Here is a 72,089-nt window from a genome sequence, read left to right as displayed (position 1 = left end):
GAGTTGATATCCACACCCCTGGTATTCTGCGTGACGACCCACCTGCGTATCTTCCTGATGGGACTGAGCCGTCTTTAATGGAATTTGTTCCACCTGTGTTCACAATTAGTCATCTGCTGTGCGTATTAGTTCTTCTAATGACTGAAGACAGAAGAATTTCCAACCATTACCACTAGGGGGCAGTGCCACAGTTTGGTGGTGGTGGTGGTGGTGGTGTTCTTGCTCCATGCTGCCCTGCGTCTATACTTAAAAACAGCATTAAAAGCCTCAGTTGTTCCCCCTGAAGCCTCCAAAGGCTGGACGTGCTTCCAGCGAGGAGGAACCCTGTAGAGCCAGCTCCGTAACTCAGACAACAACTGGCACGCAGGCAGCGCTCGGAGCTTTGTGGCGTACATGTGTGAGAAGGATCTCAGCGCTTACAACAATAACAGCAACAGCAGCGGCAACACATGCTTGAATCCCTTTCAAAGCTTTGACTCCGCTTCAAAACCGTGTCCAACAAATATGAAAGTAATGTGAAATACAGAAAGAATCCACGTGACAGAATAGTACGGTTAAACGCAAAGAACATCAGGGTGGTGTGTGTGTGTGTTTTCTGCAGATTCACTTTGATTAAACATCATTTTTACACCTCTTGTATGTCCATTAATGCTGACTGTCCAACTATGTTTTTAACAATGAAGTTCAATGGGACTTTTAGCCTCTTAACATTTTAATAGAGCAAAGCTTTTTAGATCTATATCTCTCTTCTTACACACACACACATACACACACACACACACACACACATATGTGCATACATGGAGCTTTAGATGTCTCCCGTTTTGTTTGATGGGAAAGATTGAGATGAAGAGGGGAAGAGCCAAGAGGTCAAGGACATGAGTACATCTCATCTTGGAGAACGCTCAAAAGACGCTTTATCAAAGCCGCTTTCCTTCCGCCTATAAATACCAGCTCAATGAATAATATCCCACCACCACACCACGGGCATCAAGTCAAGATCACAGATCTGCTCAACACATGAGAGGCGAGATCATCACGTCAGGGAAAACTCTTACAATATGCATCATACAACTGTAGTTACAGCGCCTGATGTTTTACTGCAACAAGAGTCCCTGATGGTTAAGATACGACTGTAAATGTCCTCCAGATAAAAGTTGTTTATTTCAAAAATGCTATTTGTATCTTTCTGCAACCTCGATGGCCTCCACATGATCAATACTTCCCTGACATGTAATCTGCCCCCTGGTGGATCATCCAGGCACTGCAGGCAGAGGTAGAAAACCAAACATGGCTGCCCTCGTTTAAAAACTTTTGCAGCAAAGAACACAATTTATATTGTTACTAATACTTTAATATGACTATTTACTGGGGTGGAAAAAATAAATAATTCCTAAATGTTTTGTAGCTTATTTAAAAATGTTTTAAATGTGCCTGTAAATCCCTCAATCATTCAAAATGTTCCCTTTTTTTTGTATTTTTTAAAAGTTCCAGCGAATAAAAAATATATTTCCTGGCTGCTTTTTTCATGGTCCAGGCTTCACAGTGCTAATGTTTCTTTCAGGGATCCGTTTACAGGATACATCATGCACTGACATTCAACTGTTTCAACTTTAAAACCTGCAAAACCTGATATATTCTTTAACCTGGGATACTGATACATTATCCCCTTTTTAAAGTTAAGACACACACATACGGCTGCAGCTGCAAACGAGGTGAAGCAGAACAGTAAAGTTTTGGGCTGTAAAACCAAAAACAAGAGAACAGGTAGAACTGTGGGCTCATCACTACGAATGCCACATTATACAGTACTTTGATCCACTGTTAATTTAAAAATATTGATTAATGCAGCATTACATTTTTGTTTGTGTGTGTGTGTGTGTGTGTGTGTGTGTGGGTGTGTGTGTGTGTGTGTGTGTGTGTGTGTGTGTGTGTGTGTGTGTATTTCATGTATGTAATTTTAAGGTGATCCCTCCATAAGCCATAATGATTTCAGTGATAATATGTGGACAAATCCATCCCATCACAATGTTTCATGTGAACTTTCATGTGAATAAAACAATTAAAATTCTAAATTTGTAATGATTTGTGATTTTTCTTTTACCTTTTCGTGGCTTTATTTCTTAGACAGCTCACGACTCACAGGTGAGAGAGGGGAGGACATGCAGCAAACGGCCGCAGGTTGGAGTCAAACCCCTTAGCTGCTCTAACCACTAAAACCGGGCGTCCCCGATTTGTAATTTTTTAACATATGTGTCACACTGTGGCTATTTTTTACCGTCCGTCTCACACTCTTGGTGACCGTTGCCGTGTTGCTGTCAGGCCGCGGCTGCTGGAACAGGTTAGCGGGTTAAGTGCTGTGCTCCGAGGCACACTGGAGCCATATTAGTGCCGAACACTCTGCTTTGATTTCTGTGTTTGTGGCGAAATAAAAGGGTTAGCAAAAAATTAGGGGTCATGTTAGGATGACTGGCTTGTTGACAAGTGCACTGATTAGACCTTTTACTGCGGTGACGGAGTGATGATTTTTTAAAAAGCGGTATAAGGGGCTTTCGCGGGTAAGTAGTGGCGACTGGCCGAGCTCCAGCAAACTGTTGACTTTGGGAGGAAAAATGTAGGAATGATGAAATCCTGCATTTAAAGATGGACAGTTCATTGTGACAGAAAGAAGGAAAGACATGTTTTTAATCTATGATTTTATTCTCTGGACTTAATTTAAGTGTTTAATGATTCACACATATCTTTACCTCAGGGCTGCGGGATACTCTCCTTGGCTGTCATACATTTGTATTCCTGTTTTTATTAGAACAAGAGGATGGTCTGTTGAGGTTGAAATGGCTATTTTAGGAGGCCAAGCTGTACTTGAGCATGTGATACTGTATGGATCGTTTCCTTTTACATTCATATATTGCTTTAAAAGGTGAGGTACAGTCTTCCTCTCAGCAGTTCCACTACATGCACCTCGCTCCTGTGCATCCCAATAATTGCTAGCAAGGGATAGAGGATGAGAACCTCTTTGAGTTTCCCTCCTGTGGGCAGTGAGAGATCTTAACCGGGAAGCCACAGGCCTTAAATAGCCTGTCGGGGGGATTACTGCAGGATCTCTTTAGAGCCGGACTGACAGAGAAATATGTCTTCCAACACATACATGCTTCTTTTATCAGCCATGGCAAGTAAGACGGGCATGTGGGGATTTTTTTCTCAGTTCTTTCTTTCTCTCTTTTTTTTGGGGGGGGGGAGAAGGGAAAGGAGGTGAGGAGAGGATTGGCTGAGGGCAGCGTTCCTTCTTTCCATCGGAGATGCGGGGTTGAGGACTTGTGCCAGCGAGCCGAGCTTTGAAAGTGAAACGTAAGAATGGCAGATCACAGAGGCCAAAGAAAAATGATATTCTCCTCGTTACGACTCCCCCGGCCAGGGCCTTTGTTGTGGGGGCTTCTGCTTTTAACTGAAAACAGGTCCAGGCGCCTCCTGTGTTCCTGCAGCATCCACCACACACTCACACACACGTGTAAATGTGGTCGGGTGTACGGTACGTTCGGGGCAAACTCACACACACGTACACGCACGTTTAAACTCTCATCATTCCTCCATCCCCTAAAGCCCGGTGACAGCTTGTTAAACTCGATGCCACGTGCAAAGTCTCACTCTCTGCAGGATTTTTGTCTTCACCTGTCAGTGAGGACACCGGGTGGCCAGGTGGGGGCGTCCTACTGGAGGTGGCAGGTGGAAATCAAATGTCCACGTTGCAGGTATAACAGAATGCAGTGCAGAAGGAGAGTTAGCCTACAACGTCTCTCCTGTGCATATAAATCTGTCAACACCATCCTGTTCTTGCTTTCGATCTCATCCCGGGAACTATTTCACAACCTGAGATCTGAGTCCATCTCAAGTGCTCACTGAAATGTTTCTTTTTCAGATTTGTTATCAGATATTTCTTGTTTATTTTAAAGAGAGAAGCGTGATGGAAAGTGTAAAGGCTCAAGATCAAAAGATAGTTAGATAGAGTGAAGTTAAAGTAACGTACTGTGTGTGTGTGTGACGTGTCTCGGTGGAAACAAAGTCTTCTGAGGACAAAGTGGCCCCTTCATCCTCCGCGCTTCATTTTCACCCTTGGAGCCGCTGGTTTCCGCGGAGTCGAGGTGCTGGGGCTGGAGCGGACTTCTGATGCGCACGCCGAGCCCGTGATCCCGTTACGGATGTTTTCCTCACGCTGCGAGAGATGAGAATCACATTAACGGGACATTTAGTCTCATAACAAAACTTTAAATTGTATTTAAACTCATTATGCTGATGAGGTGAGACAATTGCACAACACAGTTTTTATTTGTTATATCACAGCAGAGCACTCCACCAGATAAGACTTGTGCGAAGCTGTTTTGCATCAGAAATACATTTTCTCTTTTTTCAATAAAGTGAAATTTCAGCTCTCTGTGTTCGATTAAACGTCTTCTTTAAATGGATACTTAGGATTTTTCTCTGCAGTGCTTAAATGAAACACCCCAGAGCCAAGTGCAGCACAACATCTCACTTCATTCTTCGAAGGGTACCAGCCGAACACACACACACACGCACACACACGCACACACGTACACATACGCACGCACGCACACACACACACGCACACACACCCTAACTCAAAATACAAGAACACTCATGCTTTCCATTTGCTATCTGATACGGCTTATTTTTGTAGATTTAATGCTTTGTTGAATCAAACAGAAAATGTATTAAACTAAAGTGGCGCCACTTTTCATTTGGTAAATATGCTTTCTGTGTGCCCGGTACCCTGCTTCCATATTTTGGGCCGAGGGGGCAGAACAACGGGCTTCAGAGGCCGTGCCAAAGCCTGTGGCGAGGTGGGCGTAGCCTTAGCATGTGAGCGCTCATCTTTTTGGAATTAAAAAAGGAGGTGATTGACAACTTTTAGTTATGGCTGGAGGGGATAGACATTATTTTGATTCATTCACACACACACACACACACACACACACATGCATGCTTATACGGAGAAACAAATGCATATGCACATGCATGTCCTTCGTGAGCCAACCGGTCCTGAGAAAAGCCCACAATTTGTCCAGATTTCGTCAGAGTACGAGCAGTTTAGCATACTGTGTGTAACGCATAACAAATCCTAAGACCCCTCTGCCAAACCATACAATCAAAGGCCCAGATTTGACAATAACAACCGTAGCTTTTTGTTGTAAAACCAGGTTATTTGTGGGGTGAAGGGTCTTGGGTTTGTACGGACTGTACAAGAGCCCCGATGAAACATATTTAACCTTTAACCTTGTTGAATGTCTGCTGTTGTCTCTCGCTGGTTTCACATTGGCAGTGACACAGCCAGTCAGTGAAGTTATTCCCGAGCCCCTCGCCTCCATCTAGTTCCACATCTGCTGCATATCATTAAATGGAAAAATCCAGTAAAAAATATTTACTCCCCGCGTGGCCCTTTGAGCTAAATATACTTTTCCAGTTGTTGTGGGACTGATTGGGCTGTGTGAGAGCTGGTGATGCTTTCTTTTATTTGCAGCTGTCACAAATCAGGTGTCTGATTTTGATTTTGAGTTCATCCTGTGACAGATTACGGGTGCACAGCAGAACGCACGGGCGGACGTGGGGACTGATGCTTTCTGCCGTTTACTTCCAGAGACATAAACAGACGGGTTTCTTTATCTTAACTCTTATTGCCCCTTTTAAGATATTACATGTCACCTCAACCCATCTGTCCTGTTATTCCTGACATGGTGTTTATATTACAATGTTATTTTAGAAGAAGAAGAAGAAGAAGAAGAATTCCTTTATTCGTCCCGCAATGGGGAAATTCAATTATTGTTATTTGTGTCTCACACACACACATGCCCGAAATACACACACATGCACAGACAGGACCTATATACATGCAATTAATGGAGAGATGTCAGAGCGAGGGGGCTGCCAGTGACCAGCGCCCGAGCAGTTGGGGGTTCGGTGCCTTGCTCAACAGCGCCTCGGCAGTGCCCAGGAGATGAACTGGCACCTCTCCAGCCACCAGTCCACGCTCCATACAGGGACTCAAGCCGGCGACCCTCCGGTTCCCAGCCAAGTCACCTATGGACTGAGCTACTGCCGCCCCAAGTGGCCCCAAACTTTCTGCGGAGTGACGTATGATGTTGTGGCTCAAATGAGTCCTAAATGAGGCGTCCTCCATCACTTTGGTAATTGAGAGTTTTCTTTGTTCCTCTGAAATAACTCATAAAGCATTCCCAGTTTCCAAAGTAGCCTAATGTTGTGTGTGTGTGATTCAACGAGGAACAGATTATTCACAGCTGCATTATTTATTTGGTTTTTGCTTTTACATCCACAGATGATTAGTTACAGCGTTATGTGTGGGTTTTTTTACAGCATTCTGCTGGAACTAATGCTCCCAAGGGGACGGCCGTTTGAAAGGAGAGTGTAACACTAATATATATAATATAAACACAATTAAAATTTAAATACAAATGATCTACAAATGAAAGCACATACTTGGGTGCCTCGACCTGCCAAGAGACTGAGCCATTTATTCACATTTAAATAACAAAGCACCACATTTTGGCAAATGTGATGGAGATCCTTTTCCTTTTTTAAAAGTTTCAGTGTTTCAAACTTTTAGTGTCCAACTAGAGTTTCTCAAACAAATGATTTTCTACTGTGATGACTTTCCCATTTCTGAGACCTACTTCATACTCATCTCATCTCATCTTCAGCCTCTTATCGGTGGTCGGGTCGCGGGGGCAGCAGCTTTAGCAGTGGACCCCAAACTTCCCTTCCCCGGGCCACATTAACCACCTCTAACTGGGGGATCCTGAGGCGTTCCCAGGCCAGTGTGGAGATCTAATCTCTCCACCTGGTCCTGGGTCTTCCCCGAGGCCAGTGTTTCAAACTTTTAGTGTTCAACTAGAGTTACTTAAAAAAATGATTTTCTACCGTGATGACTTGTCCAAAAGCTTTAGTTTAGTATTAGCATCAGTGTTGACTTTCCCATTTCTGACGAAACCAACTTCATACTGATCTCATCTCATCTTCAGCCTCTTATCCGGGGTCGGGTCGCGGGGGCAGCAGCTTTAGCAGGGGACCCCAAACTTCCCTTTTCTGGGCCACATTAACCAGCTCTAGCTGGGGGATCCCGAAATATATTATATAACATTTGTTTGTAGCTGCAGGGAACGTTCAAACCTGTTAATAGGGACTTTAACAAGATTAATGCATTAAGGTGTTTCCAAAGCATCATAGGTCCAATGTCACATCCAGGACCTTTGAGCTGCTGTAAAACATGTGAGGCAAACGGGACCAAGACAGTTCCCTGACCTTTGCTTTAGATTACAAAACACAGAATTAAATGGAGGTCTCGCCCAGTAAATCCCTCTTTGAGCATCAGCTGAAGCTCTGGCAGCTCAGCCAGAACAACCCACTTATCCAGCATACGCAGGAGGAGTTATTTGTTTGTTTCCGCGTGTTTCCATGGGTATACAAGTGTGTCCACCCGCAAAAAAGCCCACCTGTCTCTCTCGAGTCAACGCAATCCAGTTTGTGAGCCAAGAGAAGACGTAAAGGCCAGAGACTGCACTAAACTAGCAGATGTAGACGAGAACAACCAATTTAAATATTGGCAACATCGTGCTACATCCCTCGGTCATGTGCAATATATAGCGGCTGTGGCCTCTTTCTCCACTCAAGAGGGAAACAAAAAAAAAAAAAGGAGCAGGAATGAGTAAGGAGTTTGGTTTGATTCTAATTGGCCAGATTATTACGCTGTTATTTGCATAATTTGTACGAAGGGAACGGGAACGCTCGGAGAGAGCTGATTAGAGAAAATGTCACAGTGGATTCACATTTCAGCAGCGACTGATTGGACATGAAGCTTTCCAAATGAGCCTCGAGGACACGTGAAAAGTCTGCAGATGATGAGAAAAAAGAAGAAGAAAGCGGCGGAGGGGGCGAGCGGGTGAGTATTGTTATAACATTCTTATTTCATGGGGGTTTTAAATCAAAGCTTGCTGGATTTTCATAGATCAGACAGAATCATTCCAGATTCTTATTGCAGATTATGAAGTCGAAGGGCTGCGCACCATGAGTTTTATGTGCCTTTCCTATTTTCATAAAGTCTTTTCTTCCCCAGAGTCAAGTTCAAGTATTCACCCCAGTAAAAACACAAACTTTCATGTAAGTTATTAGACAAAAAACTTCAAAAGAGTTTCTTTTTTTATTATGGAACATTATTTCCCTGCGAGAGAAAATAAGTGATTATTCCGCAGTGTTTTGTTGAAAGACGAGAGAGAAACAGAACGACAACAGCAGACACGCTAACGGTCTCTGTAGCTGCTGGCAGGCGCTTTCCTCCTCTGTCCTCACAAATGATCAGTCACGTTCAACAGTGGTTTAAAGTGTGATCTGTCACTCCACACTGCTAAAGGAAAGGAGCAAATCTACTTATTTGCACTGCAGGGAGAGTTGCAATGCTAACAGTATGGTCATAGGGGGGAAAATCACATACCTAAATCTATGGTCACATAAAATGCATCATTTACCGGCTGCTGTGATATATTTGATTATAAACATGTATGTCAGTAAGTGTTTAGATAATTCTCTAAATCAAAGTTTAGTTTAAACTCAGCTTCATCCCTGCTCACATATTTTTCCTTATCACCGTTCACATAAAAGGCAAACTTAAATGATTGATACAACTTAAATGTGTACTAAGGATTTTGTGCTTATGATCTATATCTAAAAATGGGAAAACAAGGATATCTTATTTATGAGATGAACTTTTAACTGTTCTACTTTTAAGGTTCACGGTATCTTTATTATCCCAGAGGGGCAACTTGGTGTTCAGCGGGCTGTAAAAGAGACACAGCAAACGACAAATATCAAACATAAAACACGACAAAAACAACAAAACGAGAAAGATAATCACAAATTCATGTGGTCGTGGACCAGACTGATTGCAGCGGGCATGAGGGATCTTTTGATTTTCTTTGTCTACTACAAAAGTATTTTTTAAAGCTATTATTAAATTTGCTTTATTTGTGTTAAACAGATCTGATTCTCATCACGACTTTCAGTATAGTTTTTTTATATGAACATATTTAATTTGCATTATAGGAAATCACCACAAACTCCTTCACCAAGGTTGAGGAATTATGGCGACAATTACTGACAATATGGCACATAATAGTTATCAATAAAAATAATGAATGAGGTTTCTTAGTGTAGAGCGGACTATACTATATGGTAGTATAGTCTGCATAGTCTATACTACCCCCAGTAGTCTATTAGTAGAGGTAGTATAGACTAATATATAACGTCTATCAGTATAGACGGTATACACATAAATGAATAAACAAGAAGAGAGAAGCAAATGTAGTGTGTGTGTGTGTGTGTGTTTGTGTGTGTGTGTGTGTGTGTGTGTGTGTGTATAGGTCATTCCAGTACATAACAAGCTGTTAAAATGTTACATTATATTAATAATCATTCAGGGGGAAAGAGACATCACACTTAGGGCTGCCGGTTACAATTTGTGGATCGAACCCCGTCTGAAGAACTCTCAAAAGCTTCTTCCATTAGAGTATTTTCCGACGAGCTATTACGGAAGTGAATGCATTTACATTAGCTTGCTTTACGGTTTTACATTTTTCCAGCTTCAGGTACAATCTGCAGAGATGGTTCTGTTGTTTGTTGACATGATTCTGGAATAAGACGTCCAGTCTCAGACACAACCAGGACATATGAGCGGGATTACAAGGAGCCTGGGAACATCTGTCACAAGTCTCAACCACACTCGGGTGAAATCTTTTAAATCAGATGCCTGCTAACAAAGCTCTACTACTGCGTAGTCTTGTTGGTTCGAAGAAAACTCCAGATATAAGGGGACAATAAAGACATTTCACTTTAATATGTTTTCTTAAGCTTTTAAAAACGCTCTACTTAAACAGACCGGAGGAGACGCTTTATTAGGGAGGTGTGTGAAAAAGACTTGTGTTTCCGTTCTTCTTCTATCGTTTCTGTAAGTCGGAAATAAGACAATGAAGAAGTGGAGCTGCTCAACACAACCAGCTGTGGCTGTGGTAGACAGCTATGAAGTATCACACACACACACACACACACACGCACGAACACACGCGCACACACGCACACAGGCCCTTTCTGTATGCTCTGATGCAGCGTTCAGATATGCAATAGATGACAAACTAGATAATGTGTGTTAATAGGAGATGACAGTAAACTGTAACAACACAGAGAGCAGCCAACAGTCTTGACTTCCTGCCGCCTGTCACCACAGATTTACAAACTAGATGTTGAGTCTGTCAAAACTCTGCTCGTCTTCAAACTAAAGCTACACATCTGAAGCCTCTGGTGACTTGTATTGCATTCTGGGATTTCCTATAAAATAACTGGCTGATAGCTGGTCTGGTGTTGCACTTTATGGGCTGATTGGCAAACCGCATCAAAAGAAGCATTATGTAACTATTGAACTTTGAAATAACATCATCGTTTTGATGCTACACTGACTTGAAATAGGGAGAATGGTGCCTCTGTCTTTCCACTCCGCGATCTCCAGGGAAAAGCGCGTAAAACTTTACAGCACAACCACTGATTTTGGTGAAACTGGGTCATATTTTATAAGGAAAATGTTTTCAGATTTTCCCTCTGATGTCCTCAGGCTGCTTTGCCTCGACTCTCGCTGTGTTGTGAGGGACAGAAAGCTCTACTTGTTTCCAAAGTAACCCTAATCGCTAACTGCTGCTAGCTTTAGCTGCCGTCAGCTAGTTAGCTCAGTTAGCCGTGCTACAAGGACTGGGATCACCGTGGGAGTGAACTGAACCGGGTTCGGCAAAGGAAATGTGACTGAAAAAGACGTTGAATGGAAAAAGCTAAGAGGACGAATGGTGAGAGTGACCGTCATTTCCCTGCTTCCCATTTATTGTCAATGTAAGCAGCCGTGCAATGCATTGTGGGAGCGGGGCATCGAAACTCCTGAGTCTTTTAAACTAATGTCGTCAACGTAAAATTAAGACAGATTCAGCAACTTCAGAGCTTACTTCTTGCCCAAGAGGTTTTCAGAGACACATTTCGGTGAAATATTTACGTTATATAGGAGAACGTTTCCAGACCAGCCGCCATGATGGTCCGTTTTTAAAATCTGGGTGCAGGCAGTCTACGCGTGAAAGCGATCACGGATGTAGCCCGCCTGTTTTCTTTGTTTGTCAGCAGTTACTGAAGATAAATTGATAACTTTCATCAATTGTTCAATGCCTGGAAGTGCGGCGATGTCTTGCGTCCAAAAGTGCCGCAGTGGACGCCATAAATCTTGAACTGGCTTTTAGCTGTTGGCTGTTGGCAAAGTTGTGGACTAGTTTTTTTTGTATCTTAGAAAACTTAGAGGACCCGAAGTCAAGACCTGAAAACGAAATAAAAGTGGCTCGAAACAGGTAAAGTGTCTCCTCTCAACACACCGAATCCCTCACTCTTACTTTTCAACAGAGCTGTTTCACTTCCTGTTTCATGTCACGTCCAACTAACCCTTTCCTGGGAAAACCCTGACTTGTGCATTTGAAGACATCAGGTTCGTTTTACATGACTTCACAGGACAGGGCTCCACACTATCTCCGGACACACGAATAAAGAGAGCACACAAAAGCAAAACAGAGAGGAGGAAACGTCGTTCACGTGCATGGAGACCACAGTGAAAGTTAACGTCTTAATGCACCCGGTCGTCACAAAAGCCTCAGGCGAGCTCCGCGGAAGAATGAGTCGTCAAATAATCCTTCCACATGGGACCACCACCCATTTGTTAGAAGTGAGCAAATCGTCTGCTGCTGTATGGATTGAATCATAACAGTCTGAAATGGCGTGACTGCGGACTGCGAGTTAGGCTCAGATCTTTCCCAGACAGCAAATGCTCTGGACATCCATCACTCAGCCGCTACATGACATTTACAGCCACTGATGTGTTCGCTCCTTTGCCTTTGCTTTGGCGCCCTGAACAGTGCTGCAGCCACAAACTCACAAGCTTCCCTACACCGGCTCCTCCGTGAAAAACTATTAAAAACGACTTCTGTTAACTTATAATTCTAGATTTAAAAAGTCTACTTCGACCATTTAATTGAAAAAAACTAATTTAAAGGAGCCCAAACTACCTGATATTTTCAGTTATTGATCATTTTTTAAGTGCACTGTCAAGTATTTTAGATTTCCAGTATAATAATCCTGCATAGGACTGAATTTAACTTAAAAACGACCGTATGAGGGGAGGGAAAGTGTCTTTACGAGAGGAAATTATAACATTTATTCTGACTTCAGGCAAACTAAAGAACTCAGCCGGTGGTTTGATAGTATTTCACACATTACAATGCATTTCAATTTGTTTTTTTTCTAAGCAATATATTTATGTTTATTCAGGGTTTTGACGATAATAACAAAACATAAGTAAGCCAGAATATATAAAAAATGTACAGTAACTAAACTCTCTGTACGTTGCAGATACAATTCATTCACATTTTCTACTTCAGAATCCAAACTGTAATAACTAACATGCCTTTAAGCAGCTTAAATCTAATCTTTCATCTTTATCTCTAAACGATAAAATAAAAAAGTCTACTGTATATATGTTTCTATGACACCTCGTTTTCTGGTGCTCGCACATTATTAAGTTTTTCACTAAAGTTCTCAATAAAATGAGAAAATACTCCATTTATTTCTCTTTCCAATACAGCATATGCTCTTTATTTATAGAATTAACCAAAAAACAAACTATCATGATTAAAGATTTGGGCCTATGAATCATTTTTAATTCAATTTTTTACTTTTTAGTTTGATTTTTTAGATTTTTGAGAGGGCTTTACATCTAAAACGACACAATGACACCTTTCATCCCATCGGTTCAGATAATCGAGAGTCTAACGGAGCGTTATGTTGTGTTTTGTTGTTTGCTGTTCGTCTGTGTTATCATCTCCTTTGTCCTAACTTCAGTGAGAAAGCATGACATCTGCTGAAAAACAGCTTTTAATGAAGTCTCTCTGGCCTCGGGTGTGAAAAGTTAAAACCATGATGGACAGCCATCAGGGTAGGCCTTCCCCGCAGAGTTGACTGAATTTGCTGCATGAATTTGCGGCCCGTGTCCGCGGACTCTGCTGTATTTAATCTGATAATAAACCTGGGAGAGACAGAGGTGGAGGAGCTGAGAGCCTCGCCGGGGCATGATAACACCTTGACAATTCAACACACATGTGCCGCGGCGTGCTGGGCCGCAGCCTCGGGGCAGAGCCTCAGCCAGCATGTGGAAGAGGTTTTCCACTAAGCTGAACGTCCAGTACCTCCAGTACGGCGGCCCCGGAGCCAGATCTAACTCCGCGGTACTAAGCATCGAGGCCAGCTGTGGATTAACACAATTTGCACCTCCTCTCGGTGCAGGTAACACCCACACCTTCCCGTGGAGGTCCTACTCGTCAGATTTAGCCTTTGGCTCCACCTTCGTAGCCTTTTGTGTTCGAGCCAAAATAAAACAAGACATTCAGACAAAACGCAGAAAGACAGACGTCTCTCAAGAAGCCAGGGGTTTTGTTACAGAAGGTATTACATTTACAAAGAGTAAATTCAATTAAAAAGGGGGAGAATCTAATTTAACATCACTGCGCCCCACTGCTGTTTTCAAATGCTTGAACAACTTCTGGAGGCGTTTTGTTTCGTCCGCGGTGAGCTGAGACACTGTGGCATTCATACCATACATTTTCTCTCACATCCTGCCATCGATCCATCACTTACGGGCGGGGGACCCTAACATAACAAGCTCGTGATATCAAAAGGTTGGGACATCTGTGTTTTATATGTAAAGACCCCCAAAACACCTGTCAAAGTCCACGCTCCGCTTGACGAGTTTGACATTTCCAGAAAGAGTCCTGGACGATTTTTTTTGTTTGTTTTTAAGCCTTTTTGTCTCTTATATTTGATCAGAGCTGCTTAAATTATATTACTCTCAGATCCTTTAATCATATATCTGTGAGTGACACGACTGCAATTGAAATGTCAGGCATTCATTCACACTTTAAACGAGCTGTACGGCATCAGATCTAATGAGATGGTGTCTATTTAGATGTGTTTGTTTGCTCGTGCAATGACTAGGAAGAGTTATTCTCTCTCTCTCTTTCTTTTTGATACAATCACTTCACAAAGAAACGCACACAAAGGCAATTATCAACCTTCCTTTGTACGCAAAGTCATCCGTGAATATTAAAAACACAAGGAAGAAGGGCCCAAAGTTTGCAGGAAGATGAAAAAGAAGGGGGGAAAGGGAGGGAGTAAAAGGAGAAAGTGACGGGAAAGAAGGATTTTAAAGAGAAAAGGAAGAAAGCAAAAAGAGAAACGGGGAGTGAGGAAAGGAAGGAAGGATGAGGAGAACAAGTGAGGGAGAAAAGAAGAAAGAGAGGAAATATGAAGCCGAAGGACGGAAGGAGAAAGTGTTTGTTGCTCCTATAAACATTTGACCTGTGCGAGCTTTTGGTGTTTTTTTGGCACGCACACGCACACACACACACACACACACACACACACACACACACACACACACACACACACACACACACACACACACACACACACACACACACACACACACACACACACACACACACACACACACACACACACACACACACACACACACACACACACACACACACACACACACAGAGTGCTGACGAAAGGGTTCGCTGGTGTTGAGCGACTGTGGGCGGAGCGTCCCACTGTGAGGGGGGAGATGGGCGGGGGGGGGCCGGACTGCCCTCTGACACGACCCTGTCAAATGAGAGGAGAACCAACACGTAGGCCTGCCAAAAAAAAGCTCAAGTGAAGGTAAGACACTGATTTTATCCATCTCAGTTAACTATTTACTCACACTGTGTGCACACTAGTGTTTAACCGTAAGCGTTTTTAATGAATGACAGCAACAAGGTACCAGGACATGTGTGTGTGACGTCGGTGATGAGCTGCACTCCTAGCATAAAAACTGAATAATCTCTAAAACAGAAGCTGGGAAAAATCTTTACGTTGTCTACCATACACCAGGTATTCTAGAAATTCACCTGGACAATGTGCTCTCCGCAGCCATTCAGCGTCTGGATGAGTGACACCTTTCACGGCCTACGCAGGGCAGAGGCTCTCATTCATCACAGCCGCACACAGGGAAATAAACCTACAGTTAATAAGACGTATTATGTCGCGGAAAGACAAATAATCAACTGAGCAGTACCATCCTAAACATCTGAGACTTTTGGTGTATTTTAAATTTTATGATTTTAAAGTGTCTCATCTAAAACAATAACAAAAGGAGGAGACATTGTGAAGTATTGGATCATGGGAGTTGTTGTCTTCTGTTTCTCACAGTTAGGATTCGGTGATTAAAATGAGTAAAATAGTGAATAAAAATGTTAAAAATCTGTGTTTCTCCAATGATGTTGGGCTCGTTGAGGAGTCGTTTGCTCAGCTGGTTTCTCTGTTAACTAAAGTTCCCGACGGCAGGTGACTAAAATCCTTTATCTGGTTAAAATATATAGTTAAAAAAGACCAATATCTAAAAAATTTATTTGTAATAATGTGGCTTCAAACTGGATAGAAAGTAAATGTAGGACTATTTATGATTATGACCAAATGTAATGGCGCGTTAACTTGAATAAAATTATATTTATCTGGTTTGAACCTTATTGGAAATATGTGGGATAATATAAGATAATAAAATATAACAACTCAACTAAATATGTAACATAGGTGGACTCGTATTTAGACTTTTTAATGTTAATTAAATTAATTTAATTTAATGTTCTAAAGTGAGAGACAACAAAAAGCTTTCCCACAAAATTATATAAATGAGAATACAAATATTGCTTAACAGGACTCACATGAGCCTGATTTAACTTATCTAACTTTAAATTTAATAAACCCTGTAAAACCTCACAAATGTTCTAGTTTTACCTTACAAAGTGATGCACGGTGTGACCTGTGTGTACTACAGTAACAGCTGTGACATCAGAGGTCACACACACGCACACACACACACACACACACACACACTCTAAGTGAAAGTGTGTTTGGAGCTATAAGAATAGACTTTAATCAGTGTTGCACTGCCCTCATGTGTTCATACTGAAAAACTGCACTCTAGTGTTCACAACTTTAATTAGTAAAGTGGCACAACATAAATGGTAAGTGACACAACATAAATGATCTAACTGCTATGGTAAAAACAAAACAATACAATAGTAATAATAATAATAATAATAATAAAAGTGCAGATGGTGGCATAATACTCTTACAGGTCTTGAAAGAATAATATATATGTATGTATAAATGATATGGATGTAAACGACTGATGTTTCAGCAGATTACTGTGAAAGAGTAGTGTCTGTCAAACATTTGCAGCCAATGATGTGTGAATATAATACGTTTATTTTTGTTTTTTAGTGCAAAACGATTGATGTCAGCAGGTCCATGAGTGTAATTTGCATGTGCCTTTTCTGTGTGTCTGTTATGACTTCAGGATGTCTCTTCTTATCTCCCTGACGCCCTGCTGGGCATAACTAAATATACATGATTTCATCACGATACGATTCCAATAAAAGACGATAAACGATTAATCTGCAACCAACAGTTATTGTTATTTTCGATTAATCAGACGATTTTTTTGCGATTAATCTCTCAGTTGTTTAGAAAATAGTGAAACTGTTGATCAGAGGTTCCCAAAGCCCAAGATGACGTCCTAAAATGTCTTTAAACTCATTCAAATATTGATTTTACCGTCATAGAGGAGGAAAGAAACCAAAAAATATTCACATTAGGAAGCTGAAATCATGATTTCTTTCTTTAAAAAAATGAATCAAACCGATTAATCTCTATCTATAAATCTATAAATAATCATAAAGAGTTATTATAGAATGAATATACAACATTTATACATGCACAGAGACAAATATGCTAACACAAATCCTCACACACGTGCATCTTTGCCAGAATATTCTTATAATTATGATAGTAGTACAGTAGTGGAGCATTTCTTGTTGCAGTAGTCGCAGTAATACTTGAACCAAATTGAATATTTCTTGTTTTTGCGGTGTTGTGTTGGTATAACTTTTGCCCGTTGCAGTAAAGGTGCTTTCTGTTTTGGTTGTGGACTTTTCACAGGTTATGAGTTTATCAGGAGAGAAGTTCTGCTGACAGAGAATGAACATTTGTAATCGGTGAGTAAACGTTTACGGAGGTAAACCGTCGTCTCCTTGCTGCCTGGTTATGGATTTAGATTTGTGCCAAACGGATACAAACAAAAATAGGAATTTGAGAGAACAAATTCAATTTTAGCAAACACAGACTTACAATTATTATGACTTACTGACAGCGTTGGTTTTGTAAATTGAACTGAATGTTTTTAAACCGTTGAACTGAAGAGTAGCACTTTAAAATAATGTATTTTTATAGGCTCTTTGCAAACACTAGGTTCATGGCAAGATGTGTTTATCATGCCCAGCCTATATTGACTCTCGTTTTCACCGTCTCCGGTCACTCAGCTGCTGGGACAAATAACCATTTCACCCAGTGCCAGCCTACAGTAGCTGCACCCAACAACAGACAACCCTGGCAACCTGAAAATGCCGGCTGTTATTGGCTGCTACAATATAAACAGAACGTGACAGAAAGTCATTATCAAAAATAATTTAAATATTAATTCACAATGGACACTTGTCTTCTTCTTCTTTGTGCAATAACTTTATCCACCACTTAAATGCAATCATTTAATCTTACCGCTCATTTCTGTCACATACAGTCACACATATTTGATCTTAAACATTTCCTCTACATTTAACTTATCTGATTTCATTTTCCGTGAATTTTATTTTACCTGTATTCTTACATCTACCTCATATATATTTGACTAAGAGTTTATTGTTTACTGTTTATTGTTTTTTTAATACTTTCTGAATTTATCTAGCTAAGAGTTTATTGGTTAACCTATAAGTCTAAGACTAAATATATTTTTTATGCAAAAGCAATACTTTCATCCTGTACCTCTCAAAACGCCCCGTGGGTGTAATATCTTTTTTTTTTTAAATATATATATATTTTAATAAGGATTCTACATATTCAACCTTTAACTTTTAATTTAATTTTTTTTAATTGAAAAGTTACACATTTAAAACTGTTTCTGGAAAAAAAGATAAAGGACCAACGTTAACTTTGCTGTTGCTAGGCAACTAACCCACTTGTGAATGGTTAGCTAACGTTAGCTTAAACAAACAAACACCGTGTTTTGAACTTAAACAGTGGAGTAGATTGAAAAGAGGACATAAATAAAAAAGTAAAAGTATCTTTAAAGTAACTGACGAGGTATAAATGTGTTTTTGTGAACCTACCTGAAGGCACCGAGCCCGGATTTGTGTTGAGGAGGTTTCCGGTGTTGCAGATAAACCTGTCCGCTAGTTACTGCGGTAACGTCAGACGCCTCTTAGTGTGTGTTGCGCGTCTATTAGTGCACTTACGGTCTATTAGTAAGACTTGACCAAAGTGGATGGGAGAGCAGTTTTTAAACCCTAAAGCATTTCATAAATCTATTAAAAATATTAGCAAACCTCCTATGGAATAATTTTAATTAATTCTTGAAAATCAGGACATTTGCACAGGGAATAAAAAAATGCTCTCCCATCCACTTTGGCCAAGTCGGGCACCCGTACCATAAGTGCAGTAATAGACACGCAACAGATACTAAGAGGGGGCTGACTTGACATGGCTTTTTCAATCGGCGGCTGACGTTACCGCAGTCCGTGAGTTGACGGTGATTTAAATACGTTACTTTTACCAAAACACTGTAAAATGATTAGTTATAGATTTGTTTCCATATGGTGTATAATTAATTCAGCTTTCCTAACTGTTATATCTTTTTAAATTATTGTTATTTTTAATTAATTGGATGTCTGTGCCCCACTACTTGGTCTAAAAGCTCTGTTGAATTGTTATATTTATTAGTTTTCCTGTTAATTTTTGCATTTCATGACAATTGTTTCAAAACATATGTTACCTGCCTCCACAGTGCACAACTTGCCTCCTCAAAAGCTTCAGTTTCAGTGGATAGTAACTTGATTGAGTACATTTACATGATTAGTAAAAGTATTTTACTGAAGTAAAAATTAAGTTATCTTCTACATTGTCATAATTTCACTCCAAACATTTATTTCAAAGTGGTTGTTACTACTTTCCTTGTAAAATGTGCATATCAAATATGATCCACAGCTACAGTATGTAAACCTGACTATGTGCTATTATGACTTCCAGCTGTTGTGTCTGATCAAATTATGTTTTTAGTTATTCTGAAACATTATTCAGATTGAACTAAAACATATTTTAAATATTTATCAATATAAAGGTCACTAAAAGATTATTCTTTTCACACGACAGCATCAGTATCCCCTGTATGCATGTGTACGGAGCGTGCACACACACACACACACATGCATGTACCACCTGGACCACAGAGCACTGTGTCAGACGCCTCTTGTCTGCACTATAGGTGGAGTCACCATCAGCACATTTACAGCTCGTGTAAACACAATGAGAGCAAAGGGTCACCCTCAGGTCACAAACACTGTCTGTGGCTTTTCATGGTTCGATTCTGACGCCAAAGCAACACTGTGGACACAAGGATTCATCTCTGTTATAAACCAAATACTTACTTTTAAGCGTGGAAGCTTGACTAGAGGGTTGATGACGACATGATTGCGCTACATTTGCTGTACGGGGGCAGTTTCAGTTTTGGCAGTGACGTTGCAACTTCAGTCCTTCATGGACGCAGAGTCATGTAGTAGTGGGGGATCGTGTGGATTGAAAATCAATTATTTGTGGTAAGTCTGTGAGAAATCAATTTTATAAAGTGAGTTTAAGGTGTGTAAATCCTTGGTTTCTGTATGTTGATTAACCAACAGTCTGGGGGGATTGTGGAGAGGGGTCACATGAGGGTTGCAGATGGTGACATTTGTTGGTCGTAAAGCATTGATAACATCTACTGGGGTCGTGAACATCGGGTGGTGTGTTTGTTGCTATTGTTACTGTGATGTCCTTGTGTTTGTAAGGTGCTTTGATGTGACTGTATATGTGCTGAAGCGATCTGGAGAACGGCAGAGAACTTTCTGACCCCATTGAAATCTGCAGTAAACACTCCACCTCCGCATCACACCAACGTGAACCTTTCGCCGCCATTGTTTTAAACGTCCGCGCATGGTGCCTCCTTCTTTTTTCTATGTCCCAACAGGCGCACATGTGAAGGAGGCAGGACATGACGCAGATTACACTACGATCACACAGGTGGTTGGTCATTTGGTCATACTCAACCAAGTCTTTTACAGTTCCTCAAATGTGTCAATATGATTGTTTCAGCATCGGCCCTTACTGACAGAAGTTCCTGAGTTTAAGAACTCCTGGAGTTCCTCAGGGTTAGGGTTAAGGGTTAGGGGTTAGGAGGGTTAGAGTTAGGATTAGAGTTAGGGTTAGGGTTAGAGTTAGGGTTAGGGTTAGGGTTAGAGGGGTTAGGGTTCCTCTGTTTGTGTTTGAAAGGTGTTTTGATGCGACTGTATGTGTGCTGAAGCGATCTGGAGAAAGCCAGAGACCATTCTGACCCCGTTGTGGTAGCGTCTCTCCTGTCTGCACGCAGCTTAGTAAAGACATGATTTGAGAAACACTGAGGACTCTGGAGAGTTTCTTTCACATGTCTTGCTGAAAGTTCTTGCATTTCAGAGTCGTGTCTGCCTGCAGCTATTTGTTTCACACGCAAAGCAGCAAATCCAGTTTCCAGATGACTCTGCATGGGTCACAATATGAGAAGCGACTGGTAATAAATAACTAATCAACAAAGCCAGCAGTGTTTAGCATTGAGATATTTTTGAAGGCTGAAGTTCATATGCATACGGTTAAATTACTTATTGTTTTATTCACTATTCATTCACAAGGAAGAATTTATATTCATGGTGATGCTTGATCCTTTCTTTTCTGCATTTTTACTGTGTGTGTTTCTGTTCCCACACAGAGACGGAGGTCGCTGTGCAGAGATGGCTATGGTATGCCTGACAGATTTTGAGGATTATGCTAAGGAGCATCTCTCAAAGGCCACCTGGGATTATTATGCAGCTGGAGCAGACGAATGCTGCACCAGGGACGACAATCTACTGGCTTACAAAAGGTACCGTACAGTGGGGGACGATAAAATGTACGCAGACGTTCAACCGTCTAAAATACACAATTTAAGCCAGGGGTGTCAAACTCAGGCCCGTGGGCCAAATCTGGCCCGCGGTGTAATTATATTCTGCCCCCAGGATCATATCAAGGTTCTCTGAGAGCTGGTCCATGAGTATAAAGCACATACACGTCTACTTTGCTGTTAACAAACATGAGCATCCATGCTACCAGTCTCTGCAGACACACTTAATCCACCCCTCCCCAAAAACGACCCAAAGAAAGATGGAGGACAGGAGCTTTCAGCAGTGGTGGGAGGCAGATGATCTGTGTCTGAAGGTAAAGAGCTGTTTGTCACCGTGGCTGTAACCAAAGAATCAAACAGAAGAAACACCACGACAAGAACAAGGACCTGCACTGGAAAGGTTCAACGTTACACATCAGGAGAGAAGGGAAACATGCACATTTGCAGTCTTTTCTTTTTTTAGTAAATATTGAGTTTGGCCCGCAGCTTTGTCCCATTACTTTAAATGTGGCACACTGTGAATTTGAGTTTGACACCGCTCATTTAAGCAGTCTAAACTACGAACTGTCCCTAAACTCAAATTGCTGTGTTTGTGTGCTGAATAACATAAAGAATAACGTAGGTTAAGATGGTTTTAATGCTCAAACTGAAGATCATATGAGGACACAGCCTGTAAAAACCGCACAGATGAATGAGTGGACTTTAGACTGCTGTAACTGATATCTGTGTATACATTATAAACACTAACAGACAGGCAGTTACACTCCACTGTTCCTCCAACACCCCTGTAGTGAATAAGCAACTGTTTAGGAAGTTGAATTACCAAAAAAAGACACAAGGTCATCATTTCCTCTCAGCTTTCCTAATGTCTCCATAAAGACCAGATAGACTGCTGCTCCTCCTCGCTGCGATGGCTCTGTAAATGATCTGTTTTTGCTACAACAAGCCTGTTACTAAGGTTTGCTGATGCATTTGGGGTCAGGTTAGACAACCCCCCCCCCCCTCCTCCTCCTCCCTTGCAGGAATAGAGGTTGGACTGTGTCTTGGAAAGATGATCTCAAATCGTAGCTTTGGGAAAACAGAATGACTGAGGAAAGAAATATGACTTGTGCAGCAAAAAACAGCATGTTGTCATCTCAAGAAGGACTAATGGCTTTATATTGTGCAATGCTTTGTCGTGGGATCGGTCTGGTTCCATGAAAAGTGAACATGCTGTCATGACACAGATTAAATCTACTTTGTGCGCCTTTTTAACCATTTTCCAGCAAACTAACAAAACGTAGTGTAAAGCTCTTTATATGTCTGATGGGCAATGTGATCATAGATACTGTGAACCTATAGATTTGTCCACCATCAGATATTTTGTCATAGTTTTCACACTATAATCACTTTCATATATGTATTATATGGTGTATCAGACCAAAATGGGAAATGTTTTGTACAACGAGCATCATTTGGATCAGTGTGAGAAAGTTTCTTTCTTTGTCAGGTATTTGTTTTTAATGGATAAAGCAGAAAAATACATTTTATCTCTTCAATTTACCTCTAAATCTCTCATTTTATGATATAACATTATACAGTATATGTCAATATTGTGATGTAAAAATACATATGCCATGGTCCGGGGGAGTGCTCATTGCTGATTGGTTGCAGGGTGTCCATTAAAATGTGATTTAGGACACTTAAAACATCCTGTTCACCGCTCTAAAGTAAGAAAAGAAGAAAAAGGAAGAACTACGTTTGTATAATGAAGTGTACTTCTTCAGTGCTTCATCCCCTGAACACCACAGGGTGGCGACTGTAACACACCGAGCTGCCAGAAGTAAGTTACACTGCCCAATCTGGCTCATATAATATGTATTAATGGTCTCATTTATCCTTTTTTGGCAGGCGACCGTGTTATAGGTACAGGATAATGCCCTTCGAGGCCTATTCATCCTCCATTACTTCATTTTAATAGACCTCCACTACTTTAGCTCCAGTAAATCAACAGCTGGGATTGACCAGATTCTAATGTGTATGTGTCTGTATTTCACACTCAGGATCCGTCTGCGGCCTCGTATCCTGCGGGACGTGTCGGTGAGCGACACGCGGACCACGGTGCAGGGGACAGAAATCAGCTTCCCAGTCGGCATCGCTCCCACGGCCTTTCACTGCCTGGCCTGGCACGAAGGAGAGATGGCCACTGCTCGGGGTGAGGACTGTGTCACAGAGTCTCATAAACTCTTTCTGAGATGGAGCTTGAAGTTTGTAACCTCGCCAGATGGATTGATTTGCTTAGCATATCCATGTGGGAACTCTTGTTTGGAGATCTTTTGGGAAGGGGCGAAAATACTGTTTGCTGATTGGATAAACCATCTGTCTATCACCAACATACGGGCCAAATCAACCAATCGGATCAACGAAGCGTATGACGTGCTAAAAGCGTGTGGGTAAAGGATATTTGCCGTTAGTGTAACGTGAATTAACAGATGAAAGGCCCAATTTCAGGAGCCTGGTCCATATTCAAGAGAAGGATCCAGAGAAAAAAGAGCTAGTGAGTGGTTTGCTCCATAGTTGCGCTCATCTCATCCGCAGAAGCCTCCATGTTGTTTACACTGAACAGTTGCTTTTCTCGTTTCATCACTTAAATCCACCTCAAAACCCACGCTGATTGGTTCGGTCGCTCTGCAAACGTCTCCAAATTATCTCCGCCGCTCGTTACCAGAATGATCTGCGCGTAAAATACAATGGCGCTCAGAGATCATGATGGGCTCACGAGGCTAAGAAGTTTGTACTTTGGATAATCAAGGTTTTTATCCAATGACACTGTTGGTTTACTTGCCAACACTAGATGGGAAGAAAATGAAGTATCTTACTGTGACACTCTTTAATGAGACAGTAATAACTTCTCAACCTCCACCTCCATTAGCCACCGAGGCTCTCAACACCTGCTACATCACCAGCACGTACTCCACCTGCTCAGTGGAGGAGATCGTCGCAGCGGCACCAACCGGTTACCGATGGTTCCAGCTGTACGTGTACCGGGACCGGAAGCTGTCGGAACAGATCGTGCACCGCGTAGAGGGGCTCGGCTACAAGGCCCTGGTCCTCACCGTCGACGTCCCCTACACCGGAAAACGGCGCAATGACATCCGCAACCAGTTCAAGCTGCCGCCACATCTCAAGGTCAAGAACTTTGATGGAGTGTTCCAGGTAACTTGTTTACATTACTGTACATTCCTGAAAAGGTACAAATCATCAACGCTGAACTGAACTGAATGTGTCGGGGGAGTAGAGTTAATAAAAAACAGAATTATTGTATTTTAGTTTCCACTGTATTGCTTAAAATCATTCATACCAAATGTCCAAGGAATTGTCAGTAAAAACAAAGTAAAATACATGTTTCTATCAAAATGTGCTTTTTACCACATGAACTATAAGCAGGAGACTGCGGCCTCAGAGGAGTACGGGGTCCCGGCCAACACCTTGGACCCCTCCATCAGCTGGAAGGACGTGTACTGGCTGCAGTCCATCACCCGCCTACCTATCATCATCAAGGGAATCCTGACCAAGGAGGACGCCGAGCTGGCCGTGGAGCATGGCGTCCAGGGCATCATCGTGTCAAACCACGGGGGCAGACAGCTGGACGGAGGCCCAGCTTCGGTACTTACTGACCATGTTATAAAAAGCGGAAGTAGTGGTGTTGCTTTGAGAGTGGAAGTAGCACTAAAACAACAAAGTGTGGTGTTACGTTTTTGGGGGAAATGTTGTTTTCACATGGAGGTCAACTGATCTGAGTGAACTAGCCCGATACATGAGGGCTTTGTAATAAAGCAGGATGTTTTTTCTAACAGATAAGATATAAAGTGTTAATCACAGGTGCTTGTAATCAGATTTTGTTACCTTTGGACAGAGCCTTGCTAGCTGATTTCCCCTTTTTCCAGTCTATACGTCAGGTTCCGGGGACCAGGGACTCAGATGCAGACATGGTATTAGTGGAAACAAGAGAATTTATTGAGCGGAACACAGATATGGCTTGAGGCAACGCAGCGGTGGTGTCTGTAAAGGTTGGCGAGTCTCAGGGTCCAGGCTGGAGGTTTGAGTCGTTTGGCGAGGCAGGCTGGGTTCAGGCTCTGGGCTGGCATCTGGCGAACACAGGAAAAACAGAATTAGCAACGTGCTAAAAAATAGGCTCACGAGTAGTCAGATGGCTGGCATCTTCTCACTGGAGTAGATACAACAATCCAGCGGGGTCTGGAAGGCTGTTCCGAGAATAGGTAGACGGGTTGATTGCCGGTGATGGGCTGCAGGTGTGTCAGCTGTCTCTTCATTAACCACCGCCCCCCCCCCCCCCACCCCCCCTCAGCAGTTTCCAGAGGAGAGGGAGAGAAAAGAACACGGAGACAGACAAAAAGCAAACCCACCAAGCACACCAAAAAGACAAAAGGAAACACGAATACCACAATCACACGCAAACAGTGGCCAGGGTTGTGACGCTACATTCTAAGCTAAGCTAACTGTCTCCTCATGGCAGGTTCATATTCAGCACACAGACGTGAGAGTGATATCCATATTCTCATCTAACTCTAACAACGTCAAACTCTTCCTTTTAATGTGACCATTAGTTACATTAGTGCTTGTAATAATACTAGTATTTGATAGATAGTATGAGCATGGTATGATTTTGATGTAGCCTCAAAGAAGTAAAACTTCCCAGCAAGTTGTTTGTTAACATTGGTCCTTAGTTCATCCTCTTTAAACACCAAACAGTGAAATGTTTCCTGTTGTAACACAAGGATCCAACCTGAAGTGTAAGGTTTAGTGCAAAAGATATCCGTTTGAAAACACACCTTCACTTTAGAGTACATTCGCCTTCTTACATCTTCCCCTCCGTTGCTTACAGATTGACGCGTTGACAGAGATCGTGGACACGGTTCAGGGCAGGATCGAGATCTATATGGACGGAGGCATCAGGACAGGAAGTGACGTACTGAAAGCGTTGGCCTTGGGAGCAAAGTGTGTTTTTATTGGGCGTCCAGCAGTGTGGGGCCTTGCGTACAAGGTAAAAACAGCAACCCTCATCACTGTGCGTGCGTGCGCGTGCGCGTGCGCGTGCGTGTGCGTGTGTGTGTGTGTGTGTGTGTGTGTTTGTGCGTGCGTGCGCGTGTGTGTGCGCGCAGGTGTGTGTGTGTGTGTGTGTGTGTGTGTGTGTGTGTGTGTGTGTGTAAGCTTTACAGAGGAAACTATTCTTCTCCTTAAACAGTTAAGTTACTGTTTGCTGCCCTGGTGTCTGAACTCAATTAAATCCATAAAATCAACATTTGTATGCCTGCTAACAGATCATTATTTAACACCCCTACTGTGTGGGATGTTGAAGGGAAAGTTATCTGTCTTCAGCCCTATTCAGACAGGATAAGTTTAATGTGGGGACATCGGGTATGGTCTTTTTCCAGAGGTTTTAGCCCGGTCAGAATGCCCTGTGTCAGTAATTATCCCGGATAATGTCATTAAATAATATGGCGATTTTCACCTTCTTTAAAACGGTCTCGTCGTCTTACCTCTCAACCTTTATTGAAGGTATTATTTCAAGGATTCTGTTCTTCTAGAGGGCTACACGGTGGTGTGGTGGTTAGCACTGTCCCCTCACAGCGAGAAAGTCCCTGGATCAAATCCCGGCTGGGGCCCTTCTGTGTGTGGTTTGCATGTTCTCCCCGTGTCTGCGTGGGTTTTCTCCGGGTTCTCCGGTTTCCTCCCACAGTCCGAAGACGTGCAGGTGTTCGGTTCATTGATGACTCTAAATTGCCCGTAGGTGTGAATGGTTGTCTGTCTCTGTTCGTCTCTATGTGGTAGACTGGCATCCTGTCCAGGGTGGACCCCGCCTCACGCCCGATGTCAGCTGGGATCGGCTCCAGCGCCCCGCGACAAGCGGTTGAAGATGAATGAATGAATGTTCTTCTAGAGTATTAAAAAAACTCTGTAATATGTGAAATATGTCCAAGAAATACAGTTAAATGTATATTAATAAGCTGCCATGCAAATAAACAAATATACTGTACCGTCCGTGCTTCAAATTACACCGTGATATAGATTTTAAGGCCGTGCCGTCCAGCCCTGACAGTAAAGCAGATGTGTACTGATGTTGATTTTATAGCTGGATCACAGGATTAAAGATTGTTTTGTGTCTTTTGCATTAATTATGGGTCCTGTGTGATGTTTCAGGGTGAGGAAGGATTGAGGGAAGTGCTCCAGATCTTAAATGATGAGTTCCGTCTGTCCATGGCTTTATCAGGTGAGAGAACTCAAGTCACGTCAAGGTTTTATACGATTGTAATACGCCATACGGATAAACCCAGCATTATCCTGTCCCGTTTTTATATTTATCTCGTCCAGGCTGCAGGAACGTGGCAGAAATCAACAGGAACCTCATTCAGTTCTCTCGACTGTGAGAGATCAGCAGAGGGCAGCGCTGAGGACAATAACAGAAACCCACTGAAACAACAATCCAACAAGAGACTGAGACTCCATCAAGTGAGAAAGAAACTAAAAAGATGTTCAACTGAGAACTTTATCTGGTCGGGAAACACGCAAAACAGCATCACGCAAGAGTGTACGAGTGCGACTGTGTCTCAGGAAGGTGGAGGGTCGGAAGCAGATTTAGGAAATGAATAATGAAAGTGTTTTTTAGCGTTTGGGTTGGAGGGGATGGAGGCACTTTTCATGCAACTGATAATGACATACAGTGCAGTCTGAGATGCTGCCAGTAATTGTGGTTGAATAATAAACGCCTGCTGACACGATGAAGATCTGTCGCTCTTTCTTTGGCCTGAAAACAGGCGATAACTGACTTAGCGTTATAAAAGTTGTCTGTCATTTCTATTGTTTCCCAGCTTTATACTCAAGGACGTGTACATGAACAATCACTCAGTTTTAATGCAGGAAAGATTCAAGTGCAGAATCACTCTATTCTTTTTATTTTTGTTCCAAATCTCTCATGAAACTCACCTGATCAGTGGCTGTTCAGCTTTTCAGCTGCAGGTCAAGAAAACACTATAAACTGCCCCTTTAAAGGACCCGTATCATGAAAACAAAAAAGTTGGATTTCCATTTTTTTTATTTATTATAAAGCAGGTTTAGGTGCAATATAAATAATTAAAGAGTATCAAAATGCTCTATCCACAGAGAAATGCACACAACCGTATTCAGAAACTGTCTTCAAACGAGCCGTCATGACTTCCTGTACAGTTGTGATGTCACAACTACACTGTATACAGTAAAGGTAGAAAGTGCTGTTGCTGGGCTGCAATGACGGTGCAGAGCGCAGATGCAGAAGACCTGGAAACACCGACCAATCGGAGCAGACTGGGCTTTTTCCAGGAGGGGGTCTTAAAGAGACAGGCGCTAAAAAGGAGCGTTTCAGACAGAGGGTGAAGACAGGTTCATTCAGACAGTATGAAAAACAATCTGTTTATTGAACATTTGCAGGGCACAAAGTCAGACTGCACCCTTTAAGGTTCCAAATAAATAATTGATTTATTTCTCTTTTACATAAAAAGCAGCAAAGATCTTGCAGATGGAAGTGTTGCCAACAGTGTGAAGACCTCCTTTGTGGCCTGCAGTTTTGTTTTTTTGCCTCGCACCTGTGTGTTTCGCCTGAATGTGTGCGTTTGTCTCTACTGTAGAAACCCAAAATACGAGTGAACCTCCAAATAAGCATCATATGGGACCTTCCAAAGGTAAAGAGACCATTTAGAAAACAGTCTTTATATGAGGATTGGGATGTTTTGGGCTGTCATTCAGCAAAATGCATGAAAATACCAAAGAAAAGTAAGAATGAATAGTTTAGAGGTGCATTCCTCCATTCCACAGAACCTGTTAGTGTGCATGTATGCTTGACTCAAAACCTTTAAAAAACAGCTTGTTGCAAATGATTTCACAGTATCACAGTAAGTGTGTCACACCGGGGTGGGGAGATGCAAGAAGGCGCACACTGAGAAAGAGAAGTAACACAGGAAGTGACTGAGGTCTCGGTTAAGGCACAAGAAACGTTGATGCTCAACCAGGCGCTTCAACTCTCCAACCAGCTGGCAGCCGTGCAGCAGAATACTTTCTGCTCAGCGTTGCTCTCCGAGTCCTGGTTGGTTAGACGAGCAGGCTGGAGGGAGGCCTTGGGTCCAGTCTGCTGAGGAGGATTTCTTCCAGGTAGGTCCCCCACAGGTGTTTGTACTTGTACTTACGTTTTAGATCTGGCTCCGTGTGAGGCACCAGTACATGAGACTAAAGTCAGACAGATTTGTGTATTCTGTACTTTTGGGCTGCAGTGATGCGTTTCGTCAGCGAGCTGCTGTGTCTGTTCGTTGTCACCTCCTTCGAAAAGTGCTTGAGTTTATGTCAATTTATGTAAAAGGAGATTTAAGGTGGACTGAAAACTTGCTCTCAGATTGCTTCATACAGTCATCCAGCGCTTGCAACACAATGTGAGGATGCAACATTCAGTGGTTACAGTTCATGAAAGTCTTGCAGCAATACAATGGGAGGTGAAGATGAGGTTAATCAACAGTCATGCACCATAATGCGTTATTAAAATGATTGCACAGTCATTCACACACATCAGAGTATAAATAATGTGTGGAAGGTGGCAAGTGTCACCTTTTTTACATTACTGTGTGCAAACAGTTCAAACTAATATGATCATGATGAGAAGTGTAAAGAACTCTGCACTACAGTTTTACGGTAAACAGGAAAAACGAAAAACATAGATAGAAGGAGCCTTGGGGCGGCAGTAGCTCAGTCCATAGGTGACTTGGCTGGGAACCATAGGTCCCATAGGTAACCAAGTCCCTGTGTGGAGTGTGGACTGGTGACTGGAGAGGTGCCAGTTCATCTCCTCGGCACTGCCGAGGTGCTGTTGAGCAAGGCACCGAACCCCCAACTGCTCAGGGCGCTGGTCACTGGCAGCCCCCTCGCTCTGACATCTCTCCTTAATTGCATGTATATAGGTCCTGTGTGTGCATGTGTGTATTTCGGGCCTGTGTGTGTAACACGATTAATAATAAGAGTGAAAAAATTCAATTTCCCCGTTGCGGGATGAATAAAGTAATTCTTCTTCTCAAAGATATTTTCTGGAAATGATATCTGTCAAATTCTGCACAACATAGATCTGTGTATTATAGATGGACGAGTTTGTAATACCAGATTACATTCCACATGTACATATTACACGTCAGGGTGTTTGCTGCACATTTCTACAAGTGATGCCAAATATGTCTGGAACTGAACGCACTCACAAAATATAAAATGTAGTGCCACAAAGCTTCTGACATGGCTGATTTGATCTAATGATAAACACACAGGGAGATCAAACTCAGAGAAAAAGTTTGTAATGCGATAAAAAAAGAACATCATGGCAGAATTATGACCAATAACTGTCGAACGAGACTAAATACTGATGAAAATGAGTCTCTAAAGTGATATTTTTACATTAGTATCGATTAACTTTGATCAACTATCGTCTTCTGGGGTGAAAACATCACACTCATGTTCGCTCATAACAATAATATCTATTTCTGTCCACTGAAGCTTTCATTTGGTCTCCATGTAGGAAGTCTCACCAGCGTCCTCAACTACAAGAAGCCAATGAAATGGGGTAAGTAGTTTTGGGTGCTTCAGTGTTTTTGAACATTTATTTTCCATATTTTAACCCCTGTGTGATACATATTAGAAATGTGTTAGGTCCTGGGATTTAAAACATCAATTCAATTCAATTAAATTGTATTTAAGTTTGGGGAAGTTTGGGGTCCCCTGCTAAAGCTGCTGCCCCCGCGACCCGACCCCGGATAAGAGGCTGAAGATGAGATGAGATCAGATGTATTTATAGTGCCACTTTACATAAAGAGTAGTTCCAGACCACGCTCTGTAATTTAATTATGATTTACAGAGACCCAACAATTCCTCCATGAGCAAAGAGCAACAGTGACATCACATAATAAATCTGCCTACAGTCTTTTTCCAGCGAACATTTTGGTCCCTGTTGTCTCATCATCTCATCTTCAGCCTCTTATCCGGGGTTGGGTCTCGGGGGCAGCAGCTTTAGCAGGGGACCCCAAACTTCTCTTTCCCGGGCCTCATTAACCAGCTCTAACTGGGGGATCCCGAGGCGTTCCCAGGCCAGTGTGGAGATCTAATCTCTCCACCTGGTCCTGGGTCTTCCCCGAGGCCTCCTCCCAGCTGGACGTGCCTGGAACACCTCCCTAGGGAGGCGCCCAGGGTTCATCCTTACCAGATGATCCTGAACCACCTCAACTGGCTCCTTTCAACGAGCAGCGGCTCTACTCCGAGTTCCTCACGGATGCTGAACTTCTCCCCCTCTCTCTAAGGGAGACTCCAGCCCCCCTCTGAGGAAACACATTTCGGCCGCTTGTACCCGCGACCTCGTTCTTTCGGTCATGACTCAGCTTTCATGACCATAGTATAATACGTCAAATGCTCTGAATGATAGAAACACCTGGGGTGATCTTACTTATATATTTTGAGTACCTCAAATTGTTTTAAATATTTAAGCATGTGGATTCCTGCATACTTATAAGTCCAAAGAGTGTGCAATGAATGAAGCACTACATAACGGCCTAGAATTTATATTGCGTGTATAAACCAAGCGAAGGCTGACAGATGAAAAAACTGCAGTTCCTCGGCCCTTTGAGGCTCCAAAAGCGAGTCAATCCCCAGTGACGTGCATGTTAAAATACAGAAACTTCACAGCAGAAATAAACATGTTTACAGTCTGCTACAATTACTTTTGTCTCTGTGGCTTCATGACGTCTGTACGGTGGAGAATTTAATGTAAAAACCTGTTTAAGTTTTGTTAAAGCTTAATAATAATAAGATAATTCAGGGCGTGGTCAGCGTGAGTGACAGGTGCGTGCTGCCTCAGCTCCATCCGCGCTCCATGTCTTTGTCGCCCACTATGATTATTATATTTTGTTCTCTTTAGAAACCTACGGGTGACTTCACAGAGACTACGTCTATATTGTATAGAGTCTATGGTATAAACACACTTGTAAACATTTTTTTTAAAAATGTGAAAAACTACGTCAAATGTGTATCAAGTTCATTTTTAAATAGAGAAAATGCTTTTCCTGTTTTCCCCTAAATTGACTAACTAACTTTTTTTACAGAATGCACTTTTAATACTCCTAATTTTTCTTTCTTTCTTGTAGTATTTACTTTATTTTAACCTGGACTAACTGCATGTGAGGAGCTTTATATGTATATAATATATCAGTCAATAAACAGTTTAAAGAGGAGAAGTGGTCCACTTCAAAATGCTTCCTTAGTTTCAGACCACTGGACATGCAACATGAACAGAAACATGAATCAAATGCTTTAAGGCTCTATATTCTCCTGGAAAACAGATCTTGATCTGAGTGAAGCTGCCTGATTAACTAAAGAATAAATAAAAAATAAAAAAAAAGAGATGTAAGCGGTTAGGTAACTGAAGGAAGTGGTACTTTGTACAACACAAGAGGAAGTGCTGAGTGACAAAGCTACAATGTGAAACTGCCATAACAGTAAATGAAAAAAGCGTGTGTCATTTTACCCTCCGTTGCATTTGAGTTTAATATGTTTATAAAATAAAAGCTCACAATTATTCTTGAAAGCCTGATGACTCAACATCACTTAACTCATAAAGTCAGATTGCGCTGCAGGGCGAGTCTAGTGTTGGGGATGCAAAATGACGCAGTGAAGCACAAACTGCTCTTGAAAGTGTCCTGCACCTCTTCCTCCCCCTCCTCCTACTCCTCCTCCTCCTCCTCCTCCTCCCCCCCCCTCCTCCTCCTCCCCCTCCTCCTTCACCTCTTCCTCCTCCTCCTCCTCCTCCTCTGTAGGGGAAGTGGAGACGACAGCGGGCCAGGGAGGCTGAGCCGCAGATTGTCTCGTCTGGGCAGCAGGCATCAATCCAGGGACCCTCCGAGACCTCCTGCTCCGCCTGACAGGCCTGTCCAACAAGGTGTGTGTGTGTGTGTGTGTGTGTGTGTATGTGTGTGTGTATGTGTGTGTGTTTCTATTATTGATTATCGATTACACCTGATACAAAGAAGAGAAGACATGCAAACAGACCAAATACAGGAATCAGTCTGACACAACTAGTTCGTTCCTCACATGAATGTTCTTCCCGTTCTCATATTTCATCCTGTACTCACTATTTCTCACCTTAGTTCATTCATACTGTCCCTTATTCTATATATACTCTCTACATTTCCTTGTCTCATTGTTTGCTCACTGTGCAATAAGAATAAAGTTAAATATAATTGAATCCAATAGAATCTAAATGACGCATTATTTTAGATTAAAGCAGAGGTTCCCAAACCTTTTCAGCTCCAGACCCAAAAGAGAAATGATGATATTATCATTAAAGCCCTGGACACAGCATCTAAACTGAACACACCAATAAAGAATGATTTTAATTAGGAAAATTAATGCACATATCACAGCATTGTTATGCATTTTACTCTGCTGATTGGCGACCCAATAAAAATAGGTCCGTGACCCATTTTAGGTCCCGACCCTAACTTTGGGAAAGACTGGATTAAACCACTCTGAAGTATTTCCTCCACTTTGACCAACTACAGCATTAAAGTATCACTTATCCTGATATTGATCCAATTATACACAAACAGGGGCCCAAGTCACTTTTGATTCTTTAAATACATGTTTTTGCAACACTTCACATCCATCAGGACCCACTACGATGTAGATAAAATAGTTTCTTCACAGATCCTGCAGCAGCGTGGAAGAGTATCATGACTTTCCTCATCTCTCCATATCTGTTCTCCATTTTTATCTGTTCTCCATTTTTATCTGTTCTCCATTTTGGGTTTAATAGATGACCGGCCTTCTCCACCAGCCCCAGCCCCAGCCCCAGCCCCAGCACCAGCTCCAGCTCCAGCTCCAGCTCCAGTCCCAGTTGTGGCTCCGGCTCCTCTCCCCCCACCCATGGAAATGCCACCTAAACGCCCAGACAAAGCCACAAAACCCCAACTTCCTCCTCGGCCGCTGTCCAAGGTGTTCAGCAGCACTGCACACGGAGCAGCTGTGTTGCAGGTATATCTGTCACTTAATAACAAAAACAACTTATTTTGCTGCACAAATATTTAAGAAAGCAACTATTTCTCTAAGTCCCTGACATCGCTGTGAGGTACTCCGTCCCCTGAATCATGAACTTATGGCACATTGGTCCCCTACCCACAACACAGTGAAGGTCCTCCATGTAGCTCATCATATTTGTACCACTCTTAACTGGACTGTAGTCAGTTCTTTTTCTCTAATTAAGAACTAAATAAGGTTCAAACTCCTGTTGTGAAGGTGATTTTATTTCTTACATTTAAGAGAAATTGCCTCAGGCGACCAAACCCCTCGCCAGTTTCTTTGACACTATGATAGTGAATTATGTGACGTAAGTTTGCAACACATCAAGCTGTCCATGACAAGTTTTTGTTTTTCCTGCAGGGTTTTGATGCTTTTCGGACAGATGAGACACTCTGTGATGTGGTCTTGGTTCCCGGGGACAGCAAGGACACGTTCCCAGTCCACAGAGTCATCATGGCTTCCTCCAGTGACTATTTCAAGGCCATGTTTACAGGTGAGATGTCCTCTTTTATTCGACTGAAAGCAGGCTTTTGATTCACTCTCTGTAAAAACCACAAGATCAACAAGACACAGAGTCCGCAGCACTGTCAGGAGCACTGTCAGAGCCGAGAACGTAAACCAGAACTACTTAAATTAAGGCGACAAAAAATGGTTATGGTTATGACGTAAAGAGCAGAAGTTGGTTAAAGTAACACTAGGGAATCTTATAACTACATCATGTCAGTTCCTTATTTGCTCCTGCGATGATTACTACAGCCTAACAACAAACAAAACAAACAAAAGATAATGGTTGCACAATTAACCTACAAAGTCTTTTTTGGGGTGAAGACAGTCTGGTGATACTTTCCTTACTTTGAGCGTAATTCTGACTTCAGCATGGAAACATGAGTCCCATGACGATACTAACATTCAGATGTTTGGCAGGTATAATAAAACAATGTAATGCAATTTACATCATCTAATGTTAGAGTGTTAACATGCACAGATTTACTTATTATCACTCAATTAATTTAAGTATGTGCTATCTTACAACCACTCCACTAGTTTTACTGGATATCGTCAGTAAAATACCAGGATATGTATTCTCCCCTACAAAGCTTAAGTGCATTAACTACGCAAAAATATAGGTAAAAATAAGGTAAAAAAATGTCTTTAAAGTTTGTTTATTGTGCCAACAAATGTATATTTGACACACTGATGATGGATTATGGTTTACTAGTTTGCCATTTAATAATTATCCGAATAAATCCTAATCTTCATACTTTTAGACCCAGAATTGTGCAGAAGTCATGTTATTTTATAGTGGTTTCGTAGTTACTGCACTTGGGCTTTGTAGGACAGTATTGTTTTCACGGTGCCACGACTCATACTTTCACTTTAAATATCCACAAATAGTAAAAGTAAAAGAGGAAGAACTTGACCCACTTCTGCCAGGCAAGTTTATTTATAATCCGAGCCTGTGGAAGGATGTGGATGTTCAACAGAAGAGGCCCCAGAATGGAGCCTTGGGGAACTCCGCATGTCATATTTATCACAAAGTAGTCTCTTTTCTTTAAGCAGGATTAGTCGGTCTAGAGATATGTTGTGGTCAGACGTGAATGCAGCACTGACATCCCGTAATACTAAGACTGAAACGCTGTCTCTGTCTGTTTGATGTCATTGAGGACCTGAAATAAACTTACGTTCAGTTGCAGATTACAGAAGATATCAACAGGCTCAAAACCAGATGGGCCAAAACAAAAGAATGACCACACTTTGTCCCGACATTGTTAATTAGATTCAATCATAAATCTTCAAACACTAAGATATATTTTTTTAAATATACATTTCTCTATCTTTCTCATGGCCACAAATATCAAAATGTTATTTTTTGGTCAAGTTTTCATATGCAAGAAAATATAGAATAGAAAAATGACCATGAAATATGAGAAATGCACAATAAGAATACTATTACAAATACTATAACCAAATGTAAATAAAATATATTTTTAGAATTGAAAAGCTGCACAGATTCAGTGTGTTGTCTTTTGGTTTATGATGAATAACCCTGGATTGGTTTAGAATCCACTTGAATCCGTTTGGCAGTGGAAAGAGCTCATCGAGAGCTTCGATTTGATATGCAAAACTTATTTTCACTTACGCCGCTCTGGTTCTCACGCCTCCATATTTGCATCTAACATAATTAACAGTCTTATTATCCTCACACTGTATAATGTCGGAGCAGCCAGGCTTTACAGTGTCAGCCTTGTCTTTGCATCTTGCCGACTGTTCACTTTTGCAGAAGACAAACCTTCTAAAACGATGCGTTCACCTTGTCTTTGTCTCTTTTGTCTCGTCCTTTTTCAGGAGGCATGAGGGAGCAGGAGATGAGAGAGATCAAGCTGCACGGAGTCACTAAGTCGGGTTTAAAGAACATTATAGACTTCATTTACACATCCAAAGTCAGCCTGGACATGAGTAACCTCCAGGACACGCTGGAGGCTGCAAACTTCCTGCAGGTCATGCCTGTGCTGAGCTTCTGTAATCAGCTCCTGAGCAGTGAGGTAAGCGATACGATGTGGCTTCAGCTTCATTGGAGGTCGAGCTCCGTAAGCAGCCAGATCCCTGCTGAGTGACTCACTGTCTTTTTCTGCCCTCTCTCTCTCTCTCTCTCTCTCTCTCTCTCTCTCTCTCTCTCTCTCTCTCTCTCTCTCTCTCTGTCAGTACAGAATAAACGATATGTATGAGTTACTTGGGGAGTTGTTGTGACAGAATACAAGGAATGGTGTTACGTTGTTAGGATATAAAAAAAATAAATTAAACGTATTCTGTTAAAGTTGCCGAAAAATCAAGTTAAAAAGGGGATTTTTATTTTTTTATTACAGGAATATTACAAGAATGATTTCATGCACGAACATTACAAAACTCCACAGGTCTCACACAACATCACTCGAGTGAAACCATGAATAACAGCTGCTGATCATCATGCCTCTTATGTTTCACAGGGTGGAAAGGTCACCATTGTTTTTTACTTTAAAGCAGAAAAGGGGAACAACATCACAGTACAAGTGCACGTTATGCCCATATTTGGTATTGAAGTAATCCAATAGTAATGGAAAGCAAAAATGCAAAAAACTTGGCTTAAGTTACAGGAAATTAGTCAATTGTATTGGAATATATGCATTTTTATGACTTGAACTTATTGAATTTCAAATATTCAACAACACAAAACCACATAGAAAACCCAGCAACATAATTACCAACGAGCACATGGCAAAAATAATTAAAATAGTAAAAAAGATAGGTGAGGAATGACTTGTACTCAAAGGAAAATAACCTTTAATAATAATAAACTAAGGTAAATCACAGTATATCTGATCATATGTTTATGTAACCCTCCCAACTCTCTCCATGTGTGTGACTGTTGAAAGTTGCAGCTGTAAAGTAGGAAAAGTAATACATTTTAATCCCATTAATTTAATGTATTGTCTTCCTGTTTTGTTCTTCAATGCAGATCACCACTGATAACTGTGTGGAGGTGGAGCGCATCGCCACAGACCTGCTCCTGAAGGATGTTCAGCTGAATATAGGTGAGAGTTTATGAAACTGATCTAAGAGCACAGAAACAGAAAGAATCATTTTAGATCCTCAGCAATCCCTAAAACCCCTCAGTCCATTATTTAAACCCAAGTTTCCATTGTTAAAAACGTGTAAAGATACAACTGAGTATCATGACGACGTAGAGCCTCTTTGTTGTGTCAAACCTAGGTGAGTTTGTGAGCCAGAACCTCTCTGCATTGGTGGAGTGTGGCCGCTACCTCCAGCTCTCTGAAACCAGCATGGCCAACGCTCTGTCCAACAACTCCCTGAAGGGTTTCTCTGAGATGGAGCTCTACCAAATCGCCAAAGGATGGCTGGACCACGACTCCCCCAGCCGCCGCTCCTCTGTCTACGCCTTGATGCGGCATATTCGCTTCCCACTGATGAGCCCCAGTGAGCTGATTCAGATCTCCCAGGAAGATGAGGAGGGAGGACACTCCATGATGCGCTCTGACACAGCCTGCGTGAACCTCCTGCTGGAGGCCAGCAACTACCAGATGATGCCTTTCATGCAGCCATCTCTGCAGACTGAGCGGACGCAAATACGCTCAGACGACACCCACATCCTGGCACTGGGCGGTGTTATGCGACAGCAGCTGGTGGTGAGCCGAGAGCTGAGGCTGTATGATGAAAAGAGCGGCCACTGGAGGGCCCTGAGGCCCATGGAGGTGCAGCGTTACCAACATGGTGTGGCTCTTCTAGGCGGCTTCCTCTTCATTGTCGGAGGTCAGAGCACCCAAAGTTCACATGTAAACTCTCACATACAGGGCTGCACCCCGGGGCACGGTTGTCCCGGGGCTCCAGGGTGCAAACTACAGGGGAGTCAGGGAGAGCTTGGCTCCACAAAATGAGGCTATTATTGATCCTTGATACATGCATTCATTTTGCTAATGTGCACGAGCAGGACACACTGGAGCCCTGCTCACAAGTATGGTAAATATACACCCAATCGAGAAAGCTAAGAGTGTAACCGTGGTCCATGCAAGCTTTTGGCTAAGAGCCTAATAGAAGCATGTTCTCCATGCATTAAAATCATAATTTGCAGAAACGTAACCAAGACAGGCCCTAGAGTGTGGACCAAGACTTGCACCTTCATTTACAAATTAACCCACTTACATGTGATACATCATGCATCATCAAGACTTAAAGTGCGACTGAGTGCTTTTCTTAAAACATTGACTCACAGATTAAAATCCATCATCCAATTTAAAAACCGATCTGATTCTTGTTCACTCCTCAGGCCAGAGCACTTATGACACCAAGGGTAAGACGGCCATAGACAGCGCCTACCGCTACGACCCGCGCTTCGACAAGTGGCTTCAGATTGCTTCCCTCAACGAAAAGAGGACGTTCTTCCACCTGAGTGCTCTGAATGGGAAACTGTTTGCAGTCGGAGGAAGGAATGCATCCGGAGAGATCGGTGAGCTGCTTTGGATTCTTGTATTTTGGTCTCTACCAACTCCAGAGGGAAATGTCTGTCTCTTTAGCGCCTAAATGCTCCACAGTGTTCACCAGCCAGACTCTAACTGTGTCTGTCTGCTGATTGTGCGGAGCAGATAGTGTGCAGTAGGTTTTTACAGCTTATTGGCTGAAAACAGCTGCCGACCATGGCTGAAAATTACTCAATGAGAGTCAACAAAAACAGTGAAGTTTTGAATTATAAACTGAAGCAAACTAAATGGATTCACATGATATCTTATGAAATATGACGCTCTATTTGACGCCATGAAACGGCGACTGAGACATGACTGCGGTGGTTAAGTTTAGGCAAAAAACACCTTGGTTAGGATTAAAAAAAAAGATGTGATTTGACTTAGTACTTCTTGGACATGAACACAGGGCACACACTGGACAGGACGGCAGTCTATCACAGGGCACATAGAGACAAACAGAGACAGACAACCATTCACACCTACGGGTGATTTAGAGTCATCAATGAACCGAACACCTGCACGTCTTTGGACTGTGGGAGGAAACTGGAGAACCCGGAGAAAACCCACGCAGACACGGGGACAACATGCAAACTCCACACAGAAGGGCCCCCAGACTCGAACCAGGAATCCTCTTGCTGTGAGGCGACAGTGCAAACCACCACACCACCGTGCAGCCCCCCTTTAAAATCAGTACTGAAAAAACTGACCCTTCTAATGCTCCTTACTACAGCTATTACCGTTACCGCTACTAATGTATAAACAAACATGATGTGAATCAGGATTCATTTATTTCACTTAATGCTTAAATACAAACTTTTACTTTCCCCCAAACATCTCATCTCTGTCACTTGCTTCAGACACGGTGGAGTGCTACGACCTGAAGAAGAACGAGTGGACATTTGTGACCAACATGGTGGAGCCTCACTATGGACACGCTGGAACGGTCCACGGGGACCTCATGTACATCTCAGGTAAGTGAAGTATATTTTAGTATGTTTTTATTTTAGTCTTTTGCGGACATTTTAACATCTTGCCAAAGCAAAGGACTGCAGTTGAAAATGAGCCTGCTGCATCACACTGGCACGTTTACAGAAATGTTGATCAATGTGCGCTGTCCTCTAAATCAACGGTGTGAAACTCAAATTCACAGTGGGCCAAATTTAAAAACTGGGACAAAGTCGCAGCCAAACTCAATATCTACTAAAAAAAAAAAAAAGGGTCCTTGTTCTTGTCGTGGTGTTTCTTCTGTTTGATTCTTTGGTTACAGCCACGGTGGCTCTGCAGACGAGACAAACAGCTCTTTACCTTCACACACACATCATCTGCCTCCCACCGCTGCTGAAAGCTCCTGTCCTCCATCTTTCTTTGGGTCGTTTTCAGGGAGGGGTGGATTCAGTGTGTCTGCAGAGACTGGTAGCATGGATGCTCATGTGTGTGAACAGAAAAGTAGACGTGGATGTGCTTTATACTCGCGGGCCAGCTCTCAGAGAACCTTGATATGATCTTGCGGGCCAAATATAATTACACCGCGGGCCAGATTAGGCCCACAGGCCTGAGTTTGACACCCCTGCTCTAAATAAATAAAAAATGTATATGAAATTGAACTACATGTCCAATATTTCAGTGGTTCACAGTAATTGAAGCAACTGCAGCTCACAGTGACCTCAGAAAAAATGATTAATTCAAGTAACTAACAAACACTTTGCTAGATTGCTGGTGTCTTAATATACTGTTTTATGTATTTCATCATATCGACTGTAGCTCAGGATGTGTTGTCATGATTTTGCTATGTGACCCTCTCTTGGCTCGCTCTCATTTGCAGAGTTTGTTTTTTTTAATCTCAATCACTTTAGTTATATATGAACGTTAAACAGTGTTTTCAAAAAGCACACTAGCACAGAGGTAATGGCCAAAACTTGATAAAAATGTGTTAAAAAAGACATAAAGGATGAGAACGGAGACCCCATAAACAGCAAGTCAGTGTCCTTTTAACTTCCACCTACGGCTGTTTCAGAAAGACTCTTTTGACCATTTCCTGTTCTGCTGCCTCTATGGTTATGGTCTGGTTAGGTTTAGCAAGAACTGCGTGGTGAGGGAAAGTTCAGGGTCATGGCTGGAGTTAGAGATCTCGCTTTTGTGATGAAAACAAACCAACGTTGACTGTTCGTAGGGGGGACCAGACCCTGACAGGAAGACGACACATGCTCCGTACACCCGAGCATCTAAACGAACTTCCTCGCTGAGGTTTTTCACAGCTGTCTAACACAACGTCTCCCTTTGCTCCTGAGAGAGGACAGTCATTATGCACACGATCGATGAAACCTACACAAAAGTCATATTGAGCGTTTCGATAAATTGACTGTTGTAATGACGCAATCAGGTCATTCGGGGTAAGAATGAACATTCACGTCATCCAGGGCTGTCTCTGTTCTCATCAACAGGTTCGTAGGATAACGTACGAAAAGTGATGCACGAAAATTCACGTGATATCTTACGAAATATGGCGTTCTGTTCCATGCCAGTAGTACAATGCGACAGTTACGTTAAGTACCATTTAGGAAACAAAAGGTGACGGTTAGGTTTACAAACTAACAACACCAAAACTACCCTTATGACACTTGGGGGTTAAGCATCGAAACGACTCGGTGACGATTAGAAAAAAAGACGTGGTTACGAGGCCTGAAAAATGTTGTTATTTTTAAGCTGATTTTGTCAAGACAGATGTCCGTCCTCCACAGAGCTGGGTCTGTCTGACGTTCCTGTCTGTTATAGTGAAGGTTTTCAACGCCACCGTACTCTACGGGGGAATTGTTGGGTCTCTGTAAATCATAAATAAGTCATAGAGTGTGGTCTTTACCTACTCTGTAAAGTGTCCTGAGATCACTTTTGTTATGATTTGGCACTATAAATAAAATTGAATTGAATTGAATTGTTAGACTTAGTACGCACCTGTCCTGTGCATTTCCTGAGTCGGGACATAAAGCATCTATTTTGAAGTTCTCACACTCCCCAAAATGATTAAAACTGTTGATAAAAGAAAGAAAACAGGATTCAATTCCACACAAACCACGGGACGGGATGCTCAAAAGCCTTAACATGGTGTCTAACCCTGCGGGGCAAAGTGGGAATTCCTCCTTATCTTACTAACACGATCTTATGATACAAAGAAGTGGCTGTTAACTGGGAGGACCGGCACTGGAGTGTGTGTGATATCATCAGTGTGTCCTTGTGTGTGTGACAAACACTCTTAAACTGCTCAATAGATCCTTTTTTAAATGAATAATGATGCTTCTTCTGGATAAGAGTGCTTTAAAGTATCACAAACCCTCTGGAAAAGACACATGTAAGACTGTTTTTACAGGATTTTCTAAAAAGGTTTTGACAAGATGAATTATTAACGAAGACGGAGGATTTGAAGCCACTTCCTGTTTAGCAGCAGATTCACACGAGCGGCTCTCTCCGCATGATTTGAGGCAGGTTTCTTGTAGTTACCTTGGACAGGAAACCAGTCTCTCCCGTTGACAGCTGAAACACAAGTTTAACACGGAGGACTGAGAAGCAGGAAACTCACCAAGACCTGTGGTCGAAGTGGGTCGCAGCAGTAGTTTGCAAGAAATTAAAAAACCCACGACTCTCGAAAAGCTGTGGTGATGTTTACCAGAACACACAACACGTGTTTACGTCACACGTTCATTTTTCATTTAATTCCTTCACGCAGTTTTTGAGGCGAAGAGCAGGCGAAGACAACAAAAGACGGCTTTAAGGCTGAAGAATTGTTTCTTTTTTATATATTTGCTGAAATTATCACTATATTCTGACATGAGACGGACGATCTGTGAGAAACATGTAACGCTTTTTACACCTGCCGCTCCCTGAATGCTTAAACCATAGAAATTAAATTGGTAAGAAAGGAAGTGTGATCAAAATAATTGTACCGTTTTCTGCAACTTCCTGTTCCTCTGTGCGATGTTGACACTAATGACTATGAGCTTTAAGAGGAATGAGCAAAACTATTTCAGATGTCATTCAGGAGAAAGGAAGGTTTTATATAAATACTGTAGATATAAGAACAAAAGAATGTGGAAGTGTGTTGGTCTCATTGACTGTATAAAAAACAGACGTAGCGTCTCCGTCGAGGTCCGTTCTCTCAACTTGATCCAATCGTCCTCGCCTACAGGAGTCGTCTACTTGTCAGACATTGACTCCGCCTCATTTCATCTTACCAAAGTAGGGCATGTATGTGACGTTGGGGGGAGGGGGATACGTCCATCTGGCTGACGTTTACCTCCGAGGAGAAGTGAGGGACAGAGGCTAGCTGTCACTCAAGAGACCACGCCCCTAATTATTCATAAACCTTAACCTCCAATAAAATAAAAACTAGCCTGGTACAAAAAAATTCACCCCCCTCAGTGTTGTCATGGAGATATGACCTAAACATAAGGACTAGAATATTTTTTTGTCCCAGGCCTTAAACAGGTTTAATGATGCTGTGAAAACGACCTGTTTAACATGGGAGTCAATGAGAAACTGCTCTATTATGAAACCTGCCCCTAGTGGACACTGGGAGAACTGCAGTTCTTGGCACTTCCTGATTTGATCAACCAGGAAGTCGCTGTGGTGGGGGTTTGGTTGGTCTGTTTTTAGGTCAAATAGGAATATTTATATCAATATATTTATATTTTCAACATACTGTAACATTTGTTGGATTCTGTTTTGTCACACAGGTGGCATCACCCGTGACACGTTCCAGAAGGAGCTCTGGTGTTACGACCCCGCCGCCGACACGTGGAGTCGTCGGGCCGACATGATGGAGCTCCGCGGCCTGCACTGCATGTGCACCACGGGGGACCGACTCTACGTCATGGGCGGGAATCACTTCCGAGGCAGCAGCGACTACGACGACGTCCTGGGCTGCGAGTACTACACCCCGGAGACAGACCAATGGACGGGGGTTGCGCCGATGCCACGGGGCCAGAGCGACGTCGGCGTGGCGGTCTTCAATGGGCAGATCTACGTGGTGGGAGGGTATTCCTGGAACAGCAGATGCATGGTTGATATTGTGCAGCGGTATGACCCAGAACAGGACGTGTGGGACAGGGTGTTCAACGTGCTGGAGCCTCTGGGGGGGATCCGCGCCTGTACGATGACAGTTCACCTGCCAGAGGGGTCGGTGGATGAGGCTCAGATACAGGATTGTCCGCTGCCAACAGCCAAGAGCTGAGAGCGCACCACCGCAGACGGAGGGGGTTTCCAGGACAGAGGGCAGAACAGGAAACAGTGTGGGTTGCAAAACACAAACAGGTGCGAGCGTGGCTAGCTAGCAAACATTAGCAATCAGCAAAAAATCTCACATCTCTCCGTCACACTTTACTTTCTTTAGTGCCACTTCCTGTCCTCGCATTTAGCGTCAGTGATGCAGCATCTGTCCTGCAGCTTCAGTAAAAGGAAACATAACATCACAGCCCCCCGTTCGTCCTGAGAGTCCGCTCTCGGTCTCTGCCGACAATACCGTCTTTAGGAGGCTGTAACAGGCTCCATTTTAAAGCTCTTCACACGCAGTTTGAGACCAAAAAAGGCAGGAATTATATAATCTGGTTCTGCTGGGACTCTTTAAAACCTTGTGTTCATTGTATAAAATGAGCTGTTGTGACCCCTCGGATAATCACAGCTTTGTGAAACTTTACAACCTCAAACTAGTTGCCCAGGGTTTTCAGAAGATTGATGGTTTTCCTAAGTAAACTGATGATAAGGGGGTTTTTGAGGAGTTTCCAGAACAGAAAAACTCGCCATCCAATCGCCGAAAAATGCAATTTTTGTAGAAATCTCCAAATGTCAAGTCAAGTTTTTGATCCTGAATCACAGCATGGGTTTTTTCCCATGTGTACCTCAAGGTCTGGGTGTCTAAATGTGGGATTTCCAAGGGATTTTTTACTATTTTTATCAAAAAAATGTAAGGAAAAATTATCCTAGGTTGTCCTTAAAGGGTTAAAGTCGATATAAGTAGAGACAGAAATGATAAATTAATGTTATTCCCCATCTAGGACATTCAGAAGATCTGTGGTGTTATTATTTATGTTTTATTTTTCTAGGTGTCTGTTCCCACTGATAAAGGCTTATAGAAAATAACTAATTATGTAAATAAGTGAAAATATTAAACAAAGACAGGCTAATTAAGCCTAAATATGATTTATTATTATTATTTAAAAGTCCTTCCCTGACGTTGTCTGCTTGCAAAAATTTAGGTCCTTGAACAAATTTAGTTTACGACGTCTGCAAAATAAGATTTCACAGAGCACGGCCTCTGACTTCAGCGCATAAATGTGATAAAAAGATGACGCTGGTGTTATTTTTATCGTGCTCTGATCATCTCCAACAGAACAAAAACATCCACTGTGTTCTGCAAACAAGCGCCGTCTGTGTAACTCATCGAAACAGCTGAACTGGGTTTGAAATCGGTCTTAATGGTAATGGAGGTGAGTCATAAGACGTACACTTGACAACAGCGTTTCTTTTGCAGACCTTGAATTGGAAATCCACGTCGATTAAGCGTGAAACCAACACCGAGCCGCAGATTTCACAAGAAAACTGCAGTTAGAGCACGAATCCAACAACGATAGACGGACACATCGAACTTTCATTTGTGTTTTTGTAAATTTATGTGTTTAAAGATGAAAATAAACTTGATTATGTCACATTAAGAATCTCATTATTCACTGTCAGCGTGGGCCAAAGTGATAAGCTGTTAAGACAACAAGGAAACACACACACACACACACACACACACACACACACACACACACACACGCACACACATGTTCTGATGCAAGATAACGACGATCATGAAACCGGCCTTGAGACTTCATCCTTCACCTCCGGATAAGACAACAGCGATATCGACTGCTGCTACGCCAAGGACTAAATACTTAAAAAGCAGCCAGCCAGCATAGAAAATATGCCCAAAACAGTATTTTTACTACACAGTTGCACTCTGTTGCACATTTAATTCAAATAAAGTAATTCATCAGAAGAAAAGAGACTCAAGAGGCTGAATGTTTTAGGTTCCTGCTTCAAAACTGAAGTAATATTGTGGACGTTTGCAGACGTGATAGAACAGAATAAAACAGAATAGAACACAATAGAATAGCATTTATCGTCATTTTAATTGCATTACAATGAAATAAGGGTTGCAAATCCATTTGGTGCATTAGAAACACAATACAGAACAATTAAAAACAGTTTAAAAGGGGAACAAAATACTAGAATACAACAATAAATGAGCTATACACATGGGGAAACAGGGGAATAGAGAGAAGAGGTTGAATTGCTGTGTGTATTAAATAGTTATGATAAATATATATAAAAAAAAGATAAACGCCTTAAGTACAGTAGTTGACACAAATACACAGAATGCAATTAAATTAAAACATATAATGTAAGTTGTAGAAGAAGAAGACAAATTCCTTTATTTGTCCCGCAATGGGGAAATTCAATTTTCACTCTATTATTATTTTTCATCACACACACACACACACACACACGCACAGACAGGACCTTTATACATGCAACTAATGGAGAGATGTCAGAGCGAGGGAGCTGCCAGTGACCAGTGCCCCTAACTGGGTTAGGGTGCCTTGCTCAACAGCACCTCAGCAGTGCCCAGGAGATGAACTGGCACCAGCCACCAGCCCACGCTCCATTCATGGTCCTCACAGGGACTCAAACCAGCGACCCTCCGGTTCCCAGCCAAGTCACCTATGGACTGAGCTACTACCGCTCCAGTAGGGAGGCACTGTCAGTTAAAAATAAGAAATACTGCCAGACAGAGGGGAAATTATCTAATTGAGATTTTAATTAATCAGCCTATTTTGTCCTTTAACCTAATATTAATTAATAATCCAATATATTCTCATTTAAATGTTCGTTCTGTTTAATGCTGTGAAACTAAAAGTCTACTTTAAGGCTGTTTTAACGGTATTTTTATGGGTTTTATCGCAATTTACAGCTTTTCACGTGACGGCAGCAATAAATCTATTCAAGCATTAAAGACAAAAGAAAGTACAAATAAACAAAGGCTTTTATTGTGTTTATTGATGAGTTTCTTGTTGATTTCATGTGTTTCAGACTGTAGAGGAGACACAAAGTATTATTCTGGATGATTACAGACGTAATATAGTAAATAAGAAGTGCAACTCCATTAGAAACACAATACAGAACAATTAAAAACAGTTAAAAAGGGGAACAAAATACTAGAATATAACAATAAATACGCTATACACATGGGGAAACAGGGGAATAGAGAGAAGAGGTTGAATTGCTGTGTGTATTTAATAGTTAGGATAAGTATATTGAACCGGTTTGAGAGGGTAAGCACCCCGCAGCGCTCACAGTCGCACTGCACAGTGAGTCATCTACAGCCAACCATGGCCCGCTGTGACTCATCAGTGTGAGGGGGAAAACATAAATGAGCACGTGGCAGCAAACCTTGAGATGTTAAATCTTGTTTTATTTGGATGATCTAAAAGCCTTGAGCCTTCCTCTGGGGTGTAACGTGACGGAGTACAGACTCATCTTTCCTTTTGGAGGCATCTCATTAAAAACTGTTCCAAAACAAAGCAGTAAAAAAGTGAAATATCCGCTTCTGTCGACAAAGGTTTAAAATATACAAAGGCTGAGTTGTGTTCGCTGTGAGCAACAACAAATATTAAGAGACTCAAGAATATTTTCAACTCCTTCAAACAGGAAACTGAAGTCTTTTTTATCCACCTGCTCTCCTCAAAGCCACCAGACGCCATGGACAAAACATTTTACCTCAGAGAGCAGGAGCTGCTGGTCTACCTCTGCCTCGATCAGTTAGTTAGTTAGTTAGTTAGTTAGTTAGTTAGTTAGTAAGTTAGTAAGGTAGTTAGTTAGTTAGTTAGTTAGTTAGTTAGTTAGTTAGTTAGTTAGTTAGTTAGTTAGCTAGTTAGTTAGTTAGTTAGTTAGTTAGATAGTTAGTTAGTTAGTAGGTTAGTTACTTAGTTAGTTAGTTACTTAGTTATTTACTTACTTACTTAGTTAGTTAGTTAGTTAGTTAGTTAGTTAGTTAGTTAGTTAGTTAGTTAGTTAGTAAGTTAGTTAGTCAGTAAGTTAGTAAGTTAGTAAGTTAGTTAGTTAGTTAGTTAGTTAGTTAGTTAGTTAGTTAGTTAGTTAGTTAGTTAGTTAGTAAGTAAGTTAGTTAGTTAGTTAGTTAGTTAGTTAGTTAGTTAGTTAGTTAGCTAGTTAGTTAGTTAGTTAGTTAGTTAGATAGTTAGTTAGTTAGTAAGTTAGTTACTTAGTTAGTTAGTTACTTAGTTATTTACTTACTTACTTAGTTACTTAGTTAGTTAGTTAGTTAGTTAGTTAGTTAGTTAGTTAGCTAGCTAGTTACTTAGTTAGTTAGTTAGTTAGTTAGTTAGTTAGCTAGCTAGTTAGTTAGTTAGTTAGTTAGTTAGTTAGTTAGTTAGTTAGTTAGTTAGTTGTTAGTTAGTTAGTAAGTTAGTTAGTTAGTTAGTTAGTTAGTTACTTAGTTAGTTAGTTACTTAGTTATTTACTTACTTACTTAGTTACTTAGTTAGTTAGTTAGTTAGTTAGTTAGTTAGTTAGCTAGCTAGTTAGTTAGTTAGTTAGATAGTTAGTTAGTTAGTTAGTTACTTAGTTAGTTAGTTACTTAGTTATTTACTTAGTTACTTAGTTACTTAGTTAGTTAGTTAGTTAGTTAGTTAGTTAGCTAGCTAGCTAGTTAGTTAGTTATCTAGCTATTTAGTAAGTTAGTTAGTTAGTTAGTTACTTACTTAGTTAGTTAGTTAGTAAGTTAGTTAGTTAGTTAGTTAGTAAGTTAGTTAGTTAGTTGTTAGTTAGTTAGTAAGTTAGTTAGTTAGTTAGTTAGTTAGTTAGTTAGTTAGTTAGTTAGTTAGTTAGTTAGTTAGTTAGTAAGTTAGTTAGTTAGTAAGTTAGTTAGTTAGTTAGTTAGTTAGCTAGTTAGTTAGTTAGTTAGTTAGTTAGTTAGTTAGTTAGTTAGCTAGTTAGTTAGTTAGTTAGTTAGTTAGTTAGTTAGTTAGTTAGTTAGTTAGCTAGTTAGTTAGTTAGTTAGTTAGTTAGTTAGTTAGTTAGTTAGCTAGTTAGTAAGTTAGTTAGTAAGTTAGTTAGTTAGTTAGTTAGTTAGTTAGTTAGTTAGTTAGTTAGTTAGTTAGTTAGTTAGTTAGTTAGTTAGTTAGTAAGGTAGTTAGTTAGTTAGTTAGTTAGTTAGTTAGTTAGTTAGTTAGTTAGTTAGTTAGTTAGTTAGTTAGTTAGTTAGTTAGTTAGTTAGTTAGTTAGTTAGTTAGTTAGTTATTGTGTGACTTTGGTGCTTTAAAGTGTTAGGAGCTAACAAAACTAACAGGTTTTTACATTGAGGTGAGGTGAGTGTTGATGTAAGGGGTAGAGATAAAGTCAGACGCCTCAAACAGACACTTTGGCCTCTTGTCCTTTTTGTGATAAACATATTTTTTGATGTGTCATGATTAAGAAAGAAGAAGGGGGAAATTCAATGTTTCACTTTGTTATTATATTATTCATGTTACACACACACACATGCACAAACAGGACCTATATACATGCAATTAATGGAGAGATGTCAGAGCGAGGGGGCACCTCAGGAGAAGAGCTGGTCCACACTCCATCTATGGTCCAAACAGGGACTCAAACCGGTGACACTACAGTTCCCAGCAAGGTCACCTATCGACTGAGCTACTGCCACCCCCAAGTACACATCTTTATCTGGTTTTCGACATCATATTTACATCATTCACACATTTGTATTGCCTCTTTATGTTCTATGCTTTTATTTTCAGTTTGATTGTTTTGCTGCACATTTAGTTGCATTATTTAGACTTAGACTTAGACTACATAATAAAAAAACAGTATAAGATAATCAATAAACTCTTAGCTAAATAAATACAGAAAGTATTAAAAAAACCAATGAACTCTAAGGGCGCACTCACATTGTCCTTCCGCACCGCGACCCGGGCTTTAGGGTACTTGCCCCCCCTCCCTCTCCCCCCGCGCCCCAGTCCCGTTTGTACTCACACTGCCAGGGCCGGCCAATGCTTCTTGCTGTCGATACGTCATCACGCCGTAACACGTCACACGCATTGATCGCGTGTGTGTGGCTTTGTTTACAAATCTTTCCGTAGACCTCGGAGTTTTTGTGCGTCTTGTCGACTGTTTTTGAATCTTTTCATCGACCAAATCTGCAGTAAACACTCCACCTCCGCATCACACCAACGTGAACCTTTCACCGCCATTGTTGTTGTTGTTAAATGTCCGCGCATGGTCCGTCCTTCTATTTACATGTCCGAACAGGCGCATATACTGCTACCGCCGTAGGGCTCGTGCTCGTGCTCGCACACGTGCGCACGCTCGTGCTCGTACATGTGCAAGCGGCTCCGCTAAAGCTCACCTCTTTCAAGCGGGGACGGCCCGCTGTCGGCTGTTATGCGCAGAACGGGTGCACTCACACTGCTTAAAGGTACTAGGCTTTAGCTGAAAAAACGGTTTTGGCCCGGTAAAGAATGACAGTGTGAGTGCACCCTAGACAAATATATATGAGGTAGATGTAAGAATATAGGTAAAATAAAATTCACAGAAAGTTAAATTGATAAGTTAAATGTAGAGGAAATGTATAAGATAAAATATGTGTGACTGTATTTGACAGAAATGAGCAGTAAGATTAAAGTATTGCACAAAGAAAAGAAGAAGAAGAAGAAGAAGAGTAGATTATTAATTGCACATTTATTGTAAGTTCTTGTGCGGTCTCCATTTTGGACTCCATGGTTTACGTTTGATTGTTATATTTGTAGCTTGTTGACGGTCAAACAGTCCATTGGCTGTGATTAATTCAGGAGTAGAGTTCATTCAGGACCCTGGTGGTGTTACAGACGGCGCCCCCTGCAGGTCTGGAGCAGCACTGCACAGATCCAAGGCTCACAGCTGAACTGGATTTTACTATAATTGCTTGGATGTGTCTCTTGTCTTCATTCACCCTGAGGAAGGCGCCAATGACACAGGTTGGTGTTTTTTAAAGTTGTACCCACTAAAATAAAGGCTTTTTAACATTTTATAAACCACCTGAGCGGCTGCACCTTTGTCTTTTTGATCCCTTAGGGTTTGAAACACCAGCAGCGCCAATGTGATCCTGTTGTTTATGCATTATTATAATTTACTTTTGATGCTTTAGGAACATTTTGCTGCCAATCCTGTTTTATCAGAGACATTTAAAGCAGGATTTTTACATGAAATTAAGCATTTTTTGTTCCTTTTACCTGAAACACCCCAGCTAAGTATGTTTCTCTCTGCATCACGTGCTGAGTATGTGATAGAGGGATCTTCTCACTGAAGATAAGGATGACAGCAGCAGTTGTCCTTGGCTCCTCTAACGTCCCAACCCCTCTGTTTTGTCTGGCTCCAAAAAGCTTCACATTCCTCTCTGAAGTAGAGTCCACCCCCTTTCTTTCCCCACACAGCCTTGATGAATTCATTAATTTTTTTATGGTAAAGTTGAGTTTACAAAAAGTGAAAGGGCTGGTCCTGGGAGGGCAGGAGGTGCTGACGTTCTCCCACAGAGAAGACTGAAAACAACCCTTTTCCTCTAGAGTGAAGGACTTTCATCCTCACACTGAGAGAGAGAGAGAGAGAGAGAGCGGACCTGAGATGTCTCTGAGCGGGGACGTGTGTGTGGTGACGGGGGCCGGTGGTTTCCTGGGACGGAGGCTGGTGAAGCTGCTGCTGGAGGAAGAGCAGCTGGCTGAGATCCGACTGCTGGACAAACAAGTGCAGCCGCAGCTGTTACGCAGTCTGGAGGGTAAAAGCTGTTTAATACGATTTTCAGATTAGATTTTTCAGATCAGATATGAAGTAAATTTAAAGTTCGGCTCCATAGTGCGTTAAATATATACATTTTTTTAAAGTATTATGTTATGAGGCTCTAGTGAAACACAACAGTTTGATTTTTGTTTATTTACATGTAAACTTTATTTAATCGGTGAAGCCTCACTGAGATTTAAAACATCCAAATATAACGTTTGTACCTCCATATTTGGATATTTTCTCTCCTTCTGCCAATGCAAAAAGGTTAAAAGGGAAATATTAAATGTTATAATTATTATTATTATTTTAATTTATTTAAATAAGATACAATTGAGTAAAAATGAATGAAACAATAATTAAAGTAACAATAATTAAATGCAACATTAATGCAAAAAAGAAAATATAAATAGAATAGGTTAGAGGACTTTACATCAAATACTCCAAACAATACATCTTATATATAGTCATTTATTTTTTCATAAGTCACGTTTATGATGTTGAACATTTTAGCACTTGGAGAAGAACACAAGATTATTCAACGCCTTAAGTACAGTTACACAAATACACATAATTCAATTAAATTAAAACGCATAATACAAATCATTTAAGTGGTAGGAAAGCACTGTTAGATAAAAAAATAACAGACAGAGGGAAAATGATCTAATTGAGATTTTAATGAATCAGCCTATTTTGTCCTTTAACTCAATATTAATTAATTATCCAACATATTCTCATTTAAATGTTTGTATGATGTCTTGAAACAGGACGTTCTGTTTAATGCTGTGAAACTAAAAGTCTACTTTAAGCCTGTTTTAACGTATTTTTATGGGTTTTATTGCAGACTAATTTACAGAAATTACCGATAAAAAAGGCTTTTATTGTGTTTATTGATGAGTTTCTTGTTGATTTCCTGTGTGTCAGACTGTAGAGGCGACACCAAGTTGAGTGTTTTCGAGGGAGACATCAGAGACGGTGATTTCCTGAGGAAAAGCTGTCGCGGTGCATCGATCGTCTTCCACATCGCGTCCATCATCGACGTTAACGACTCGGTGGAGTACGATGAGATTTACGGGGTCAATGTCAAAGGTGAGGTTGTCGCTGCGGAGGAGGCCGCACAACTCTTTTGTCCGACTTACACCTGCTTTTATTGACACAGCTGCTGTTACACTTCAAATTCAATTTCAAACTTCATTAATTGCTTACTTTGACACTTCAGCTGCTTTCACTGCTCACATTTCAACACTTGAATCGAAGCAAAGCATTTTTCCTGATTGAGTTCAGCGCTGTAAACTCAAAAATCACATGACACAAGACAGTTTTATCTCATCCTCATTCGCTTATCCGGGGTCGGGTCGCGGGGGCTGCAGCTTTTCCTGGGCCACATTAACCAGCTCTAACTGGGGGATCCTGAGGCGTTCCCAGGCCAGTGTGGAGATCTAATCTCTCCACCTGGTCCTGGGTCTTCCCCGAGGCCTCCTCCCAGCTGGACGTGCCTGGAACACCTCCCTAGGGAGGCGCCCAGGGTTCATCCTTACCAGATGATCCTGAACCACCTCAACTGGCTCCTTTCAACGCAAAGGAGCAGCGGCTCTACTCCGAGTTCCTCACGGATGCTGAACTTCTCCCCCTCTCTCTAAGGGAGACTCCAGACCCCCTCCTGAGAAAACCCATTTCGGCCGCTTGTACCCGCGACCTTGTTCTTTTGGTCATGACCCAGCTTTCATGACCACAGGTGAGGGTAGGAACCAAGATTGACCAGTGGTTCGAGAGCTTTGCCTTAATTCGGGTCCGATTCTATATCGATGCCATTATTGATTCCTGATCAATTTTCTGTGTTAGCGTCAAAGCAACTTTTCTATTATCTCTTAGTTTGAACACAGTGCAGAAGAAATGAGAGAATATTTGTACAGCTTTCTTTTTTATTGAGGTTTTCAGGTTTTCGAAGCCGCGCTAATGTTGTTATACCACCGCGCTTTGGTCCGGTTCTTCCTCTCCGCCACGACTCCAGCACTGAGATGCATGAGTTCGACATTGTTGCTTTTGCAGAAAAACGTGTAGCATTGATAAAAGAAAGAGATAAGCTCAGAAGCAGAAGAAAGGCCATCACTCCTCTTGGATTAGATAAATAATGATAAAGACGATGTTTTTGCACTCTTACTTGTTGTTGTTCATAGTGTGTGTCGTTGCCATGTGTGCAGTCAAAATGTTCTCAACAGGTCCATAGGATATCGTACGAAATATGTCCTTCTATTGAATGCGAGGACCTGAAGGGGATTGTTTTATTTACGAAACAAATCCACCCTTACTTGAGAAAAGATAGCAATTTGGATTGAATAGAAATTGAATTGATATGAACTCAAGAGCGTCTTTGCTTTGCAGGAACGCAGCTGCTCCTGGAAGCTTGCATTCAAGAGAATGTCGTGTCCTTCATCTACACCAGCACCATCGAGGTCATGGGACCGAACTCCAAAGGCGAGCCCATAATCGACGGCAGCGAGGACACGGCTTACGAGTGTGCTCTGAAGTTTAACTACAGCAAGACCAAAAAAGAGGCGGAGCAGAGAGCCCTGCAGGCCAACAGCGAGGTGCTCCAGAACGGAGGCCGCCTGGCCACCTGCGCCCTCAGGCCCATGTACATCTACGGGGAGGGCTGCCGCTTCCTGCTGGGCCACATGGGCGACGGGATACGGAACAAGGACGTTTTATATCGTATGTGTCTACCGGAGGCCCGAGTGAATCCGGTGTACGTGGGCAACGTGGCCGTGGCTCACCTCCAAGCAGCCCGCGGCCTCAAAGATCCACAAAAAAGAAACGACATCGGAGGAAAGTTTTACTTCATTTCCGACGACACCCCTCATGTGAGTTACTCCGACATGAACCACCTCGTGATGTCACCTCTGGGCTTCAGCATTCAGGAGAAGCTCATGTACCCGCTCCGCGTCCTCTACGCAGTCTGCTTCATAATGGCGATCCTGTGCGCGATGGTGCGACCTTTCGTACGCCTCGTGCCGCCGCTGAACGGGCAGCTCGTCACCATGTTGAACACGCCGTTCAGCTTCTCCTATCAGAAGGCGAAGAGGGACCTGGGATACGCCCCCAAATACACCTGGGAGGAAGCGCGCAAACGCACGACTGAGTGGCTCGCGTCAGAGCTGCCGAAGGAGAGGGAGAGAATCCGAGCGAAATGAAAATTAAATTGAAGTCAATGAGAACGTTTATGCATTATAGGTTTGTGTCTGCTTGTGTTTTCATGCATGGAAAACACAATTTACTTGCGTTGACGGTAAAAACGTTCACTCTTGTTTCTTTAAAGGCACTAACTGTGGATTTTCTTATGTTTAAGTTGTTAGTCTGATATCACCACGACAGATTCCTGCACACGTGCGGGTTAATTGAAGATAAGCTGCACTTCACTATTTGTTTCTTCAGTACTTTTGTCTTTTCTGATAATTGCCTTGTGATGATTTAGAGCAGTGAGCTTTAACTTAACCCCGTGAGGAAGAGCGAGGTCGGACTCCCAACACGCTAAAAGCTTCAAAACAAATGTTTAGACCTTCTATCTCTGACTGATGTCAGTGTCTCCTGTTGTTCCTTTAATGTATGCCAATATGTTGCGTATACTATTAAAGTTAATGGGAGAAAAATGTTTTCTGTTTGCTCATTTAACTTTAAAAGAAAACTAGCATCCTTATTCTAAGACGTTTGAAACAGACTTCCTGCAGCTTGTGGAGAGTTAAAGTTACGACTCGTATTTTTCTTCTGAGCTCTTAATTCAGATCTAAATCACTGTGATTAACAAAAATGATCCAACTGACCCCTTTTCCCATGATGGGATTACATGCTTTGTTGTGTAATTACTGCCTAAAACAACAGTGGTGGAGCTGCAGCAGGGGTTGGTTCGGTGGGGAATTTCTTCTGAATGTTTTCTCAGGGGAAATTTAAAGATTTTCGGCTTCATCCGTTTCGTTTCCCCTCCAGCAAAAGTTGTGTTGCTGGGGGAAATATCACCATCTAGAGAGGCCGTCCTCGTGCATTTTACGTACAGAAAACAACAAATTGTGTGTGTATTTCACATATTTGTTACTAAAGAAAGCAATGCACTGTAATCCGTGTGTGTTCCACGTATTAAAAGCATGGGGCGTATAAAAAACCTCTGATCCTGGTCCCACGATGCAGCAGAGTTCATTTCCTGTTGCCGTTCATGTCCGTTCATGTTCGGATGTACAAAACCAGTAGTTTTAGTCGCGGTTTCCTTTTATTCAGCATTTTGTAAAATATCCTAAGAACCGATCGATGAGAGCAGGTCGATCTAGGACAGATTTTCAGGCAAATGTCTTGAAAAATAGCACATAGCTGCCGTTAATTGGGGGGAATCTGTGGAAACATGTCCCTGGACCCGGGTTTGGGCTGAGTCCTGAATGTTTACGTCTTCATATATCCAGAGAATCTATGTGATAATATAATATCACCTCATATGTAACATTTATCAGTCTGGATGAAAGTGCTGGAATTGCCCTGAGGGGTTATCAGCATATTTACAAAGAGCATTTAAAGTGGAACAATCAATATGCTAATGATTGATCCCCTTCATTTCCCCCCTCACACACACACACACACACACACACACACACACACACACACACACAGTCAGGCCAGAGTCCAGCATTTCGAACAAACAGCCATTGAACAGCAGTGAGGTCACGGCTTTGCTGCCTTTCAAACTACAAACCAAATGTGATGACTGGGTAAAAGGAGGTTCCTGTTTGAAGTGCAGCTGCATAAGAAAAGAAACTCGTTGGCACTGTGTCGCTTTGTGACAGCTGTTTTTCCAGTTGAATCCTGAGTCGCTCCAGAGTTGCAACACACCGCGCGGAGCCGGGATTTTCTCCATCCACCAATCTGGGGCTGAAGAGAGCAGCTGAGCAGCGTTAAGCACCAACTAAAGCTGCAGGCTGCTGCTCCTCGTCCATTCACCTCTTTGCTGCTGCAGAAAATGAGCTGGGAATACAAACTGAACCTCCTCTGTGTCCTCACACTCTGCATCACAACACTGGTGGAGGGTAAGTAAAGATGCTCGTGGTGGTTTTTCTTCCTCTGCATCAGTTCTTCTTTTAAAATTGCTCATGCATTAATTCAAAGAAAGGGAGTGAGCTTAAACGTTAATCTCTGTGAGTGTTTACTGTGATGCAGCATTATGAATTAATTCACTATGAAGAATAATAAATTGGGAAAAGAGATGATTTTTAACTGCACAAAGGGCTGACTTGTAGTTTCAGCTATACATCTCAATTTCAATTTTCTATTTTTCAATTTTATTTATGGTGCAAAATCATAACAAACGTTATTTTACATATAGATTATTATCTAGACCACACTCCATGACTTATTTATGATTTACAAAAACCCCAAAATGCATTAATGTGTAATCCATTTTGTGTTTATTTGTATCTTCTATCCTGGAATCAGTAGTTTGGTATCAGGATGATGATATGCATCATGATATAGCATCGTTTTCTGGTAATTCAATAAATAAATTGTCTTTTATAAGAACTATGTAAATGTAAATTCAGTGGCAGGAGTTGTGTAAATGAGTGCACTGACATAGTGTTTTGTACTGAATAAATAAAGGTGAAATTTAAAGAAATAACCACATAAATAAGGTGTGAAATCATGGGTTATGTCATCCATTTGACTTTAATCACATTAAACTGTGTGTTAATGTAAAGTTTGAAGGGATATTCTCAGGTATCTCAGACAGAAGTTTGAGTTAGTGTGTTTGTTATTGTCAATCCAGACAAAGTAATCTCAATATGATTATTTTAAATATAATATAATGAAAGAACATAAATTATCATATTGAATTATCGCCCAGCCTTATAGCATCATATGTGTCATGGTTTAAACTGGCAGGTGGACCCAAGAGCATGCACGAGACAAGAACTAACAAGGAAACTGTTCATTTTCCCCCTAAAACACAAGAAATCTAAACTAAACGCACTGGGAAATAATTTAGGTTAAAAAAAGACTTCAACACAGGAAAAACAACAACAAACTGCCGAGGAACGAAATGGGAAAAACTACACTGTAAAAAAGATCAGTTTAAAAAAAACGGTAATACGACTGGCAGCAAAGTTTCCACACGGATATCGTAAATAAATAAATAATAGACATGAATAACCGTATCACAGAGTTACATGCTATAAACTGTAAAAGACAGAGCACATTTTAAAGTCCAAATCAGTTAAATTACATTAAATATACCGTAATTTCATGTGGTTATTTACTGTATTTTCCCGGTATCCGTCTTGAAACTTTGCTGCCAGTCGTTTTACCGTGTTTTTACAGTTCATGTTTTTACAGAGTGTGCATATAAAGTGATATATATATATATATATATATATATATAGTTTATAGTGAACAAACACAGCTGGAGTGGACAGGGAACAGGAATACAGAGGGACCGACGAAAGAAGATACAAAACAACATGAATACAGGAAAACAATGCAAACAGATTCAAACTAAACAGGCTCAAAGGCACAAAAAACACAAAGATGGGATGTAAAACGAGACATGACACAAGAGAAGAGTGATTTTCACAATAAAACAGGAAACAAACTCAACCAAAAACCAAAGAACATGAGAATATAAAAACGCTGAAATCAGGATTTCTACCCTAAAATTGCATAAAACAATGATAAACGGAGAATAAGTGTGACATATTTCATTTGACATGCATATTTAACTGTGCTGTTGTACTTTATTGGAGATGGGATGAAGGTATTGCAGATTATATAACATTTACCTGTCGTCATCTGGTGTCAAATACAAAATACGTCACGTTTATGGTCTGAATTCGACACGTGGGCTGCAACAAGATGCATGAGGCCGAGAGTCGTCACGTTACGTGCTTGTCATCGAGCTGCAGGTGTCGAGGAGACGCAGAGGGACGATGAGTGCGCTGACCTCAACAACACCACCTGGCAGGAGTACCGGCAGAGAGTCGAGCTCCAGGTTCAGTACCTGCTGCTGACCAGGAGAAACGCTGACTGCGCACAAACGTTCAACCACGAGACTCTGAGTGAAACGCAGCAGCGGCCGTCCTACTTCAACGTCTCCCGCCCGACCAAGGTCATCGTCCACGGGTACAGGTGAGGAGAAGACCCTTAAATACACCTCTTTTTCTCATTAAGTTTACATTTCTCTCGACAGATTCCCATATCTGTGATTTCGTTCATGCTCTTCTTATCGCTTTGATCAATGACGTCATGAATCTCTACGCACCAAAGGGATTTAGTGACGTTTGCACAAGAATCTGATGACATTTGAGGGTTTGATTGGTCCGATAACATCCGCAAAGTCCACGTGAAGCAGGTTAGCCGAGACTTTTTCAGTCTTAAATTAAAACACAAAAAATACCAAAGTGTTTTTGCCCCAAACTTTAAATTTGCTGCTTTTTTAAACATAAAAATTGAATGTTATTGTGTTATTGTGGTAACCCGAGGGCAATCATGCACGCACACTTTCAATGTAGTTCTGTGTACTTTACTGAACTTCGGTGTAGCCGGCCATGCCATGTGTACAAGTGGGGAGCAACCACAATAACAGTCCCACAGGGTGCAAAAACCCCACACAAAGGTTCCGGGGTGCAAACCTCTAATAAAGTACTAACACACCGTTAAGACTATAACAGTTATAAATGGTAAATGGTTGAAAGGAGCCAGTTGAGGTGGTTCAGGATCATCTAGTAAGGATGCCCCCTGGGCACCTCCCTAGGTTGGTGTTCCAGGCACGTCCAGCTGGGAGGAGGCCTCGGGGAAGACCCAGGACCAGGTGGAGAGATTAGATCTCCACACTGGCCTGGGAACGCCTCAGGATCCCCCAGTTAGAGCTGGTTAATGTGGCCCGGGAAAGGGAAGTTTGGGGTCCCCTGCTAAAGCTGCTGCCCCCGCGACCTGACCCTGGATAAGAGGCTGAAGATGAGATGAGATGGTAAATGGTAAATGGACTTGTACTTATATAGCGCATTTCTAGTCTTCTGACTACCCAAGGCGCTTTCACAGTGTTTGTCACATTCACACAGACATTCACACTGATGGCAGTGGACATCTACAGACCATCTAATCTAATCATTCACACCACATTCACACACTCATGCGCAGCACGGGGAGCAATTCGGGGTTCAGTGTCTTGCCCAAGGACACTTTGACATGCGGACCGGGGGAGGTGGGGATCGACCGACCAATCTCTCAAATGGAGGACGACCCACTTTTCCACTGAGCCACAATCGCCCTAGTTATAGAGAAAACCAAGTATACAGAGCCCTTTAAAACCCTTCAAAACCCACGACTTGAACCTAAACTGGGACGTGAGTCATGTTTGGGAAAGTCCCCACAAAGTGAAAGCACTGTTTGTCTAATTACAGAGATTACATCCAAAAGAAAAAAGGAACATTTTAGGCTAAACTTCAGGCGATCTTGAGCCAAACCGATGACGTACAGACGTAAAAGAAAAAGGGTCATCACGTCATTTACAGAGGTGACACTACACAAATCCAAAAATATGAATAAACAATGATGTGAAAAAGTGAACAGGTGCATACAAAAGCAAAGAGATTTAAAAATGTGTAAAGGTGATTAAACATGAACATAAACCCCTGAACCATAAACAGACAGAATGAGAACAACAATGTGTTTTTTCAGGCTTTTCTCATTCACTTATTAACTAAGAAAAGTAATGTGCAGTAATTTATGTGTATTGCACGTGTTTATTTTGTGGGTATTTCAAGTCTTAAAAGCAAGCGACGTAGTTTAAGACTGCTGATCTCACGGGGGCCGCCTATTTTTAATCCTCACTAAGTCGTTTTGATGCCTATTCGTCAGCTTTTGTTGCCTAAACTTAACCGGTCATGAACTGGTACATTTGTCGCCCAAACATAACCGACAACAAACTTAAAAGTCCCAGCAACCATCCTGTGTGTGTGTGTGTGTGTGTGTGTGTGTGTGTGTGTGTGTGTGTGTGTGTGTGTGTGTGTGTGTGTGTGTGTGTGTGTATAATGGGAGAGAGAGAATGCAGAATCGGAGCACAGACTATTTTCTGCTCTGCGTTCTTCTTCATCACTGGATAAAAGCGTCTACTCTTCTTCGTTGTGGTGTCTGTAGCCTATGACCACACGTCACATCCTGCTACATCCAGTCAGCAACCGTGTAAATCTCAGGGGACCAAAAAGGGCGGTGCTCTCCGACAGGGCCATTTTCTACTCGGTCAAACGGCCTCTTGAGCGACTCACATGCAAATTAGGGGCGTTTTTGGGGAGATTGACCCGCCTCATTCAGGGTAGTCGCCCATGGTGGAAACTCACCTAATGCCTGTTTCCTGCATCCTCCCACCTCGCTCCCTCCCTTCATCCCTGACCCGAACCCCCTTCGCCCCTGCAGGGCCCTGGGCAGGAAGCCGACCTGGGTGAAGCAGCTGGCCAAGGCGCTGCTCAGGGCGGAGGATGTGAACGTGCTGGTGGTGGACTGGATCTACGGCGCCTCCTTCGCCTACAACCTGGTGGTGGAGAATTACAGAGAGGTGGCTTTACAGATCTCCGTCCTCATCAACCAGCTGCAGGTGAGAGAAACACCTTTGGGGTGATTTAAGGTGAAACACTACAGGTAAAAAAAAGTTACTGATATATGATTTCACCATGAAACAGCCCCAGTTAATTACTAACATTAAGACACATTTTTTGCATTACAAATGTTTTAAATGTAATGTTTAAATGTGCAAATGAAACATCCAGAACAGAAATCTGTATATTGGGAAAATCCAGGTTCAAAATTCATTTTTTCATTTTGTTGACATTAAATTTTAAGGTTTTTACAGATTTCTCTTTTTATCACCGGCAAAGACACTGGCAACAGCCTCAAAAAACGTATTTTCGTCATGTTTTTAGGTACAAATTGTAGTAAAAATCAGGCTTTGAACGACACATGAACAAACCCGCCTCTGTAAAAACCTTCAGAATAAAAACAGCAATGGAGCTGGGAAGTGTAATGAATGTAAAAGCAGCTGAAGTGGAGATTTCTGGCTCAAAGTGAGAAAAATATTGGGAGAACTTCCTTTTAAAGATCCATTTTTGTCTTGGAAATTTAGACATCCCTAGGCCCGGGAAAGGGAAGTTTGGGGTCCCCTGCTAAAGCTGCAGCCCCCGCGACCTGACCCCAGATAAGCGGTTGAAGATGAGATGAGATGAATTTAGACATTTTGAGACGCTCAAATGTAACTTATAGATACAGTATCAACGTCAAACTTCCCCAGTCGATTACGGACATTAAGACAATTATTCTATGTGTTACAAGTTTCTTGAAATATCATGTTTACATTTGCAAATGAGGCGTAATCTAATGCTAACTGAAGAAGAATTACAATTTTTTCACTCTTATTATTATACATGTTACACACACAGGCCCAAAATACACACATGCACAGACAGGACCTATACATGCAATTAATGAGAGATGTTAGAGCGAGGGGGCTGCCAGTGACCAGTGCCCCGAGCAGTTGGGGGTTCGGTGCCTTGCTCAACAGCACCTCGGCACTGCCCAGGAGGTGAACTGGCACCTCTCCAGCCACCAGTCCACGCTCCATACATGGTCCACACAGGGACTTGAACCAGCAACCCTACGGTTCCCAGCCAAGTCACCTATGGACTGAGCTACTGCCGCCCAACCTGTTGGTGCATTTAGGAGAAATCTACGGTTTTCTGTTCTTTCCATTAATCTGACAGAAAACATGATAAAGAAGCAAAAATAGTCAGAAATTCAGGAGGATCAGGATTTGTTGTGAACAAAAACACAGGTTCAATATTTAAACCCCTGATTTCACTGATGGTTGTGTAGAAATAAAGCTTTGAGAGCTGAAATAAAAGTTGTATTTCTAAGGTGCATTTCCACAAAGAGCTTTCCGTTTCTATGATAAAATAATAAAAATATGGAAACCTAGATAAGGTATCATATAAATTCAATTCAATTCAACTTTATTTATAGTGCCAAATCATAATAAAAGTTATCTCAGGACACTTTACAGAGTAGGTAAAGACCACACTCTATGACGGCATCCATGGAAATACAGAAACAGTTTCAGGTAATAATGAAAAACCACTGTCTCGTCCGACAGGAAGATGGATGCAGACTAGAGTCCTTCCACTTCATCGGGGTCAGTCTCGGCGCGCACGTCGCTGGTTTCGTGGGGACTCTGTTCGAGGGGAAGATAGGACGAATAACAGGCGAGTATGAACCTCCTTCATGTGCATAAATAACATAAACGCTCTCTGAAGGAGTCGAACACTTCACTCTTATCTCATGCAGACTTTTCTCCTGCTTGTAAAATGTGTTCGAGGTCCTAAGTCGTGGGCAAAGTCATGCTACAGAACCAAACCATGCGGGGCAGAACTTCCCCAACGCTGTTGCTAAATGGAAAAATAAAAGGTGCAGCTGCAGGACAACAGGCCAGACAATGAGGTTCCTCACAGAGCCTCTCTCGGTGTGACCTTGGAGGACTAGCCGGGCTCTTCAAAAGGACAACGGCACTTTGATGAGAGCCTCTCTGGAGCTGTGTGTTGTCCTGAGAAAACACAATACGCCTCTGTTCGCTTGTTTATGTCGGGTCTTTTTCGTCTGAGCAGGGAGGCTGCTGCTGCGAGAAGGAATGAAAGCACAGGACAGGAGGAGACACAGGCTGGACCCTGGTGTTTTAATAGAAACGGTTGCAAGTCGCTAGTAGAGGATAGAGTTCAGACATTTTGAAGTGTGGTTGTATCAGTGTGTTACCTACAGCAGATGGCGGTCGGCACACCGCCAGTTTGAAGAAGCGTAAAGGAGGACGGACACAGGAGCTGTGGATGGAGGCAGCAGCAAGACGTGCAGCCACCTAAAACAATCAATATCAGTTTAAGTGTGCGTATATTTAGGATATTTTCACCGCTTTACCTTGTTGTCAGAGGGCGGCACGGCAGTGTGCTGGTTAGCACTTTAGCCTCACAGCAAGAGGGTTCCTGGTTCGACTTCTGTGGGGAGTTTGCATGTTGTCCGCGTGGGTGTTCTCTGGCTTCCTCCCACAGTCCAAACACATGCATTATTAATGACTATAAATTGTCCGTAGGTGTCAATGTGAGTGTGAATGGTTGTCTGTCTCTGTTTGTCTCTATGGCTCTCTTCAAAGCCACCAGACTCCTTTGAAAAAAAACATTAATTTACTAACCGATCAAACCAGCAGTCGGACCAGTATCCCCCGTGTACTGTGAGGTAAAATTAATATTTTGTCTATTTTGGGGTCTGGTGGCTTTGAAGAGACTTAAAGTGTCTTCCAGCGCAAAATCCATCCCTTTATCGGCACTCACATACATCAAATAAGCCGTCAAGACAGTTTTTTTCATGTATGAACTATTAACGGAGAAATCCACGAGAGTCTCTAACAGCTGTACGGTGAAGGCATTCAAAGGTCTTTTTTAACCACTAATGCTGCTCAAAATAACAGCAAACCTCTGCAGCAGCATGAGAAGAGTCCCTACACAGAAAACAAAGCACCAACAACGTAGTTAGTGAAGCCAGAGTTTATTAAAGGAGTGTTTTAAAGACTTACCTACTGGCCCCTGTACCAGCTCCTCTCATAGTAAAGTCCATTCAAGTGGATTACCAAAGTCTGGATTGAAGGAGCCCATTGGTGAAAAAATGCTCCGACACGTGAAGATGTTGACGTTTTACCTTTCAAACCCAGTTTTCCTCGTCTCCTTGTGGTCCAGGTCTCGACCCCGCTGGACCCATGTTCAAAGGAGCCGACACCTACGACCGGCTGGACCCCTCCGACGCTCAGTTTGTTGACGCCATCCACACAGACTCTGACTGTGAGACAATTTAAAAACAATAAAACCATAAAACTATTTGTTTCCATTTACACCAAAATACCAGAGGCTGCAGGTGAAATAATGTCTTTTGTTTCAAATTAAAATTCAAAACACTTTTTATACAACATTAGAAAATGTAAAATAGAAAAAACTAGGTAAAAAGAAAAGCAAGGTTAAGTTGTAAACACTGTGAAACCGTATAAAGACGTAAAGCAACAAACACACAGACATTATAATATTAAAAATTAGTGAGAAATATTAATGCAAAAGAATAACAAATAAACTCTACATGTTACTGTAATACTGAAAATTAGTGATATTAGTAATGCAATATATCAAAAAACTAATCAACTGTACATATTATAAAAATATTGAAAATAAACGAAAATATGAATGTAAAATTAAATCAACAGTAAATATTATGATAATATTAGAACATTTATCAGAATATAAATGCAAAAAATAACAAATTAACTAAACATATAATGATAATACTGAAAATTAATGAAAATATTAATGCAATAAAACAAATAAATAATTAACTGCACATATTATAATATTTAAATGAATTAGAGTATTAATGCAAAAATAAATAACAGATAAACTGCAGATATTATGATAACTATCTAATGATAAATATCATGAAAACTTATTAATATATGAATGTAAAATGAAATAAACTATAAATAATATGATAATATTAGAACATTTATGAGAATGTTAATGCAAAAAAATAACAAATTAACTAAACATATAATGATAATATTGAAAATCAATGAGAATATGAATGCAATAAAACAAAAACAAAACTAACTGTTAACATTCTGATAATATTGAGAATAAAATGCATTATAAAAATGCAGAGCTGTAAAAATAATTAGATTCATTAATAATAATAATACAATAGAAGCTTTTGAAAGTGTATTTGCCTTGAAAAGTCCTTGAATTTGATGTTTTAGGAAGTGTGTGAACTCTGTTTAACAGTAAAAGGTAATCACATTAATAATAATAAATAGATAAATAAATAATAATAATAAAAAAATGTTTTCTTCTGCTTCAGATTTTGGGATTTCCATCCCTGTGGGTCACGTGGACTTCTTTCTGAACGGAGGGAAAGACCAGACAGGATGTGCTCGCTCCAGGTTCGCTTCAAGTAAGTTCAGCTCTCACCACAACCAACCCAATAATAATAATAAATATAATAATTAATAATAATAACAGCTTCATTTCTATAGCACCTTTTAAAAACAACATCTACCAAGTTGTGTGCATGAACTAAAGTAGCTGCATAGAGTCTCTGTGTGTTGTGTCAGATCTGGTCTCTTGTCCCAGTGTATGGTTATGTGATATGTGACCACATGAGGGCGCTGCACGTCTACATGAGCGCGCTGGAAGGCTCGTGCCCGTTGATGGGGATCCCATGCTTCAGCTATGAGGGCTTCATGAAGGGCCAGTGTCTGGACTGTGACGTCTTCAAGGGGACGTGTCCAACTATAGGTGAGAAAACACCACTTTAGTGAATTACTCCTAACGTAAAATCCTCTTTTTCTGCAGAATAATCAACATTTATTTTTTATTTTTCCCTAAAACATGATGCATGGGATTAAGTTGTTCATGTTATCTATATTTAAGCAATATGAATATAACATATAGAGACATATTTATATAAATAGACATATTTATGTGACAGAAATGAACGAGTACAACTGTTTTTAATAGCCAGAGGTGGAATTTAACCACCGTGCGTTCGTTTACTCAAGAACTCAAGTACAAACTCAAGGTACTTGTACTTTACTTGACTGTTTCCGTGTCATGCATATGCATCTTCACTCCTATTCAGAGGTAAATATTGTATTTTTAATATTTGTCATACAGCTTTAGTTGCTTTTCAGAGGATAGTTTTTAATTCCCTTCCTGTCGAGTGAAAACAACACTTATCTTAAGATAAATAAAGTCTTTTAAAAGCCTTTTGGATCAAAAAGCTGGACACATATGATGATTTTATAGAATATAATGCTGTAAATTAGACTACCCAACAGCCGATACAAGAGTTAAAATGAGCACGACCTTGAACATCAGCAGGAAACTGCAACATAAACATTAATGCAGCAGGAAAATTAATCCAGAAACAGAAAAACGTGTGCATTTTAATGAACAACGAGTCCCTAAATTTGCTAAACTTGCTGATAATAGTGACATACTTTTATTTAAAGGGACAGTTCTGGGTGTGAGGTGCTCATCTATAGTTTTTTAGACGCTTAAAAAAGCAATATAGCTTCATATATTTCATTATCAGACGGCTCTTTTTAAGTTTACGAGGGGGGAATCAAAGTCGTCATCTATGCTCTCGTCAAAGCCACCAGACACCAGTGAGTTAGTTTGCGTTAATGTGACGACTTTGGCGTTTTTAAGGGTTAAATCCGGTTCACCAAACCAACACAATAACAAACCCACTGGTCGAGGCAGCGTTAGACCAGCAACTCCTGCGTTCTGTGAGGTAAAATGATTGTTTTTGTGACTGGAGTCTGGTGGCTTTGATGAGAACACGTAAACGTTAAACAGTGCTGTCTGACAGCCGTGACAGTCGCAGTAATAGATGTTTCCATCAGGGGCGGGAGGGTCAGACGGGCAGGGTAACATCTAACCATTAATATATATATATATATATATATATATGAACTGGGCAGTTTGTTTAGTGCCTGTTAAGTCTCAATGTCACCAGTAGATTTCACGTCAGGCTGCACTCGTCACACGGCCACTTCTTATCATTTCAACCCCCTAATACGGCGACACGCGCTGATACAGAGATACAGATTATATGTGTGACGTATGAACGGAAGCCTACAGTATGACCCACAGTCACTTTGTGTGTGTGTGTGTGTGTGTGTGTGTGTGTGTGTGTGTGTGTGTGTGTGTGTGTGTGTGTGTGTGTGTGTGTGTGTGTGTGTGTGTGTGTGTGTGTGTGTGTTTTCAGGTTTATCACAAAACAGCGGGATCGCCGTATCTCCACTCCCCGAGGAGCAGAAGCTGTTCCTCCTCACTTCTTCTTCCCCACCTTTTTGTTGTGAGTGTGCAACTATACTTGAACTTAAGGGCGCACTCACACTGTGCCTCCGTCCCGTGCCCTGTGCTTTAGGGTCCTTGTCCTCCAGGCCCGTTTGTACTCACACTACCTGGGCCTCGGCGAATGCTTCTTGCTGCCTATACGTCATCACGCTGTAACAAGCCACACGCATTGATTGACGTCATTGCGATGCGTCGCTTTGTTTACAAAAGTGCACGGTCTTTTGGCCAGATAATGTAAAGCAGCGCAGAAAAGATGGTAACGTTTTTGGCTTTGTGTTTTTTTCTGGACTCATTGTGATGCGGCACGACCCCGTTTAATCGACGTTGCATGGTTCTCGTGCTCGTACACGTGCGCGTATGCTCGTACATGTGCAAACGTCCTTTACAAAAGCCCACCTCTCCCAAACGGGCCGTGGCAGTTGCTCTCAAACTGGTCAAACGAACTAGACTTTAGCCGTGAAACGTGCTGGGGCACAGTACGGATGGACAGTGTGAGTGCGCCCTAAATCTGCACTTTTATTGTGGAAATGTTCAAATACACAGATTTTTGCATTCTCTAACATGTCGGTTTTTAGCCAGAAGAGGTTTAAAGGTCACTGTTGTCCTACTTTGATCAAACATGACTGTCCCCCGCTCTCTCTCAGCTCATCACATCCTGCTGCAGATGGAGGTTTCTCCTCTGGACAAAAGCGCAGAGGTGGAGGTGACGCTGACGACCGAGAACCTGGGCACAGAGCGGCGGTTCAGGCTGTAGGTATACACACCTGCAACATCACAGTTCTATTAAATTTTCCAGAAGTGAACCCCAGGTCAGGATGTTTAACAGCCAAAGGTCTCACTGACACAGTTTTTGTACCAGAGTGCACAACACAAAGCAACTACAGATGATCCAATACCATTTTTTTTTTTACTTTCTGACCTGAACTTCACCCGATCCGGAGTGTGAATCAGATACCAGTGCATTAAAATTATATATATATATATATATACATGTATCCAAATCCAGAAACACTCACAGATGAAATGTGCAAATGAACAAATGTCTGGTTAAGGTTTTGCTTTGCCCACAGTCCTTTCTTATAAAACCAAACCCTCACATTAAAGTGTAAGTAGAGCAGCATTGAGTGTGACAGCTGGTCCGGTTGACAGACTCCTGTGCAGCAGCGGCCTCATCCCAGAGCTGTAATTTCTTTTTCTTTCCTTTTTCCCCCAGAAAAGCTGAGCGGGCAGCGTCTATATTTAGAGGAGATGTATGTTCGACTGTAAAGCAGCTTGAACAGGTGCAGAACTATAGAGGCAGATATGAGCAGGAGTATTTTAGTGGCTTACATTGTATGGATACTTACATTCTTGCAATATTTCTCTCCAATATTAGGAGTATTTATGTCATATCATATATTACGCTTTATTGAACTATATATTATGCCAGTAATAGACTGTTTTTGTATTGTTTTTGAGCCATTTCGCCCAATTTATGCCTTCTCTTTGACATTGCATGCAATAAGAGCATCTGTATAATACATTATATTATCAAGGCAAGTGTCCTGCACTTTATCCTGATTGCAATTAGAAGATATATTATATAAAGCCTTAATAAAAACCGTCCAGAACACTGACAAAAAAATAGGATTTTAGCCCGCCAACAACACTTCACCATCTCATCTTCAGCCTCTTATCTGGGGTCGGGTCGCGGGGGCAGCAGCTTTAGCAGGGGACCCCAAACTTCCCTTTCCCGGGCCACATTAACCAGCTCTAACTGGGGGATCCCGAGGCGTTCCCAGGTCAGTGTGGCGATCTAATCTCTCCACCTGGTCCTGGGTCTTCCCCGAGGCCTCCTCCCAGCTGGACGTGCCTGGAACACCTCCCTAGGGAGGCGCCCAGGGTTCATCCTTACCAGATGATCCTGAACCACCTCAACTGGCTCCTTTCAACGCAAAGGAGCAGCGGCTCTACTCCGAGTTCCTCACGGATGCTGAACTTCTCCCCCTCTCTCTAAGGGAGACTCCAGCATCATATATATTTTTCATACACAACATTCATAATATGTTAGTTAAGATACACATTGTAGTCGTGACCCTGATAATTCACAGGTCACATGATCAACAGAAGTAGCATCACCTGAGTCTCCTGAAGACCAAAACTCAGGTCTCTTACTCTGCTTTACACATTTTTGGTCTCATTATAGGTACAACTAAGGTGATCAATATCAACTTTCTGTCCTGTTACCTGAAATATTTCTTAGATGTTATGTTTTTTCTTTCTTTAAGATAGTTTTGGTAAGGTTCTGATGCGGATAGTATTGATGCCGTGTGGCTGAGTTTCATGTATTGGAGCCAATTCTGTGCTTAAAACTCAGTCCTGTTAAATAAATGGAGTATTTGTCATTAAGTAACTAATGCACATAATACATATTATGGCCTGGAATTGACCATTGCACATTTTAAATATACACAAATGTTTTTAAATTCAGGGCTGAAAGAAATAAAAACTGTTTAATTTTGCAACAGATTGAACAGATTCCCTTTTATATTCAATAATCTGTTATAATTTCTTCTTCTTTTAACATGGCTTTGCTGCGTTCTTGATTCTGATTGGTCAGTTACTACTGTCTGAGATTATTTATGAATAACAGGCCGCTGCTACGGGCGCATTCCTGATCATAAAGCAGGAACCCTGTATATATTATATTATACTGTACATACCGTAGACTCTGCTGCTATTTACCACACCACTGTCACGTTACCTTTGTCCCCATAAACTCTCGTAGGGTGTTTTTAATTCTGTGCTTATGTTAGTTTCATAAACCTCCTATTATTTATTTATTTTGCTTCTATTTATCTGTAAAATTGCTGTACGAAGAAAACAAAGTTGCGGAGTTAATTCTCCACCGTATTGATTCAAAAAGAGTTGGAGCTCAACTCTGTTGGAGTTTTATTAAAAGCCATAAACACAGAAGGAAATAACTGTCTTCTGTGATGAATGTTGATTATCTGAATGTGCGTCTGGTCCTGTGTGGTTATGACAACATTATTTACGTCTGTGTGTGTGTGTGTGTGTGTGTGTGTGTGTGTGTGTGTGTGTCTGTGTGTGTGTGTGTGTGTGTGTGTGTGTGTGTGTGTGTGTTGCAGACAGACAGATACGACGGTGTACAGGACGGTGCTGTCTCACCCCGTCGCTCTGTGTGAGATCAACACCATCAAACTGAAGAACACTGGATCTCGCTTCTACAGACAAGGAGACATCCACGTCAAGTCTGTCTGCCTCTCCCAGTTCCCCTCTCTCAGGTGTGGTACTTAAACCATGACGTACACACACACACACACACACACACACAGACACGCACACAGACACACACACACACACACACACACACACACACACACACACACACACACACACACACAGACACACACAAACACACAGACAGACACACACATATATATGTATACTGAGTTCTGTTCCCACTCCCACATCTCATCATGGTAGATTATAATCTTCTGTAAAGTTCACGTTGCTTTGTTGCTGCTTTTCTGTTTTTCATTGCTTATTTTCTCCCATTTAAAAAAAAATAACATTGCACAAACAAGACCACACCGTTGTACGATATTTGGAATAGCCGGAGAATTTAAGAAGGTGAGGTGAGGGTCTCAATGTTTTAACCGGTGCTCACTCACGGCTACGGAGTGTGCAAGCACGGCTACAGTCGCTAATAACAAGTGTGAAAGTCTCACAGAGGTTTAACGTTTAATGGTGTTTCTGTTTCAGGCGAGAGGAGCCGCTGTGCATCAACAACTTCCACGTCAGACGAGGCGCCCCGTGGTCACATGACTTTGTGCAGGTGTGTGGCTTCTTCTAAAGAAAGGACATCTACTCCAAAGGACACTGAGAAAAAGT

General features: G+C 41.7%; 4 protein-coding genes across 4 annotated transcripts; all 4 read left to right on the top strand.

Moving 5' to 3' along the window:
- The first annotated feature begins 18,804 nt into the window (after positions 1-18,804).
- On the top strand, positions 18,805-27,744 carry hao2 (hydroxyacid oxidase 2 (long chain)). The gene is made up of 8 exons (XM_083922230.1): positions 18,805-18,832; positions 21,074-21,226; positions 23,287-23,438; positions 24,156-24,439; positions 24,671-24,889; positions 26,130-26,288; positions 27,446-27,515; positions 27,617-27,744. Exons 2-8 carry the CDS (start codon positions 21,096-21,098, stop codon positions 27,670-27,672), a joined length of 1,071 nt encoding a protein of 356 aa, XP_083778356.1. The 5' UTR covers positions 18,805-18,832; positions 21,074-21,095; the 3' UTR covers positions 27,673-27,744.
- Positions 27,745-29,271: 1,527 nt separating this feature from the next.
- Positions 29,272-46,038, top strand: LOC310953245 (kelch-like protein 9). The gene is made up of 11 exons (XM_083922207.1): positions 29,272-29,425; positions 30,825-30,869; positions 33,109-33,230; positions 34,107-34,324; positions 34,730-34,862; positions 36,716-36,912; positions 37,863-37,938; positions 38,117-38,674; positions 39,189-39,368; positions 40,239-40,352; positions 44,106-46,038. The coding sequence occupies exons 2-11, from the start codon at positions 30,865-30,867 to the stop codon at positions 44,600-44,602; spliced, it is 2,100 nt and encodes a 699-aa protein (XP_083778333.1). The 5' UTR covers positions 29,272-29,425; positions 30,825-30,864; the 3' UTR covers positions 44,603-46,038.
- A 6,048-nt stretch (positions 46,039-52,086) lies between these two features.
- On the top strand, positions 52,087-55,430 carry hsd3b1 (hydroxy-delta-5-steroid dehydrogenase, 3 beta- and steroid delta-isomerase 1; the record flags this gene model as incomplete). The annotated part of the gene is made up of 3 exons (XM_083922232.1): positions 52,087-52,237; positions 53,164-53,328; positions 54,622-55,430. 3 exons carry the CDS (start codon positions 52,087-52,089, stop codon positions 55,428-55,430), a joined length of 1,125 nt encoding a protein of 374 aa, XP_083778358.1.
- A 3,692-nt stretch (positions 55,431-59,122) lies between these two features.
- pla1a (phospholipase A1 member A) lies at positions 59,123-72,051 on the top strand (the record flags this gene model as incomplete). The annotated part of the gene is made up of 10 exons (XM_083921087.1): positions 59,123-59,391; positions 61,678-61,855; positions 63,404-63,512; positions 65,028-65,129; positions 66,190-66,282; positions 66,462-66,626; positions 68,104-68,193; positions 68,840-68,945; positions 71,324-71,479; positions 71,961-72,051. The coding sequence occupies 10 exons, from the start codon at positions 59,123-59,125 to the stop codon at positions 72,049-72,051; spliced, it is 1,359 nt and encodes a 452-aa protein (XP_083777213.1).
- Positions 72,052-72,089: the final 38 nt, after the last annotated feature.

This window comes from Echiichthys vipera (genome assembly GCF_963691815.1).
Source record: "Echiichthys vipera genome assembly, chromosome: 10".
Taxonomy (NCBI): domain Eukaryota; kingdom Metazoa; phylum Chordata; class Actinopteri; order Perciformes; family Trachinidae; genus Echiichthys; species Echiichthys vipera.
This window is presented reverse-complemented; position numbering and strand designations above follow the sequence as displayed.

Excerpts from the sequence above, each read along its gene's own strand:
- hao2 (XM_083922230.1), top strand. The coding sequence starts at position 21,096 with ATGGCTATGGTATGCCTGACAGATTTTGAGGATTATGCTAAGGAGCAT. Across the intron at positions 24,890-26,129 it reads TGGACGGAGGCCCAGCTTCG|ATTGACGCGTTGACAGAGAT; the intron begins GTACTTACTGAC and ends CGTTGCTTACAG. Across the intron at positions 27,516-27,616 it reads TCTGTCCATGGCTTTATCAG|GCTGCAGGAACGTGGCAGAA; the intron begins GTGAGAGAACTC and ends TATCTCGTCCAG.
- LOC310953245 (XM_083922207.1), top strand. Across the intron at positions 34,863-36,715 it reads TTTCAAGGCCATGTTTACAG|GAGGCATGAGGGAGCAGGAG; the intron begins GTGAGATGTCCT and ends GTCCTTTTTCAG. Across the intron at positions 37,939-38,116 it reads GGATGTTCAGCTGAATATAG|GTGAGTTTGTGAGCCAGAAC; the intron begins GTGAGAGTTTAT and ends TGTCAAACCTAG.